This window comes from Triticum aestivum, chromosome 7A, assembly GCF_018294505.1.
Source record: "Triticum aestivum cultivar Chinese Spring chromosome 7A, IWGSC CS RefSeq v2.1, whole genome shotgun sequence".
Taxonomy (NCBI): Eukaryota; Viridiplantae; Streptophyta; class Magnoliopsida; order Poales; family Poaceae; genus Triticum; species Triticum aestivum.
In genome coordinates this window covers 343,034,016-343,106,104 of record NC_057812.1, presented here as the reverse complement: position 1 = coordinate 343,106,104, position 72,089 = coordinate 343,034,016, and the positions used below count along the sequence as shown (strand labels likewise).

The following is a 72,089-nucleotide window of genomic DNA, read 5'->3' as shown; positions in this document are numbered from 1 at the left end:
AAGGTGTTTGCACTTGTTCTCGCCAAAATGATATGAATGGAGTATGTTGGCGGAGTCACCCTCAAGAACTCTAGTTCTTCTTCTTTGGGATCCACATCATCTTGATGGGAATCCTTGGAGTTGTAGTCGTACTTGATGAAGTAGAACTTGATGTGGTCTTGGGAACCCACTTGACCAAGGCCTTGGGAGCTTCTTCAAATGCATCAATCTCCTCATGAAGCTTGTCCTTGCCTTTTTGCTTGTGGTCTTGTGGTGGAAGATCAACTTGAGCTTGTGTCTCCTTGAAAGAAGTAGGATCATACTTCTCTTGTTGAGGAACAAACTTTGTCTTGGGGTATTGATCTTCTTCCCACTCAACTCCATTTGCATTGAACTTTCGTTCAAAACCAATACCTTGATTCTTCCGGTGCCTTCCTTTCTTGCGTACAATTTCCTCAAATTGCTTACTTCCAGCAAGGCTCTAGTAAACACCTTTCTCTATAATTCCCTTCAATAAGCTATTTTCTTTCTCAAGTGTAACTTGGCTAAGAGAATCATTAGTGGAATCAAGAGAACTACTAGAAGCAACAATATTGGATTTAACATGATTATTGTTACTACTAGAAGAAGAATCTTTCTTACTCTTGTTGCTAGATTTTACTTATGGCATGTAAGTAGACAAGAGTAAACGCTTGGCAATGTAAGAAGAACTTTTCTTATGAAGATCATCTTTGATTGCTTTTTAGAACCCATGCTCTTTCTCAAGGTTGAGATTTTCAAAGCGTAGCTTCTCATGAGTCTTTAAAAGTTCTTGATGATCTTCCAAGGTAGTTTCATGAGCTAACTTAAGAGTGTTTAGTTCTTTAGTTAGATGCTCAATCTCCTTCTTATCATCATTCGTTTTATATTGATTAGCATGATTAATAGCAATTTAATCATAGTTTTAATCACTAGAGTTGTCAACAAGTAAATCATCATCACCTAGCAAATCATCTTCATCACTATTGAAATCAACATACTCAGGGTGTGATACCTTTGGGCCTTTAGCCATGAAGCATCTTCCAATTCCTTCGTTTGGTGAGTCAAATATGTCATAGGAGTTGGTTGACACAAGTGCTAGACCGGCAACACCTTCATCTTGAGTATATTCGAAGTCGGAGTGATAACTTCTCTTAGGGTGATTGTCGGAGTCGGAACTGGATACCCATTCACCAACATGATCTTGATGTCTCCGTTTTCTGTAGCTCATTGATGACTTGTCCTTCCTTTCCCAATCCTTGCTTCTGCGAGAGGTTCTTCATTCATAATGATCATCTCTACTCCTTCTCTCTCTTGGAGGTGATTCTTCTCTTCTACTTCTCCTTTTGGGCGAATCTTCTCTTCTTTTGTAGGGAGTTGTGCACTCATTGGAGTAGTATTCGGGTCTTCCAAAATTGTAGCAATTACGCTCACGACTCAAAGATCTTTTGTCCTTGTAGGACCTTGACTTGGAACTTCTTTCTTTGCTTCTACTCTTGTAGAACTTGTTGAAATTCTTCACCATTAAGCTCAATTCTTCATTGAAGGCTTGTTTCTCACTTGATGATGTAGGAGCATAACATGAGGCTTTGTAAGCACCACTAGACTTGTTGTGAATCTCTTCTTTATCCTTGAGTGACATCTTATGAGCAACAATTCTTCCAGTAACTTCCATTGGCTTGAGATCTTTGTAATTGGGCATCATTTGGATCAATGTGCACAGGGTATCATATTTTCCATCCAAGGCTCTTAGGATCTTCTTGATGATGAATCTATCGGTCATCTCTTCACTTCCTAAGCCGGCAATCTCATTTGTGATGAGAGCAAGCCTAGAGTACATTTCAGCGACACCTTCACCATCCTTCATTTTGAACTTGTCAAGTTGACTTTGAAGCACATCCAATTTGGATTCCTTGACGGAGTCGGTACCCTCGTGCATATCAATCAAAGTATCCCAAATTTCCTTTGCATTCTCAAGACGGCTGATTTTGTTGAATTCTTCGAGGCACAATCCGTTGAAGAGGATATCGCAAGCTTGAGCATTGTATTGCAGCATCTTCAACTCTTCTGCGCTAGCTTCACGGTTCGGTTCTCTCCCATCAAAAAATTCACCTTGCAAGCCAATACACACAATAGCCCAAACGGCAGGGTTATGTCCAAGAATATGCATTTTCATCTTATGCTTCCAACTAGCAAAATTAGTACCATCAAAGTAAGGACCTCTATGGTGGTAATTTCCCTCGCTAGACGCCATACTCTCCTAGGTTGTGAAACCAAGGCTGTGATCACCAAAAGCTATGGAAATCAAGGCAAATGGAGACCAAAGCTCTGATACCACTTGTAGGATCAAAAGTATGTCTAGAGGGGGGTGATTAGACTACTTGACCAAATAAAAATCTAACCTTTTCCCAATTTTAAGTCTTGGCAGATTTTAGCAACTTAGCACAAGTCAAGCAATCAACCTACACGTGCAAGTCTAAGAGTATAGCAGCGGAATATAAATCATTGCACATGAAGGTAAAGGGAGGAGTTTAAAGGGAGAAAATGCAATGTAGACATGGAGATTTTTGGTGTGGTTCCGATAGGTGGTGCTATCATACATCCACGTTGATGGAGACTTCAACCCACGAAGGGTAACGGTTGCGCGAGTCCACGGAGGGCTCCACCCACGAAGGGTCCACGAAGAAGCAACCTTGTCTATCCCACCATGGCCATCACCCACGAAGGACTTGCCTCACTTGGGTAGATCTTCACGAAGTAGGCTATCTCCGTGCCCTTACAAACTCCTTGGTTCAACTCCACAATCTTGACGGAGGCTCCCAGGTGACACCTAACCAATCTAGGAGACATCACTCTCCAAAAGGTAATAGATGGTGTGTTGATGATGAACTCCTTGCTCTTGTGCTTCAAATGATAGTCTCCCCAACACTCAACTCTCTCTCTCTCTCATGGATTTGGATTTGGTGGAAAGATGATTTGAGTGGAAAGCAACTTGGGGAAGGCTAGAGATCCCAATTCTTGTGGTTGGAATGGAATATCTTGGTCTCAACACATGAGTAGGTGGTTCTCTCTCAGAAAATGTATGGTGGAAGTGTAGGCATGTTCTGATGGCTCTCTACATGAATGAAGAGTGGGTGGAGGGGTATATATAGCATCCACACAAAATCTAACCGTTACACACAATTCACCAAACTCGGTGGGACCGAATCATAAAACTCGGTCAGACCGATTTAGTTCAAAATGTGAATGTTAGGATTTTTGGTGGGACCGACATGTCAACTCGGTGGGACCGATTTCATTAGGGTTAGGGAATAACGTAATCTTGGTGAGACCGATCACATAAACTCGGTAAGACCGATTTATGTAATAGGCAAACAGAGAGTTGGTCAGGCAAACTCGGTGGGACTGAATCGCTCATTTCGGTGACACCGAAATGTTACGAAAGGGAAACAGAAAGTTTGCATTGCGAACTCGGAGGAACCGATCTCTCATCTCGGTTAGACAGAAACATTACGAAGGGAAATAGAGAGTTTGCAATCCCATCTTGGTGAGACCAAGATCCCTATCGGTGAGACCGAATTGATTAGGGTTTCTGGCAGTGGCTATGTCAAATGAACTCGGTGGTGCCGAATAGATCAAATCGGTGGGGCCGAGTTTGACTTTTGGTTTTGGACAAATGTGGATATGAGAAAATGGTTGAGGGTTTCTGGAGCATATCACTAAGCCTTTTGAGCAAGCAATCCATTAAGCAACACCTCATCCCCTTTTAATAGTATTGGCTTTTCCTATCACTACTGCAGGATGCTGCTAACGCGACACTACGATCAGAGACCCTTTGACGAAACTGTGTGCGATGCAATAATCGCAAACGGTGGTGTAAAAGAACCATCCAAAAAGGTGCAAAACGTTTGCGATGGCGGAGCCATCAAACACGGTTTAGATTTAAGTTGCGTGTGCGATCCAGGGCATATGGTTATGTCCAATGAACTGTTTGCGATGAGGCGGAACAAAAGAAATGGGCAGCCTGATGAAGGCGTGTGCGATGTAGAGCATACGGTTCTCTCGGATGAATTGTTTGTGATTAGGCAACACAAAAAAACGATCAGCCAGATCAAGGTGTGTGTGATTGAGGGCATACGCTTCAGAAGGATTAACTATTTGTGTTTAGGCAACAAAACAGAAATGGGTCAGCCAGATCAAAGTATCTGCGATTGATGGCATACACTTCACATGGATGAACTGTTTGATTAGCCACAACAAACTGAAACAGTTGGATAGATCAACGTGTGTGCGCTAGACGGGCACACAGATAATTTTTGTTTGGACGATTGGGCACACGCATTCTAATTAAAAGAAGCGTGCGCGATGGTAATAACAAGTGTGCACGGTTCTTGGAACAAGACGTGTGCTGACATTGCCTATTACGGTGCACCCTATGGTGCAAATGCCACGTACGCGGTCGAGAAGGCGTGCGTGCCCACGTTACGCCTTCCGGGAATAGTGCTGCACTTATAACTGTCAGTAAATTTTGAGCATGCATCACGTCACAATTTTTTTAGAAGAATAGGGAGGTTGTGTCCCGTCACATTCCAAATTGCAAACATGTTCACACCGATCAAAACCTAAACGGTTTCCCACTTAGGAGCGTATTACTACTCGGTTATAAATACTACTACTCCAAGATGACTGCACATTCCTCCTCAACTCCTCATCCACAAAAACAAACAAGTCATTCATCATTGTTCCCTTGCATCTGCCATGGCCAGCATGAGTTCTGGGTCGAGAGATTGCCACCAGGGAGAGGCGAGCCTGGAAGCGAAAGCACGAGAGATGTCCCGCCTCGCCGCGAAAGCAGCCAACATGTCCCGTCGCACGGCCGTAGCAGCAGAGAGGTCCTGTCACACCGCCGAAGCAGCACGGAGGTCCCGTCGCACCGTCAATGCAGCAGACTGGTCCGGCCGTGTCGCGGAAGCAGAAGAGATGTCCCGCCGTGCCACGAATGCAGCAGAGATGTCCTCCCATGCCGCGGCGGCCAGGGAAAATGTCTCGCGGGCAGGCGAGGACTCTTACAGGTGCATGTGTGCCCTTGTCCTTAGGCGGATGGATCAGATCTCCAGATGGGCGAGGTTGTAGGATGACCTGAAAGCCTCGTTTGAACAGTCTACCAATGTTATCCGGCAACTAAATGAGGGCAATGCGAAGCTCCAGGCAGAGCGCGACCTGCCCAGGGCGAAGATCGTCGGAAGTGTGGAGCAGCAGGAGCAGACCACTACCTTGTTGAAGAGGACCGGCGTCATCGTCGAGAAACTTATGGACGAGAATGACATGCTGCGCATCGAGCGCAGAAGGCTGGTGCAGGAATCCGTGGATGCTCTCAAGTAGCATCTTGAGGACAAGAAAGAGCTCGTCGCCGCTCGCCGCAGAGACTACTAGTTCCCGCGGCCTGTAGCAACGCATCAACAAATTAGAGATCACCGAGCCAGATCATTGTCTTCCTTCTTCTTTTCCCCTTGTGTATTTTGGGCGTTGCCACATGTGGCTTATTTTAATTATATTCCTAAATATGTAAGACAATTATTATCCACTGTCATCGTCCTTATATTCATCATGCTTGCTATAAGTTGCAGTCGATGCTATATAGGTCCGTCGGATCTTACATCAAGATCCGTGCAAAACTTTATTTTTAGATTTTCATTTTTCTCTCTTAAATCTCGTTCCAGTGAGACATATAGCCACGCCGTAGAACACGTGCTCGGGCGCCATTAATGGGGACGTTGGGAGGGATGTGCGCGGCGAGTAGCGGTCAAAGGGCTCTCCTCCCGATGAGCATGTGCAGGGGTCTGATCGCACACCTCCCGTACTCAAATAGCTACCCCGCACGGCACCTCCTAGCCAATAAAAAAGAGGACGTGTGGCGGCATGTAATTGGTAAGTAGAACGCCCACGGTTTCAATAATACTTGTGTTTCCGATTTGTAACGTGACAGCACTTGTTCCAAAATGACTTTGTTGATTGTTAATGTGTGTGCCTTGGCAAATCGGACAGAAAAGTTACCACAGCATGTTGGTGCCATGTCATGACACCATGCCAAGTTTCATGATTTTCAGACATGTTTTGGATTTACAGGAATTAAAAAACCAAGTTTCTCAATCATTCTGGGCGAGCCACGACGCCCAGATGTTTGAATTTCATTCCCATCTCTTGCATGGGACCTATAAATTAACCCAAGGACACACATGTGATTTTTCAAACAACTTTGGTGCACTAGAGCATGTGTTTGTAGTTCAAATTTGAATTATGCACATTAAATGTCCAGAAACTCAATTAATGCATAAAAATGCCAAACGAACCCGGAATAATTCTAAAATTTAGCACGGTACTTCTATTTGGTCTAATCTGCCTGTGTAAAAAAGTTAAGGCGGGAGAAGGTTGTATATGTATCTCGTTTCGCACACGGAGGTGACATGTTCCCTCTTGGAACCACGAGTCTTCTTGAGGGAAGCTCTGGTTTGCAAGAAGTTTACACCAAAGCTTGTCCCAATTCGGCCAAAAAAATTACCGTTGCATGTTGGTGCCATGTCATGACACCATGCCAAGTTTCATGATTTTCAGGCGTGTTTTGGATTTACAGGAATTAAAAAACCAAGTTTCTCAATCTTTCTGACCGAGCCATGACACCTAGATGTTTGAATTTCATTCCCATTTCTTGCATGGGACCTATAAATTCACCCAAAGACACACCTGTGATTTTTCAACCAACTTTGGTGCACTGGAGCATGTGCTTGTAGTTCAAATTTGAATTATGCACATTAAATGCCCAGAAACTCAATTAATGTATTAAAAAGGCCAAACGAACCCGGAATAATTCCAAAATTTAGCACGATACTTCTACTTGGTCTAATCTTTTAGTGTAAAAAATTAAGGTGGGAGAAGGCAGTGTACGTATGTCATTTCGCACACGGAGGTGACACGTACCCTCTCGGAATCAAGAGCCTTCTTGAGGGAAGCTTCAGTTTGCAAGAAGCTTACACCAAAGCTTGTCCCAATTCGGCCAAAAAAATTACTCAAACATGTTGGTGCCATGTCATGACACCATGCCAAGTTTCATGATTTTCAGCCATGTTTTGGATTTACATGAATTAAAAAACCAAGTTTCTCAATCATTCCGGCCAAGCCACGACGCCCAGATGTTTGAATTTCATTCCCATTTCTTGCATGGGGCCTATAAATTCACCCAAAGACACACATGTGATTTTTCAACAAACTTTGGTGCATTGGAGCATGTGCTTGTAGTTCAAATTTGAATTGTGCACATTAAATGCCCAAAAACTCAATTAATGCATAAAAATGCTAAACGAACCTGGAATAATTCCAAATTTAAACACGACACTCATGTACTAGTTGCATGTTCACTGTACGTAAATGTTCTAGCAATTCAAACACCATCCTTTCCCTCCGTAACACCATTTTGTATTTCAAAACATAATGAAAAAATCAGGTATACCACAAACAGTTTACTAGAAAGAATCGTGTGGGATGCGATATAAAATATCTTGGCGCATCGTCTTGTCTGGCTTACGCAGGAAGCTCCGTCGTCTATAGTCCACCGCCCCCGCTTGAACCACACTTGCGCGCTAGTTTCTCGCGGAACCGAGCGAAATTTTTTGCCACCGCAGAAATATCTATCTCCCCGCCCCCTCCCTCCTACCAAAAGCCACATTTCCACTGTTCCTCCTTGCTTTCCAAGTTCAAACCTTCACTGCTGCTTACTAGCAGCTCAGCCTCCTCGCCGGCGACCCTTCTTCTTGCAGCGCTGCCGCCTTGCCGGCGACCCTTCTTCTTGCTGCGTGGCCTCCTCGTTGTCGATCCTTCTTCTTACTGTGCGGCCTTGTCGATATGGTCAGGTAATCCACACCCCACCCACACCATCCTCCTCCTTTCCCGTCCCACATGCCCCAACCAACGGAGCGACACCTTCCACCGAAATCAGTGCCCCCTCCTCCAATTAAGCTTCGTCCACAGCCATTTTGCATGCAGTATAACATGGAGCTCAGTAGCATGTGGCTGCAACGTGCATGAGGTTGCTATGGATACCATGCGTGTCGACCGCCAGATCTTGGAGGAGCACCTCGTCTTCGAGGCCACCATCGACACTGCCACGCGGTTATCTACTTTAAAATACAGTTCTTGATGTTTTCTCGAGGCCACCGCCAGTGCCTTCTAGTGATTTGTCCTCTGTAATGTTAATATGCAATCTGATGTTCAGTTAACAGTTTGGTCCTCTGAAATGTAATGTTTAGTTAACACTTTGGTCCAACAATTGCTATATTTCGTAGTACTGTTCTCAAGCATTCTTTGTTTTGTTAACTGTCTTATCTTCTAGTACATGTTTCTATTCTGCAATGTCATGCTCAGTTAACTATTTTGGTTCATTTGGTCTGCTGTCCATTTAACTGTTTGGTTTAGTTCTGCAATTTGATTTTCATTTGTTGTGGGTACAATTTTGTATTTTTATGCATGTGACACCAATCGAATTTGGCTGTACTCAATACATATTCTACTGATAGTATAGCAACTCTCAGTTAACCTGATCAAGATCTTCCTTATGTGTGTTGCAGGGAAACAATGGGAGACACTGCGGTTTACCATCGAGGTTTGTTCAAGAAGGGTCCTTTGGCTAATAGCACATTATTGTGTAGTTGCAGGAATCATTCTAATATTTAGGTTTCTTACAATTTGGTCTTGCACATGTAGGTCCTGCTTTCAGAGGCTTAGACCCACTGTTCGACCCATTTTGCATATGGGGAAATGAGATGTCCATGAATATCAGTCAAGTCAAGAAACTCAGAAAGATTGTTAGGATGAAGAAACTTGCGACGAATAACAGCAAGATCTTTGTTTGCACAATGAAGAAGACATCAGTCAACTATAGGATGGTACCAACTCTTTTACCTTGTTTTTACCCCTTGCGCCATTTCAAAATTTACAACAGCGATTTATGCATAGCTTTGTTTTCAGTACTTTTCAAAGCAGTTCACCGATGATTACCTCTCAAACCACCTGCATGGTCAAGAGGCGAGGAAGGTATTCATTCAACACCCACGGTACAATATTGAAGTCTTGCTGAAGAGGACGAAGGTTGGGCGGGCAATTATCCATAGCCACTGGCCTAAAGTTGCAAGGACATTCAACATCACTGAAGGCTCAATATTTGCCTTCCGCTTCTGCAGTTTCCCAGATGAGATTCATCTGTCTATTTACCGTGTATGATGCTACTTTCCAAAGGTTTTTGATGCTGCATGTGAAACTTGGTGCTGTTGTGTAATGGCGTAACTGAGTGCCGAAGCTATCTGATGTAATTCGATTATGAAATCCTGGTTGCTTTTATACGGATATGAAATATCTGGCGTGTTTTATAAGAAATATCAGTTTGATTAGTACATGGATTATCAATAATAGGCTAATTACCCTACTTATTGGGGTTTTCTATTGCAAACGGTTACTCAGACAGCACCGTGGGCGATGAACTCAAACAACCCGCATGGTTTCTAGAAAGTAGGTGTGTTCGATCAACTAACAATCACACACGGCTTCCGGCAGCGAACTGTTTGCGTTAGGCCACCTTGCACAAACGTTTCCACACAAAGAACTGTGTGTGATATACATACCTACAGAAATGTTTTTCTAGGATTCACCGTGTGGGATGTACATACCTACGGAAATGATTTTCTGGGATTCACCGTGTGGGATGTACATACCTACGAAAATGATTTTCTGGGATTCACCGTGTGGGATGTACATACCTACGGAAATGATTTTCTGGGATTCACCATGTGGGATGTACATACCTACGTTAATGATTGGGTTTCAATGCCTCACCCGATCGCACACGGCCCTATCCTGGGTCCCAGGAGGGCCTATCCCCGACGATTTCTGGGTCGTGTGGGAAGGACACCCTATCGCACACACTCACTTGGCGACGGTTCCAAATGACATCGCGAAAAGGGGTTAAAACCATTTGTTTAGCACGTTGTTGTACTAGTGTATGGACTCAATGTGATCTTGGATCACTAAAATAAAATGTAGAGTCTTGAGCTTGAGCCAATATGTGTCCTTAACATTTTGAGGGGTCCACATTCCTAGTTCATGCCATGCCAATCATTGAACTTTCTGAAATGATCATCTTGAAAGAGCATTAGTTCAATGAGCTATATGTTGTTAGGAATTACCAAAACCACCCAGGGATAGTTGCACTTTCAGCTGCCCACCTCGACTAGAGGCCGGAGCCAGAGGGTCACAGGAGGAAGACCTGCTGACGTCGTAGTAGTCCCCCTCCTCGTCTGAGCGCCACAAGTGTCACTGGTATATGACGTGGTACTCGCCATCGTCCCCGGGACCGCCCCGCACGAGGTTGTCATCGGAGAAGCATGGGTGGCCCACGTGGTTCGAGGCCTCTAGTGTGATCGTGATGTCGTAACACAGGTCCTTGAAGAAAATCTGGACTATGACGCAGAGCTTGGAGGAGTTGATCGTCTTGGCCTTGACCCGAACCTCCTCCTCCTTGCGAAGAGAGAGCTCATCCACCACAACCACCTTTCCAAGGATCCGGGACATGTGGTGCATGACACGCTCAGACCTCGCAATGTCGGGGAGGCCAGAGAGGAGGATCCACGTGGTATCAAGGATCGCAATAGAGTTGGGGTCTCGAACCGGCTCAGAGATGTCCACCACAAGCTTGTTGAGCGCCAAGGTGATCTTAGCACTGTGAGTGCACAAGTCGTGGCTGATGGCGTCGAGGAAGACCACGGTGAACTCGCTACTGGAGGTCGGGGTGACCTGCCAGTCCCACTGGCAACAGCAGAGGTGGTTGAGCTCAGCCTCGAGCATCTCAGGGGATTCCACACCCTCACCTACCATGGACACGAGCACCATAAGCGAGGGTGTAGGCGGTAGGATGTCTGACACCTCGATATGAAAGAACCCCATCCCTTCGATGCCGTGGCCACACATCATCAACTCCTCGGTAACCGGACGGTCTGGGCACAAGATCGCGGGATGGTCGAGGCTCTTGCAAATGTGGCACCTGGTGGGATTGGTGTAGCTGACTTGAGGGTGCCCAAGGAGGCCACAGTTGAATCACTTCACATCAGCGAAACAGAGTCAGCCGCTGGAGTGGAAGAGGGGCCAAGGGCTGGTTGGGTCGCAGTAGCCCGCCCCTGACCATGGCGCTTCTTCTTCTTCTGGCCTTGGCGGTCGCGGGGAGCAGCACTAGCCACGGCTCCCGACGCAGCAGCAACAGCCATGTGCGGCGGCTGGTAGCGGCGGGCAGGTGTGGGAGTGGTTTGGAGCCCCAGGCGGGGCGGGGAGGAGTGGATGGTGGAGGGACCGCAGTCCCTCCGCCGGTTCGAAGATGGCGACCGACACCACTGGGGGCGCCTGTCGGTGGCGCGCAAGGAAGGGGAAAGAGACCGGCCCCGGAGAGAGTCGCGGGCGGGAGCGCGGCGGCCCGGAGAGCGGTGGTCTGAGCGGGCGGGAGAGCGGGGGGACTCCCAGGAGGCGAGCTGGCGGTGGAGGTCCTCCTCCCGACGGATGGCGTCCGACGAGGGCCGGGGAGGATCATGGCGGTCATCGTACCGGCGCTTGTTCCGGGCGTCACCGTCATCCTAGTCCCGCGGCATGGGTAGGACCGGGTTCGGGAGAAGGGGACGGCCGCGCGAGGACGGGGGCAGCTGGTGGGAGGGAGGTCCAAGGAGGGGACGCAAAGGGATGTGAGGAGCGTCGGGGAGGAGGCGGCTGGAAGAGATGGGGGCGAGGGAACCCTAGGGGAGGCCAAGTGAAACCTCCCCGGGGGTTGAGAGCCAGACCAAAGGACGCTTGGGCCGAGACAGGGGTGGACCAGCCCGCGAGAGGGGGGCAGGAGCTGCAGGGCGAGAGGGCATTCGATTGGCCCAGATCAACTCCTCGGCCCAAGGGAGGGGGTCGGCTGGGTGCGGCCCAGCGACACAAGGCCCAGGGGCAGGGCAGCTCCGGCTAGGAGGGTTTCCCCTCCTCGAGCGGGAGCAGCCGCCACCGGGGCTGGCACACCAGAGAGCGCCAGCTAGGGCCATCGGAGGAAGGTGTGGGCAGGACCGAGTAGCCCGGCGAAGGCCGTGATGAACGGCCGAAATGGCGAATAAAAGATGAGGCAGCTGGCGGCCAAGGGCGGTCCGACGAAGCAGGGGCGTGGAAGTGTTGACGGTGGAGGACGGTGGAAGGGCGTGTCGGGCCTAGCTCAGAGCGGCAAGCGACCCCCCAAGAGCGTCGACGGCGCCCTCCCCCATTCCTCAAACCCGTGCCTTTGTGGCGGGGCGAGCGAGCAGGGCTTGTCGCCCACGCACACCGGGGCGACCGCGAGACGCGGCCGGAGCCGTCGTCCACCAAGTGGCATTATGCCTACATGGCACAACCTAACCATGTAACATATGTGTGTGTTGTATATGGGAGCAAAATTCTGATCATCATTAGAAGCAAATTCTATTCTTTGTTGGAAGCAATGGCGATAGAAATAAATATTTGCTTCGTTGGAAGCAATTTCTATTTTGTTTGGAAGCTAGCCCTACTATATTTTCTAAAGTGGAAACAATGACGCCAGAAATTGATATTTTCCACTTGGAAGCAATTTAATGCTCCTCCAAAACAAGTTCGACCCACATATTTTCTAGATTGGAAACACAATACTGGAAGCAGTGTACGTTAGGAAGCAAAAATAAGTTACACGGGATTAAAGTTTACCACAATCAGTAACAAAAATTTCTTCATATGGAAGCAAAATCATATAATTTTGGAAACAATTTTATGCTTAATATAAGGAAGCATACTACAAGGCGTGGAATCTCATTTTTCTAGAGTTATTAGTTTCCTACAATCCGAAGTTTGTTTCTTAAAAATCTGGAAAATGTGAATTAGCGAACATTTAATAACAAATCCCATGCAATTAGCCTTAACCAGTACGTACAGGGAAGCCCTCAATTAGCGGGAATAGCTAGTCTCACGTGGGGCTTGAGCAACAAACCGGACGTCTGTATGTTTCCTATCCAACTGTATAGGACTAGTTTTGATGGATGCATATCTTTTTCACGAATACGCAAAGCTTGTGTATCTTTCATTGATAGATAAGATAGAACACAAGGTAGGGCATTAAACAATGAGGCGTACATGAGAGAACGGCACTAAGCACAATGCCTGAGCAGCAGGAGCCGGGGCTGCTCGACCAAAAACAAAAGGAATTAGCCTATGCCTACAATGTTGTGCAAACCGTTGGCTCCGGTGGAAGCCCAAAGCAATGCGTCCTGGCGAATCGTCTCGAAAAGGCTGGTGGTGGAGGGACGAAGACCGTCGAACACGCAGCCATTCCGATGCTTCCACAGCTCCCAAGACATGAGCATCACAAGGGAGTTGAAGCATTTACGCGCGCTCGCGGGAAGGGAATTGCAGGAGTGCTCCCACCAAGAGAGAAAATCTGCTCCAGGGTCCGGTGGGGGTGGGTAGCCAGCACCAGGAGAGGGTATCGAACCAAACTTGTCGCGAGAAGGGGCAGCGAGCGAGGATGTGCTGGATGCATTCAGTGCCCTGATCACAGAAAAGGCATGAGTCGGCGTGCGGGAGGTTGTGGCGTGCCAGCCTAGCAGCCGTCCAGCAGCGATCGAGGGCGGCGAGCCAGAGAAAAATCTTCACACGGGTGGGCGCCCAAGACCTCCAGATGGGGCGCCAGTGGGGGTCGCGGATGGAGCCGACAAACAGCTGCTCATAGCAGGACTTGGCCGAGTAGTGGCCAGACTCCGTCCAGCGCCAGCGGATCGCATCGGAGCGTCAGAGAGCTGGACGAGCTGCACTTGCCTCCACAGCTCCACATACTGCAGCAGCGCCAAAGGGCCAAGAGCGCCCTGGATGTCCTGGACCCAGGTCCTCTGGTGGAGGCCATCACGCACCAAGCGGTTCTTGCGATGTCCGCGCGGGACAAGGTCGAAGATGAGGGGGGGGGGGCGATCTCCGCCGCCGTGCACCCATTGATCCAATGGTCCGGCCAGAATCTGCAGGACAAACCGTCCCCCACGGCCCAAATGGTGGAGGCCCGGAACACGGCGGCCACCTCGGGATCGGAGGGGAGGTGAAGGTGCTGCCACGGCCTCGCCTCGTCCGTGCGCTGGAGCCAGAGCCAGCGGACACGAAGCGCGATGCCGGCACGGTGAAGGTCACGGACGCCCAAGCCGCCATAAGAGAGCGGCCGGCACACCCTCTGCCAGGCAACGAGACAGTGGCCACCACGGGCGTCCTTGCGGCCAATCCATAGAAAGTTGCAGATGATCTTGTTGGCCTGGCCAAGGATGCTCTTGTTCAAGGCCATGGCCATGAGAAGGTGCATGGGCATGGCACAGAGGACGTGTCTAACCAAGGCAAGCCGCTCACCACACGAGAGCATGGAACCACGCCAAGTGGAAAGCTTGCGCGCCAGCTTGTCGATCAGGGGCAGAAGCGCATAAGTGGGGATCTTCCTCACCGACAGTGGAATGCCGAGGTAGGTGGTCGGGAATTGCAACAATGAGCAGTGTAAAGTCTGCGAGGCGGCGGCCTGTTGCTCGGGGGATCAGTGAATCGGGAGTGTGGCGCACTTGGAGAAGTTGGTATGCATCCTGGAGGCTTCGCCAAAGACCCGCAGAATCTCGCGGATGGCGCTGAGGTCGGTGTTGTCCGGACGGCAAAAGACCACCACGTCATCCACGTAAAGCGAGATGATGGAGGCCGCATGCCGTGTGGTGAGCCACTGGAGAACGCCGCTAGCCGCGGCCTAGGTGATCAGCGAGTTGAGCACGTCGATGATGAGGACGAAGTGCATCGAAGAGACAGTGTCGCCTTGGCGGAGTCCGCACGCGTGGCCGATAGGATTACCGGGCCTCCCGTTGATGAACACACGGGTCGACGCCGTGGAGAGGAGGATCGAGATCCATTCACGCCACCGCCACCTGAAGCCGAGGTGGGAGAGAGTGTCAAGCAAGAAGGCCCACGAGACCGAGTCGAAGGCACGCGCAATGTCGAGCTTGGGGAGAAGGCACGGCATCTTCAAGTTGTGCAGGAGCCGGGCAATCTACTGAACAAGCAGAAAGTTTTTGTGGATGCATCGTCTGGCGATGAAGGCGCTTTGGTTGGTGGAGACCATCGTGCAGAGCTTCGGCGCGAGCCGGAGGGAGAGCACCTTGGCGAACAGCTTGGCGAAGAGGTGGATCAAGCTGATCAGACGGAAGTCGTTGAGCATGGAAGCGTCGGGTCTCTTCGGAAGGAGAGTGGTGAAGGCCTCATTGAGCTTCTGAAAACTGCGGTCGTTGAGCAGGTAGAGCTTGTAAAAGGCGGCGCAGAAGTCGGCCTTGATGGTCGGCCAACAGCATCAAAGAAATTCGGTCGTGAACCCGTCCAGCCCCGGCGCCTTGCCAGAGGGCAGGAACTTAATCGCTGCCCAAATTTCTTCCTCGGAGAAGGGGTTGTCCAGAGCGGAGAGGTTGAATGCGCCCTGGTGAACATCCTGGAGGTTAATCGAGGTGGTGCGCGCGTCTGCGGTGCCAAGGATGCGGGAGAAGTGCTCGAAAGCGGCTGAAGCCATGGCATCGGGGTCGGAGATGGTGCTGCCCTCCACTTGCAGGGAGAAGATGTGGTTTCGTTGCTTCCTTTGGGAGGCATGGATGCGGAGGAAAGCGGAGCTGGCCTCGCCATTCTTGAGCCAGGAGAACCGCATGCGCTGGCGAGCGATGGAGCGGTCGAGGCTAGTGAGGCCAAGATATGCCGCCTTCAGCTTGCCGCAAAGCCGGGCCTCGGGCGTAGACTGTTGGGGAACGTAGTAATTTCAAAAAAATTCCTACGCACACGCAAGATCATGGTGATGCATAGCAACGAGAGGGGAGAGTGTTGTCTACGTACCCACGTAGACCGATAGCGGAAGCGTTATGACAACGCGGTTGATGTAGTCGTACGTCTTCACGGCCCGACCGATCAAGCACCGAAACTACGGCACCTCCGAGTTTTAGCACACGTTCAGCTCGATGACGATCCCCGGGCTCCGATCTAGCAAAGTGTCGGGGAAGAGTTCCGTCAGCACAACGGTGTGGTGACAATATTGATGTTCTATCGTCGCAGGGCTTCGCCTAAGCACCGCTATAATATTATCGAGGAGTATGGTGGAAGGGGGCACAACACACGGCTAGGAAAACGATCACGAGGATCAACTTGTGTGTCTAGAGGTGCCCCCTTGCCCCCGTATATAAAGGAGCAAGGGGGGTGCGGCCGGCCCTAGGAGGAGGCGCGCTGGAGGAGTCCTACTCCTACCGGGAGTAGGACTCCCCCCCCTTTCCCTAGTTGGATTAGGACTTGGGGGGAAGGAGGAGAGGGAAGAAAGGAAAGGGGGGGCGCCGCCCCCCTCCTTGTCCAATTCGGACTTGGGGGGAGGGGCGCGCGGCAGCCCCTAGGCCTCCTCTCCTCTTCCTCCACTAGGCCCATTAAGGCCCATTAGGTTACCGGGGGGTTCCGGTAACCTCCCGGTACTCCGGTAAAATGCCGATTTCACCCGGAACACTTCCGATGTCCAAACATAGGCTTCCAATATATCAATCTTTATGTCTCGACCATTCCGAGACTCCTCGTCATGTCCGTGATCACATCCGGGACTCCGAACAAACTTCGGTACATCAAAATATATAAACTCATAATGAAACTGTCATCGTAACGTTAAGCGTGCGGACCCTACGGGTTCGAGAACAATGTAGACATGACCGAGACATGTCTCCGGTCAATAACCAATAGCGGAACCTGGATGCTCATATTGGCTCCCACATATTCTACGAAGATCTTTATCGGTCAGACCGCATAACAACATACTTTGTTCCCTTTGTCATCGGTATGTTACTTGCCCGAGATTCGATCGTCGGTATCTCAATACCTAGTTCAATCTCGTTACCGGCAAGTCTCTTTACTCGTTTCGTAATACATCATCTCGCAACTAACTCATTAGTTGCAATGCTTGCAAGGCTTATGTGATGTGCATTACCGAGAGGGCCCAGAGATACCTCTCCGACAATCGGAGTGACAAATCCTAATCTCGAAATACGCCAACCCAACATGTACCTTTGGAGACACCTGTAGAGCTCCTTTATAATCACCCAGTTACGTTGTGACGTTTGGTAGCACACAAAGTGTTCCTCCGGCAAACGGGAGTTGCATAATCTCATAGTCATAGGAACATGTATAAGTCATGAAGAAAGCAATAGCAACATACTAAACGATCGGGTGCTAAGCTAATGGAATGGGTCATGTCAATCACATCATTCTCCTAATGATGTGATCCCGTTAATCAAATGACAACACATGTCTATGGTTAGGAAACATAACCATCTTTGATTAACGAGCTAGTCAAGTAGAGGCACACTAGTGACGTTTAGTTTGTCTATGTATTCACACAAGTATTATGTTTCCGGATAATACAATTCTAGCATGAATAATAAACATTTATCATGATATAAGGAAATAAAATAATAACTTTATTATTGCCTCTAGGGCATATTTCCTTCAGTCTCCCACTTGCACTAGAGTCAATAATCTAGATTACACAGTAATGATTCTAACACCCATGGAGCTTTGGTGCTGATCATGTTTTGCTCGTGGAAGAGGCTTAGTCAACGGGTCTGCTACATTCAGATCCGTATGTATCTTGCAAATCTCTATGTCTCCCACCTGGACTAGATCCCGGATGGAATTGAAGCGTCTCTTGATGTGCTTGGTTCTCTTGTGAAATCTGGATTCCTTTGCCAAGGCAATTGCACCAGTATTGTCACAAAAGATTTTCATTGGACCCGATGCACTAGGTATGACACCTAGATCGGATATGAACTCTTTCATCCAGACTCCTTCGTTTGCTGCTTCCGAAGCAGCTATGTACTCCGCTTCACATGTATATCCCGCCACAACGCTTTGTTTAGAACTGCACCAACTGACAGCTCCACCATTTAATGTAAACACGTATCCGGTTTGCGATTTAGAATCGTCCGGATCAGTGTCAAAGCTTGCATCAACATAACCATTTACGATGAGCTCTTTGTCACCTCCATATACGAGAAACATATCCTTAGTCCTTTTCAGGTATTTCAGGATGTTCTTGACCGCTGTCCAGTGATCCACTCCTGGATTACTTTGGTACCTCCCTGCTAGACTTATAGCAAGACACACATCAGGTCTGGTACACAACATTGCATACATGATAGAGCCTATGGCTGAAGCATAGGGAACATCTTTCATTTTCTCTCTATCTTCTGCAGTGGTCGGGCATTGAGTCTTACTCAATTTCACACCTTGTAACACAGGCAAGAATCCTTTCTTTGCTTGATCCATTTTGAACTTCTTCAAAATTTTGTCAAGGTATGTGCTTTGTGAAAGTCCAATTAAGCGTCTTGATCTATCTATAGATCTTAATGCCCAATATGTAAGCAGCTTCACCGAGGTCTTTCATTGAAAAACTCTTATTCAAGTATCCCTTTATGCTATCCAGAAATTCTATATCATTTCCGATTAGTAATATGTCATCTACATATAATATCAGAAATGCTACAGAGCTCCCACTCACTTTCTTGTAAATACAGGCTTCTCCAAAAGTCTGTACAAAACCAAATGCTTTGATCACACTATCAAAGCGTTTATTCCAACTCCGAGAGGCTTGCACCAGTCCATAAATGGATCGCTGGAGCTTGCACACTTTGTTAGCTCCCTTTGGATCGACAAAACCTTCTGGCTGCATCATATACAACTCTTCTTCCAGAAATCCATTCAGGAATGCAGTTTTGACATCCATCTGCCAAATTTCATAATCATAAAATGCGGCAATTGCTAACATGATTCGGACAGACTTAAGCATCGCTACGGGTGAGAAGGTCTCATCGTAGTCAATCCCTTGAACTTGTCGAAAACCTTTTGCGACAAGTCGAGCTTTGTAGACAGTAACATTACCGTCAGCGTCAGTCTTCTTCTTGAAGATCCATTTATTCTCAATTGCTTGCCGATCATTGGGCAAGTCAACCAAAGTCCACACTTTGTTCTCATACATGGATCCCATCTCAGATTTCATGGCTTCAAGCCATTTTGCGGAATCTGGGCTCACCATCGCTTCTTCATAGTTCGTAGGTTCATCATGATCTAGTAGCATGACTTCCAGAACAGGATTACCGTACCACTCTGGTGCGGATCTTACTCTGGTTGATCTACGAGGTTCAGTAGTATCTTGTTCTGAAGTTTCATGATCATTATCATTAGCTTCCTCACTAATTGGTGTAGGTGTCACAGAAACCGGTTTCTGTGATGTACTACTTTCCAATAAGGGAGCAGGTACAGTTACCTCATCAAGTTCTACTTTCCTCCCACTCACTTCTTTCGAGAGAAACTCCTTCTCTAGAAAGTTTCCGAATTTAGCAACAAAAGTCTTGCCTTCGGATCTGTGATAGAAGGTGTATCCAATAGTTTCCTTTGGATATCCTATGAAGACACATTTCTCCGATTTGGGTTCGAGCTTATCAGGTTGAAGCTTTTTCACATAAGCATCGCAGCCCCAAACTTTCAGAAACGACAACTTTGGTTTCTTGCCAAACCACAGTTCATAAGGCGTCGTCTCAACGGATTTTGATGGTGCCCTATTTAACGTGAATGCGGCCGTCTCTAAAGCATAACCCCAAAACGATAGCGGTAAATCAGTAAGAGACATCATAGATCGCACCATATCTAGTAAAGTACGATTACGACGTTCGGACACACCATTACGCTGTGGTGTTCCGGGTGGCGTGAGTTGCGAAACTATTCCGCATTGTTTCAAATGTACACCAAACTCGTAACTCAAATATTCTCCTCCACGATCAGATCGTAGGAATTTTATTTTCTTGTTACGATGATTTTCAACTTCACTCTGAAATTCTTTGAACTTTTCAAATGTTTCAGACTTATGTTTCATTAAGTAGATATACCCATATCTGCTTAAGTCATCTGTGAAGGTGAGAAAATAACGATATCCGCCACGAGCCTCAACATTCATCGGACCACATACATCTGTATGTATGATTTCCAACAAATCTGTTGCTCTCTCCATAGTACCGGAGAACGGTGTTTTGGTCATCTTGCCCATAAGGCACGGTTCGCAAGTACCAAGTGATTCATAATCAAGTGGTTCCAAAAGTCCATCAGTATGGAGTTTCTTCATGCGCTTTACACCGATATGACCTAAACGGCAGTGCCACAAATAAGTTGCACTATCATTATCAACTCTGCATCTTTTGGCTTCAACATTATGAATATGTGTGTCACTACTATCGAGATTTAATAAGAATAGACCACTCTTCAAGGGTGCATGACCATAAAAGATATTACTCATATAAATAGAACAACCATTATTCTCTGATTTAAATGAATAACCGTCTCGCATCAAACAAGATCCAGATATAATGTTCATGCTCAACGCTGGCACCAAATAACAATTATTTAGGTCTAATACTAATCCCGAAGGTAGATGTAGAGGTAGCGTGCCGACCGCGATCACATCGACTTTGGAACCATTTCCCACGCGCATCGTCACCTCGTCCTTAGCCAATCTTCGCTTAATCCGTAGTCCCTGTTTCGAGTTGCAAATATTAGCAACAGAACCAGTATCAAATACCCAGGTGCTACTGCGAGCATTAGTAAGGTACACATCAATAACATGTATATCACATATACCTTTGTTCACCTTGCCATCCTTCTTATCCGCCAAATACTTGGGGCAGTTCCGCTTCCAGTGACCAGTCTGCTTGCAGTAGAAGCACTCAGTTTCAGGCTTAGGTCCAGATTTGGGTTTCTTCTCCTGAGCAGCAACTTGCTTGCTGTTCTTTTTGAAGTTCCCCTTCTTCTTCCCTTTGCCCTTTTTCTTGAAACTAGTGGTCTTGTTGACCATCAACACTTGATGCTCCTTTTGATTTCTACCTCCGCAGCTTTCAGCATTGCGAAGAGCTCGGGAATTGTCTTATTCATCCCTTGCATATTATAGTTCATCACGAAGCTCTTGTAGCTAGGTGGAAGTGATTGGAGAATTCTGTCAATGACGCAATCATCTGGAAGATTAACTCCCAATTGAATCAAGTGATTATTATACCCAGACATTTTGAGTATATGCTCACTGACAGAACTGTTCTCCTCCATCTTGCAGCTATAGAACTTATTGGAGACTTCATATCTCTCAATCCGGGCATTTGCTTGAAATATTAACTTCAACTCCTGGAACATCTCATATGCTCCATGACGTTCAAAACGTCGTTGAAGTCCCGATTCTAAGCCGTAAAGCATGGCACACTGAACTATCGAGTAGTCATCAGCTTTGCTCTGCCAGACGTTCATAACATCTGGTGTTGCTCCAGCAGCAGGCCTGGCACCCAGCGGTGCTTCCAGGACGTAATTCTTCTGTGCAGCAATGAGGATAATCCTCAAGTTACGGACCCAGTCCGTGTAATTGCTACCATCATCTTTCAACTTTGCTTTCTCAAGGAACGCATTAAAATTCAACGGAACAACAACACGGGCCATCTATCTACAATCAAACATAAACAAGCAAGATACTATCAGGTACTAAGTTCATGATAAATTTAAGTTCAATTAATCATATTACTAAAGAACTCCCACTTAGATAGACATCCCTCTAATCCTCTAAGTGATCACGTGATCCAAATCAACTAAACCATGTCCGATCATCACGTGAGATGGAGTAGTTTCATTGGTGAACATCACTATGTTGATCATATCTACTATATGATTCACGCTCGACCTTTCGGTCTCCGTGTTCCGAGGCCATATCTGTATATGCTTGGCTCGTCAAGTATAACCTGAGTATTCCGCGTGTGCAACTGTTTTGCACCCGTTGTATTTGAACGTAGAGCCTATCACACCCGATCATCACGTGGTGTCTCAGCACGAAGAACTTTCGCAACGGTGCATACTCAGGGAGAACACTTCTTGATAATTAGTGAGAGATCATCTTAAAATGCTACCGTCAATCAAAGCAAGATAAGATGCATAAAAGATAAACATCACATGCAATCAATATAAGTGATATGATATGGCCATCATCATCTTGTGCTTGTGATCTCCATCTTCGAAGCACCGTCATGATCACCATCGTCACCGGCGCGACACCTTGATCACCATCGTAGCATCATTGTCGTCTCGCCAATCTTATGCTTCCACGACTATCGCTACCGCTTAGTGATAAAGTAAAGCATTACAGCGCAATTGCATTGCATACAATAAAGCGACAACCATATGGCTCCTGCCAGTTGCCGATAACTCGGTTACAAAACATGATCATCTCATACAATAAAATTTAGCATCATGTCTTGACCATATCACATCACAACATGCCCTGCAAAAACAAGTTAGACGTCCTCTACTTTGTTGTTGCAAGTTTTACGTGGCTGCTACGGGCTTAAGCAAGAACCAATCTTACCTACGCATCAAAACCACAACGATAGTTTGTCAAGTTGGTGCTGTTTTAACCTTCGCAAGGACCGGGCGTAGCCACACTTGGTTCAACTAAAGTTGGAGAAACTGACACCCGCCAGCCACCTGTGTGCAAAGCACGTCGGTAGAACCAGTCTCGCGTAAGCGTACGCGTAATGTCGGTCCGGGCCGCTTCATCCAACAATACCGCCGAACCAAAGTATGACATGCTGGTAAGCAGTATGACTTATATCGCCCACAACTCACTTGTGTTCTACTCGTGCATATAACATCAACACATAAAACCTAGGCTCGGATGCCACTGTTGGGGAACATAGTAATTTCAAAAAAATCCTACGCACACGCAAGATCATGGTGATGCATAGCAACGAGAGGGGAGAGTGTTGTCTATGTACCCTCGTAGACCGATAGCGGAAGCGTTATGACAACGCGGTTGATGTAGTCGTACGTCTTCACAGCCCGACCGATCAAGCACAGAAACTATGGCACCTCCGAGTTTTAGCACACGTTCAGCTCGATGACGATCCCCGGACTCCGATCCAGCAAAGTGTCGGGGAAGAGTTCCGTCAGCACGACGGCGTGGTGACGATATTGATGTTCTATCATCGCAGGGCTTCACCTAAGCACCGCTACAATATTATCAAGGAGTATGGTGGAAGGGGGCGCCGCACACGGCTAAGAAAACGATCACGAGGATCAACTTGTGTGTCTAGAGGTGCCCCCTTGCCCCCGTATATAAAGGAGCAAGCGGGGTGCGGCCGGCCCTAGGAGGAGGCGTGCTGGAGGAGTCCTACTCCTACCGGGAGTAGGACTCCCCCCCCCTTTCCCTAGTTGGATTAGGACTTGGGGGGAAGGAGGAGAGGGAAGAAAGGAAAGGGGGGCGGCGCCCTCCCTCCTTGTCCAATTCGGACTAGGGGGAGGGGCGCGCGGCAGCCCCTAGGCCTCCTCTCCTCTTCCTCCACTAGGCCCATTAAGGCCCATTAGGTTACCGGGGGGTTCCGGTAACCTCCCGGTACTCCGGTAAAATGCCGATTTCACCCGGAACACTTCCGATGTCCAAACATAGGCTTCCAATATATCAATATTTATGCCTCGACCATTCCGAGACTCCTCGTCATGTCCGTGATTACATACGGGACTCCGAACAAACTTCGGTACATCAAAATATATAAACTCGTAATGAAACTGTCATCGTAACATTAAGCGTGCGGACCCTATGGGTTCGAGAACAATGTAGACATGACCGAGACATGTCTCCGGTCAATAACCAATAGCGGAACCTGGATGCTCATATTGGCTCCCACATATTCTACGAAGATCTTTTATCGGTCAGACCGCATAACAACATACTTTGTTCCCTTTGTCATCGGTATGTTACTTGCCCGAGATTCGATCGTCGGTATCTCAATACCTAGTTCAATCTCGTTACCGGCAAGTCTCTTTACTCGTTTCGTAATACATCATCTCGCAACTAACTCACTAGTTGCAATGCTTGCAAGGCTTATGTGATGTGCATTACCGAGAGGGCCCAGAGATACCTCTCCGACAATCGGAGTGACAAATCCTAAACTCAAAATACGCCAACCCAACATGTACCTTTGGAGACACCTGTAGAGCTCCTTTATAATCACCCAGTTACGTTGTGACGTTTGGTAGCACACAAAGTATTCCTCCGGCAAACGGGAGTTGCATAATGTCATAGTCGTAGGAACATGTATAAGTCATGAAGAAAGCAATAGCAACATACTAAACGATCGGGTGCTAAGTTAATGGAATGGGTCATGTCAATCACATCATTCTCCTAATGATGTGATCCCGTTAATCAAATGACAACACATGTCTATGGTTAGGAAACATAACCATCTTTGATTAACGAGCTAGTCAAGTAGAGGCACACTAGTGACGTTTAGTTTGTCTATGTATTCACACAAGTATTATGTTTCCGGATAATACAATTCTAGCATGAATAATAAACATTTATCATGATATAAGGAAATAAAATAATAACTTTATTATTGCCTCTAGGGCATATTTCCTTCATAGACAGGGGGCGCAGATCCTGGGTCGCGTCAAGGCGGGCGATCAGCTCACGGGCCACCTGAAGCTGCAGCGCAATGTGGCCCACCTTGCGCGCACTCCAGTGTAACACCCTCGATGCGACTATAGCTCCCACGTGTCGAGGCACGACTTAGAGACATAATCGCATTGAAGGCATATGTCGCAAGTGAGGTAATCTTCACACAACCCATGTAATACATAAGGGAAAGAGATACATAGTTGGCTTACAATCGCCACTTCACACAATTACATGAATAAACATTACATCAATCAAATACGCTCATGGTCCGACTACGGAACCAAAATAAAAGAAGAACCCCAAACGCGACAAAGGTCCCCGATCCACCCCAACTGGGCTCCACCACTAATCGACTAGAACAAAACAACATGAAGGACAAGATCTTCATCGAGCTCCTCCTGAGCTTGGTTGCGTCATCTGCACGGACTCATCGACACCTGGAAGCTGGTTTTGGAAGTATCTGTGAGCCACGGGGACTCAGCAATCTCGCACCCTCGCGATCAAGACTATTTAAGCTTATGGGTAAGGTAAAGGTATGAGGTGGAGCTGCAGCAAGCGACTAGCATATATGGTGGCTAACATACGCAAAATGAGAGCGAGAAGAGAAGGCAAAGCGCGGTCGAGAAACTATGATCAAGAAGTGATCCTAAACAACCTACGTCAAGCATAACTCCAACAACCGTGTTCACTTCCCGGACTCCACCGGAAAGAGACCATCACGGTTACACACGCAGTTGATTCATTTTAATTAAGGTTAAGTTCAGGTTTTCTACAATCGGACGTTAACAAATTCCCATCTGCCCATAACCACGGGCACGGCTTTCGAAAGTTCAAATCCCTGCAGGGGTGTCCCAACTTAGCCCATGACAAGCTCTCACGGTCAACGAAGGAATAGACCTCCACCCGAGACGTTCCGATCAGACTCGGTATCCCGGTACAACAAGACATTTCGACAGGGTAAAACTAAACCAGCAACACCGCCCGATGTGCCGACATCCCTGATAGGAGCTGCACATATCTCGTTCTCAGGGCAACACCGGATGAGACATCCGTACGAGTAAAACCAGCCCTCAGTTTCCCCGAGGTGGCGCTGCAAGGGCTCTCAGTTTGGACCAACACTTAGACAAGCACTGGCCCGGGGGGCTTAAAATAAGATGACCCTCGGGATGCACGACTCCCAAGGGAAAAAGGCTAGGTGGCGATGTTGGGCATTGCTGGAAAAGCTTTACTTAAGGCGAACTGTCAAGGGGTTCCCATAATAGCCCAACCCGTAAGGAACGCAAAATCCGGGAACATAACACCGATATGACGAAAACTAGGGCGGCAAGAGTGGAACAAAACACCAGGCATAAGGTCGAGCCTTCCACCCTTTACCAAGTATATAGATGCATTAATTAAATAAGATATATTGTGATATCCCAACAAAATATCCATGTTCCAACAAGGAACAAGCTCCAATCTTCACCTGCAACTAACAACGCTATAGGAGGGGCTGAGCAAAGCGGTAACATAGCCAATCAACGGTTTGCTAGGACATGGTGGGTTAGAGGTTTGACATGGCAATTGGGAGGCTGACAAGCAAATGGTAGGCATCATAGCATTGGCATGGCAAAGAGCGAGCAAACTAGCATAGCAAAGATAGTAGTGATTTCGAGGATATGATCATCTTGCCTGAAATCCCGCAAGAAGAAGAACGAGTCCATGAAGGAGACAAACGGACGTAGTCGAACGGATCCTCACAAACACGACGTTACCGGAAACATCCCGAAGACGCAACACCGGAAAGAAGCAAACAACATAGTAAACAACCAACACAAGAACATGGCATGATGCACAATCAAGTATGATGCATGTCCGGTTTAATGAGGCATGGCATGGTGAGGTGCACAAGCAAACCTACAACTTAAATGGAGCTCAATATGCATCGGGATGCATATTGACAAAACACCACATCAATTATTTAGTTCTCTCTCGTTTATGTACCCAACAATATTAAATGTTGTTAAACATGGCAAGAGAGTGAAGCAAAGTAAAACTACCTATCTAGTCAAGGTTAAATGAGGCCGGAAGCAACAAACAACAATTCCGGAAACTCCTCATGAGCATATATTAGGTTAGGTCCTGTTCTGCCCTAAACATTATTTTAGAGTTGTTAAGCATGCAAAAAATGAAGCCACCATGTTAAACTAGGCATTTTTCTACCCCATTTACATATAAAGTTTATTTAAATCCGAGCTACGGTTATTTAGTTATGAATTAAATCATTTTAACATGGCATAGGAGCAAATTAATGCAAACAACATTTTTAACATTTCAAACATAGATGAAAGTTGGATATTATTAATCTACACAAAATTCTGAGCAAGTTCATATATAAAACATTTTAATCCGAAGCACGGTTAGTGAGTTATTAAATGTATGAACTAGGGGGACTAATCTGCAAAACTGGCAATCTCTGGATAAATAGGAAAACCCAGGCGCTGAAAAAGACATGACATGGGCCGAAACTGTCCCGGGCCAACTAGAGAGAGGAAAAAAAAGGAGGGGGAGGTGGCCTCACCCATGGGCTTCGGCCCGGACGGTGGAAGAGGCAGGCCGCGAAGGGGCTCGCTAGGCCGGACTCGGGGCCCGCGAAGGAGTCAACGGGGGCACTCATCGCCTCCCGATCGGATCGGGGAGGAAGGGCGAGGAGGAGATCCATGGCGATGACGCCGGCGAGGCTGGGCGACGAGCCGGCGAGGGAACGGCGCTGGGGAAGCGGGGACGGCGGATCCCGGTCCGGCGGGGCCAGATCCGGTGGATCCCGGCCGGGTTCGGTTGAAGACGTGGCCGGCGGCGGCGAACTCCATGGCGTCGGGTCCCTACTGTGGCGAGCTGGGGGTCGCCGGCGAGCTGCTCCGGTGGGCCGGACGAGGTGGCGCAGAGGAACGGCGACGAGGCCCTGGATCGGGCTCGCGCAAGTTTCGGACGACGGCGGCTCGGGCCAGCGCGGGCCTGCGATGGGCCTGCAGGGCCGGCGCGGTGGAGGGAGAGGAGAGAGAGGGTGGCGGCGCTGACGTGTCGCGCGCTGAGTGGGTGAGGGCGCTGGCGGCGGTGAGGTGGCGCTCTCCGGTTGGTCGGAGTGAGGTGGCTGAGGGCGGCGGACATGTCCGGTGCGGACGAAATTGTCCGGCGGCGCGTGGTGGACGAAGGTTAGGGTTTGGACTGCGCGAAAATTCGGAGGGGATCACATATTTATAGGTAGAGGGAGCTAGGAGAGTCCAAATGAGGTGCGGTTTTCGGCCACGCGATCGTGATCGAACGACCGAGATGATGGAGCGGAGTTAGGTGGGTTTTTGGGCCAAAATGGAAGGGTGTTGGGCTGCAACACACACGAGGCCTTTTCGATCCCTCGGTTAACCGTTGGAGTATCAAACGAAGTCCAAATGGTACGAAACTTGACAGGCAGTCTACCGGTAGTAAACCAAGGCCGCTTGGCAAGTCTCGGTCCAATCCGGAAATGTTTAATCCCCACACAAGAAAGAAAGGTAGAAATGACCACCGGAGGAGAACGAAGCGCCGGAATGCAAAACGGACAACGGGGAAAAAGCTCGGATGCATGAGACGAACACGTATGCAAATGAAATGCGCATGATGACATGATATGCAATGCATGACACGCAAGCAATAACAATGCAACAACCGCGAATAACTGAACGACACCTGGCACATCGGTCTCGGGGCGTTACAACACTCCACCACTATGAGAGGATCTCGTCCCGAGATCTAGAATGGCACCGGAGGGAAAAACGGAAGAGAAAGAGGAGAGGTAACAAAACTAAGTTGCTTCTTTGACAAATGAGTGAAACCAAAGAACCTTGCGAGATTGAACAAATTCGAGCAAAGAATACAACGAAGGTGAACTAGGTCGAAAACACTCCGTTAGAAAAGAGGGACAAAGAGCATTGCGAAAAAAAATCTTGAGGTTGGAGGGCAAGACATATATTGAAAACACTCCGGTTAAAGAAGGGGATCAAGGAGGACCAAATTCGGGCAGCGCTCCGGTTGAAACGGAAGGCAAAAACTAGATAAAATGAAAAGAACTTGAGCAAAAGGGCACGACACTCCGGTTTAATGGATAGGCATGAAAGAACACGATCCTGACAAAGCAAGAAGATGGGTTGGAGAGAGCAACATCACAATGCCTCCGGAACGCAGGGAAACAAGATCTTGAGGGAGCACGCTTACAACAAGTGCTAGAACAGAGTTGTTGGAAAACCAACAACGAAAAGGATAAGTTTGATATGGTCTTATGGAATACATCTCGAATTATGAGGTGACAACCTGCCACTCACGGAAAAGAATTGGATTGATATGAACAAATTTACGAGAAAGGTATGTCGCACCGGAAAGGGCAAATGAAGAGCTTGGATCATTTATGAGCACCATAATAGCAATAATCCTTAGGGAAAGCTTTAGGTGAAATATAACCCAAGATAGCTCCAGTGACGAGATTGATGGATTTAAAAATGTCTCATTCATAACAACATGTGAGTTATGAAACATGAACTCAAATTATTAAGAATGACATAATACCACCTTCAATAATACGGAAGAAAGAATTGCACTCCGGATAGGAAGATGATGAAAGCTTGAGTTCCCCTGAACAGAATATTGATGAACACTTCAAGAAGAAATTAAATCCTTGATGAACCATCATGTAGAACCTCCATGAAGAAACTCCGGTAACGAAAGAATAAAAGAAAGAGAAATTGAAAATACAAGGTGAATCCTTGCAATGATTTAGATGGATCTCGCGATGAAATAGTTGAAAAAGGTTGGAACTCCGGGAAAAAGAGAAGATGAACAATTGGAAACAAGAATTTTGATGAACCTCCGGAATAGGGAATTTAATCACTTGGATGAAACAAAGAATAAGAATTACGTTATGTGTATCCTTCAACATTTTAATTGTTGACAAGCAACGGATTTGGCATACTACTTATCCTTGTATCAAGGATTAAGAGAGATATAACGTAAACTTGAGAAGGTCTTCAACGATCCACCGGTAGAATTGACAACAAATAAATTGATATGATGAAGAAGGAAGAGAACTCTTGAGCAAAACACCGTAAGAATTGAAAAGAACGATTAAAACATGAAGAAACACCGGGAAGGATTAGCAATTAAATGAAGATGCTTGAGACAAACTAGATACATGAGAACGAAGAGATCAAGAACTGATTAGAGAATATTTGATTGATGCACCGACAAGATAGGAGAATGATAACTGATAGCTAAGAATGAATAAACCTGAATTGATGGACTCCGGATAACAAAACTAAGAAGACTCTTGAATTACTCCGGATAGGTGAAAAGAATTCCCACAATCAAAAACAATTATGAGAGGATGGCAGAGAATGGAGCAAGATTAAAGAGAAACTCTACTTCGGTCTTCAAATCTGAGAATGACAACGAGAAACACCACCATGAATTATTGAGGCACTCCGGAATAATTAAAAGCGAAGAGATTGAGCCCCCGATGAAAAGAATTTGAAAGATCTTGGAGAAAGGCATTAGGCTGATGATAACTCATTCTTACGTCAGACTTCAAAAAGAAATTTGAGGATAGCTCCGGGAAAATAAGAGGAGTCAGGTAAGATCCTGGGAAAAGACCTGTGGGTTAGGGCCCACTCAAAAGATACACCGTAGAACGATTGCTTGGAAGAGAGATTTGTACCGGTTAAATAAAATGACTTGAATGATATAACAACCTCGAAATAGGTTGAACTGATCTTGAATGAAAAGATGAGCCTTCTGAGATATCTTGAGCACTCTGGAACAATTGAATAGCGAGAAATGAATGAATATGATGAGCACCGGCATGAGAACATATTTGAAATGAGGAAAAGGATGTGATCACCATCGAAAGATTGCATTGAGAACACCGGGGAAGATAAAAGAACAAAGAATGATAAACTTGAGGCTCCGTTAGAATCTTCATGAGCAACACCAGGTAAGAATATTGACGGAAAAGGAGTGGGGAGGCTTCACATGAATAAGATGGATACTCGATTAAGAAATCTGAGTCCTTGAAGAAAAACAAGGGAGGGAGGGCGGGAAAAACAAAGGCAACTTGGAGATGGATGAAACAAACACCGTTGAGAAAAATGATAATTGATCTTGCTGATGTTGAAATGATCGGATCCACTTGAAGAGAAAACACGCCGATTGGAAAAAGAATTGACATGACCATCTCGATGATCAAGAAGGATTGGTATCCACATAGAAATATGAGAGCACCACTTAGGAAAGGTATGGAATCAACATTTGACTTCGAAGCAACTCGAATACCACAACTCAAAACAAAACAAAGTATTGGCTTGCAGAATAAGCCAGAGCAAACATATGACTGAGATTTCGTCCGAAGTTTTCGTGGTGGGGCCTACACGGGCTCGATCGTACAGCACCATCATGTACAAGGCAGTGCACATGACATACGAAGTGTCCCCGAGTCGGCATAGCCAAGGACTCTTTAAGACACAACGAGACCACTGTAAAACCGACCGTGGATAGGCGGACCACTAGACGTCGAACCCCAATTTCATATCACATATCCGTCAGAAAGATATCCTAAGAGCTACTTAAATTCCCACCTATGAAACTCCCGAAAAAAAATCCGGTTATGCAATCAGGTGTTGGGGATACAGGGGAAGCATAATATCTCACCCAAATCTAGCAAATCCTACATCCAGTTGTATCCATCCTTCAACACATAACCAAGAAACCTTCGGAAATCATCTACCTCAACCTTCGAAAAGCATCCGTTATACAAGTTATGGCGATACTCCCGAACTCCCGCCCCAGTACTGGGTGGTGTCGAGGTTATCTCACCAACGAACTACATAAAAGAGATTTTCGATGTCGGCATACTAAACTCAGGTATTCCAGAATTGCAATGATAAAATTATGACGGCAACACCTTAGAGCTCAACTCCCCGGGACACTTCCACTAAACCCCTGACAGGAGGCACCAAGATAATGTTCTCATCATAAAACCATCGGAACGATTCCCAGATACCCGCGTGATCCTAAAAAAAAATTAGTGAAATTTGAGAAGAGAAGAGTCAAAACTCTACGTCAGGATGCCTTACCAGAGCGATGAGGAGACTGGGAAGTAAAAAGAATTCCTAAACTCTCCGATATATAATTCCTCAATGACTCAAAACATTTTTCTAGACACAACTCGGCTGCTAAAAACGATCAATCAGTGGGGGCTCCTAAGGTCGGGGAAGGCTCTGATACCAACTTGTAACACCCTCGATGCGACTATAGCTCCCACGTGTCGAGGCACGACTTAGAGACATAATCGCATTGAAGGCATATGTCGCAAGTGAGGTAATCTTCACACAACCCATGTAATACATAAGGGAAAGAGATACATAGTTGGCTTACAATCGCCACTTCACACAATTACATGAATAAACATTACATCAATCAAATACGCTCATGGTCCGACTACGGAACCAAAATAAAAGAAGAACCCCAAATGCGACAAAGGTCCCCGATCGACCCCAACTGGGCTCCACCACTGATCGACTAGAACGAAACAACATAAAGGACAAGATCTTCATCGAGCTCCTCCTGAGCTTGGTTGCGTCCTCTGCACGGACTCATCGACACCTGCAAGCTGGTTTTGGAAGTATCTGTGAGCCACGGGGACTCAGCAATCTCGCACCCTCGCGATCAAGACTATTTAAGCTTATGGGTAAGGTAAAAGGTGTGAGGTGGAGCTGCAGCAAGCGACTAGCATATATGGTGGCTAACATACGCAAATGAGAGCGAGAAGAGAAGGCAAAGCACGGTCGAGAAACTATGATCAAGAAGTGATCCTAAAACAACCTACGTCAAGCATAAATCCAACAACCGTGTTCACTTCCCGGACTCCGCCGGAAAGAGACCATCACGGTTACACACGCAGTTGATTCATTTTAATTAAGGTTAAGTTTAGGTTTTCTACAACCGGACGTTAACAAATTCCCATCTGCCCATAACCGCGGGCACGGCTTTTGAAAGTTCAAATCCCTGCAGGGTGTCCCAACTTAGCCCATGACAAGCTCTCACGGTCAACGAAGGAATAGACCTTCACCCGAGACGTTCCGATCAAACTCGGTATCCCGGTACAACAAGACATTTCGACAGGGTAAAACTAAACCAGCAACACCGCCCGATGTGCCGACATCCTGATGGGAGCTGCACATATCTCGTTCTCAGGGAAACACCGGATGAGACATCCTACGAGTAAAACCAGCCCTCAAGTTTCCCCGAGGTGGCCCCGCAGTCTACTTAGTTCGGATCAACACTTAGACAAGCACTGGCCCGGGGGGTTAAAATAAGATGACCCTCGGGATGTGCGACTCCCAAGGGAAAAAGGCTAGGTGGCGAATGGTAAAACCAATGTTGGGCATTGCTGGAAAAGCTTTACTTAAAGCGAACTGTCAAGGGGTTCCCATAATAGCCCAACCCGTAAGGAACGCAAAATCCGGGAACATAACACCGATATGACGAAAACTAGGGCGGCAAGAGTGGAACAAAACACCAGGCATAAGGTCGAGCCTTCCACCCTTTACCAAGTATATAGATGCATTAATTAAATAAGATATATTGTGATATCCCAACAAAATATCCATGTTCCAACAAGGAACAAGCTCCAATCTTCACCTGCAACTAACAACGCTATAGGAGGGGCTGAGCAAAGCGGTAACATAGCCAATCAACGGTTTGCTAGGACATGGTGGGTTAGAGGTTTGACATGGCAATTGGGAGGCTGACAAGCAAATGGTAGGCATCGTAGCATTGGCATGGCAAAGAGCGAGCAAACTAGCATAGCAAAGATAGTAGTGATTTTGAGGATATGATCATCTTGCCTGAAATCCCGCAAGGAAGAAGAACGAGTCCATGAAGGAGACAAACGGACGTAGTCGAACGGATCCTCACAAACACGACGTTACCGGAAACAACCCGAAGACGCAACACCGGAAAGAAGCAAACAACATAGTAAACAACCAACACAAGAACATGGCATGATGCACAATCAAGTATGATGCATGTCCGGTTTAATGAGGCATGGCATGGCGAGGTGCACAAGCAAACCTACAACTTAAATGGAGCTCAATATGCATCGGGATGCATATTGACAAAACACCACATCAATTATTTAGTTCTCTCTCGTTTATGTACCCAACAATATTAAATGTTGTTAAACATGGCAAGAGAGTGAAGCAAAGTAAAATTACCTATCTAGTCAAGGTTAAATGAGGCCGGAAGCAACGAACAACAATTCCGGAAACTCCTCATGAACATATATTAGGTTAGGTCCTGTTCTGCCCTAAACATTATTTTAGAGTTGTTAAGCATGCAAAAAATGAAGCCACCATGTTAAACTAGGCATTTTTCTACCCCATTTACATATAAAGTTTATTTAAATCCGAGCTACGGTTATTTAGTTATGAATTAAATCATTTTAACATGGCATAGGAGCAAATTAATGCAAACAACATTTTTAACATTTCAAACATAGATGAAAGTTGGATATTATTAATCTACACAAAATTCTGAGCAAGTTTCATATATAAAACATTTTAATTCGAAGCACGGTTAGTGAGTTATTAAATGTATGAACTAGGGGGACTAATCTGCAAAACTGGCAATCTCTGGATAAATAGGAAAACCCAGGCGCTGAAAAAAACATGACATGGGCCGAAACTGTCCCGGGCCAACTAGAGAGAGGAAAAAAAAGGAGGGGGCTGTGGCCTCACCCATGGGCTTCGGCCCGGACGGTGGAAGAGGCAGGCCGCGAAGGGGCTCGCTAGGCCGGACTCGGGGCCCGCGAAGGAGTCAACGGGGGCGCTCGTCGTCTCCCGATCGGATCGGGGAGGCAGGGCGAGGCGGAGATCCATGGAGACGATGCCGGCGAGGCTGGGCGACGAGCCGGCGAGGGAACGGCGCCGGGGAAGCGGGGACGGCGGATCCCGGTCCGACGGGGCCAGATCCGGTGGATCCCGGCCGGGTTCGGGTGAAGACGTGGCCGGCAGCGGCGAACTCCATGGCGTCGGGTCCCTACTGCGGCGAGTTGGGGGTCGCCGGCGAGCTGCTCCGGCGGGCCGGACGAGGTGGCGCAGAGGAACGGCGACGAGGCCCTGGATCGGGCTCGCGCAAGTTTTGGACGACGGCGGCTCGGGCCAGCGCGGGCCTGCGATGGGCCTGCAGGGCCCGCACGGTGGAGGGAGAGGAGAGAGAGGGTGGCGGCACTGACGTGTCGCGTGCTGAGTGGGTGAGGGCGCTGGCGGCGGTGAGGTGGCGCTCTCCGGTTGGTCGGAGTGAGGTGGCTGAGGTCGGCGGACATGTCCGGCGCGGACGAAATTGTCCGGCGGCGCGAGGTGGACGAAGGTTAGGGTTTGGACTGCGCGAAAATTCGGAGGGGATCACATATTTATAGGTAGAGGGAGCTAGGAGAGTCCAAATGAGGTGCGGTTTTCGGCCACGCGATCGTGATCGAACGACCGAGATGATGGAGCGGAGTTAGGTGGGTTTTGGGGCCAAAATGGAAGGGTGTTGGGCTGCAACACACACGAGGCCTTTTCGATCCCTCGGTTAACCGTTGGAGTATCAAACGAAGTCCAAATGGTACGAAACTTGACAGGCGGTCTACCGGTAGTAAACCAAGGCCGCTTGGCAAGTCTCGGTCCAATCCGGAAATGTTTAATCCCCACACAAGAAAAAAAGGTAGAAATGACCACCGGAGGAGAACGAAGCGCCGGAATGCAAAACGGACAACCGGGAAAAAGCTCGGATGCATGAGACGAACACGTATGCAAATGAAATGCGCATGATGACATGATATGCAATGCATGACACGCAAGCAATGACAACGCAACAACCGCGAATAACTGAACGACACCTGGCACATCGGTCTCGGGGTGTTACATCCAGCTTTGGAGCTGACGGGCAGTGGCTCGCATACGCGCGACGATCTAGCGAAAGGGGTCAGGATCGGGCGGAGAGGAGTGCCAGGCTTGAGAAACGACATCCTGGAAGACCTCTAGTTGCGGCCAGAAACAGTCGAACTGAAAGCGGCGCGCGCCCGGGGCGTGCATGGAGCAGTCCAAGAGAAGAGGACAGTGGTCGGAGGCGGCAGAAGAGAGGCAGGGAAGCGGGCAGTAGGGGTGGCCACTTTCCCAGGAGGCGGTATAGAGGACGCGATCATTCCGCACAAGAGTGGGGTTATCGCGCTCGTTGGACCAGGTATAGCGGCGACCATTCATGTAGAGATCCCGGAGCTCCTCATCCGCGGTGAAACACCGGAATCTATCCATAACGCGGCGGTTGATCAGATGGTTGTTCTTGTCACGTCGGAGAGGATCATGTTGAAATCGCCACCAAGAAGCCACAGGCCAGAGCGGGCGGCGCGCTCATCGTGCAGATCACCCAAAAAGGCGATCTTGGCCTCGTCCTCCTGGGGACCATAAACCCCTGTGATCCACCAAGGCCGCTCGCCCGAAGGGGAGGAGACGAGCGTGGTGATGTGGTGGTGGCCTCGAACCGGGTTAGAGATGGCGACCCCTGAGGCGCGCCAAGCGAGCAGGATTCCGCCACGCGTGCCGTGAGCTGGCAGGAAGAAGAAGTCGCGGAAGTCGGGGCCAAGGGTTTCGCAAACCAAGGCGGGAGTGAAGAGCTCGAGTTTCGTTTCTTGTAGACATACCACGCTCGGGAGAGAACTCAAGATGACCGAGCGGACCACAGAGCGCTTGGCACCACTATTGAGGCCACGAACATTCCAGAAGATAAGTTTCCCTTGATCCATAAAAGGTTGGGGGGCGCAGGTGACCAAACAAGGCACAGAGGGCTAGACCTCCACCATGCACGGCGAGGCACAGCGCGCGCTATCAGGAGCCTCAAAGCTCGTCGGGACTATCCAACCAAAGAAGTCAGCGAAAGCATGCATCATCCTCCGCGAGGGGCCTCTCAAAGAGCGTGGCGTATTTGGATACCAACTCATCGGTCATGGTGGCGCCCTCCGCAAGTAGACCAATCCGCCGGAGCAGCACCTGCTTGGCCTTGAGCTCAGAGTTAAGGCCGCGGTCGGCCAGGGCGATCCGAAAGCTTCGGCGAGGGGTGAAGTTTGGCGGATCTCCTTGCGGCGACGACATGGAGTAGGCAGGATTGACGCAGGCCGCAGCTGGACGGCCTGGATGAAACCGGCAAGGGATGAACGTCCCTCCGACGTCTGGACGTCCGCGGAAGAAGCGTGCATGGGGGCACAAGGCTCGATGCAGCCAGCGCCAATGACCGGGCCAGGAGCGGGGGAGGACACATGCAGATCGGGCAGGGCCCCGCCATCCACCAATCCGGGCGAGGAGCAGGGGTCGCACGGGAACGTGGGATCCGGGCCCGCGGCAGACTACGAGTGCCAGCCAAGGCGCAGGATCGGGTAGGTGGGGACCAGATCCGAGGAGCTAGGGGCAGCTTTATCCTGGGGCGCAGCGTTGCCCAGGGTCACAAGCGCCAAAGAGGGGTTGGCCCCGAGGTGGATATGGCCTCTGTTGGAATCCGCAGCAGACAGGGGGAGGCAGGATCCTGAGTGGGCCTTGTCGGGGCGGCAGGCGCCTCATTTGAAATGCATGGACGACGGGAGGACACGTCGCCGCCATTCAGACTTGGTGCACACGCAACGGCAGGATCGTTGAGGGTCAACGGGGAATCAATCCCATCAGAGGGGTCAGATGCGACAGGTGAGGCAGAAGCGGCTTTTGCCAAAGCCGAGGAAGCCCCCAAATGCTGACGCACGGGGGCCCGGCTGACGGTCGGGTGGGCCAAGGGGTGAGACCACAGGATGCCGAGCCAGCCGCGAGATGGCAGCGGCACAGCGGCGTGGCACCGGCGGCGGCCGCCCCGCTCGGAAGAGCGTCGCGCTCCGGCCTGGGGGGTAGCCGGAGGGAACTGATGGTGCTGGGGCCACCGGGGCGGCAACGGGGGAGAGCCAAAACCCATGTCGTCATCACCGAAGGGCGGGGGAGGCGGCGGCAAAGGCCGGCGGTAGTCATCGCAGGCGGCGACGTGAATGCGCACCGGGAAGCGGTCGAGGCCGAGTGCGAGCCGGAAAGCACGGTCGGGGTCAGCGTCGGCGTCCACCGCGTTGGGCACGGGGAGGAGGAGCTCGGAGGAGCGGGGAATGGCGTCGGGATTTGTAGTCCATGTCGAGACCTTGAAGACTAACATGTCGGACATGTCATGGTCTCCGGGGTGAGGTTCTCCACCTCGCAGAACGGAGAGAGCAGGAACTCCGCCGAAGAGCGATGCCAGGCATGGTCAGGAATGCCGTAGAGCTCGAGGAAGACGAGGAAGAGGGCGGTGACCGGCTCAGAGCCTGCCGTCCGGCTCCAGGGGTGGAAGACGAGGCAGAAGCGCGGCGTGCGGACGCGGCCAAGGGCGACGCGGGCACGGAGCGCCATGGATGCGAAACGGGGGAGGAAGCACTCCTGGGCCTGGCGATGCACCGAGATGTCCTGGTCGAAGAGGTCGAACTCACGCTTGAGCGCGGCGGCCACCTCGTCACTAGAGACGCCGGAACGGCTGCCTGCCACCACAGCCACCCGGGCCCGCTCCAGGGCACGCTCAGCCGCGATCACCTCGGCAGATCGAGGCAGGTAGCAGACGGCACCCGCCGGGCGGTGTGCAGGGTGGCCGGAGAGGGGGACACTGGCGGCCGAGGAGGCGGCGGAAGGCGCAGACGCGGGCCAAGAGGGCGCGCTGGAGCTAGCAGAGGGGGAGCCCGGCCCAGGCCTGGAGAGCACAGGCGCGGAGGGGCCGCTGTTGTCGGCGGCAGGGGGCCCGGAGGACACGGGGTTCCCGGACGCGGACAGAACAGGGGAGGCGAGGCTAGGGTCGGGGGAGGAAACCCAGCGACGCTGCGGGAAGGAAGGCTCGTTGGAGGAGGAGGGGAGGCAGGGTGCAGTCCTTCGCCTTGTGGCCGAAGAAGCGGCACCAGCCACACCGGATGTCACTCCGGCATTCGGAGCGCGGGTGACCGGGCGAGAGACACCGTGGGCAGTCGCCCTCCCGGAGCCAGGACGGAGGACGGCGGGGCTCCACGCCATGCCCCCGGTGAGGACGGCGCACGCGAGGGGGAGCGGGGGCGCTTCCGGCCAGAGACGACCACCCAGCCACCAGGCGGTGCCTCCGCAGCGACCTCCACCTGGTGGATCTCGGAGCACGGGGGAGGACGAACCAGCGAGCGCGACGGCTGGGCGACGAGGGAGGCGGGCATCGGAGGGGGCGGGCGGCACAGGACCTGCCGGTACGACGCAGGGGATTCACCATCGGAGGAGGGGCTCGCGAGCCCGCGGTCCGCGCGGGAGCGGCCGGCCGTCGCAGCAGCAGACGAGGGGGAGTCCATGGCGCAGGGGTTGGACGGCGGGGCCGGAACGGCCGGCGCCGAGAGGGTGGGCGCCGGGGCCGGTGTGGCCGCCGGTGAGGCTAGGGAGCGGATGAGCGGATCAGAAGGGCTAGCCTCGATGAATGCATATCGTCAGTAGTCTGGTGGCTAGTGGTTCTCATTATAACAATAATAGTTTTGCATTTTTCATGTAAAGTAAAGTTCTAATGATTTTGTCCTCACTGCTTTTATGATGCCATCTGTCTCCAGCAGTAAGAGCAACTCCAACGAACCGACCCACTTCATCCGCGCGTGTCCGTTTGCGTCAAAACGGACATAAAAGTCGGCCCAACACGCCGACCCAAACGGATGCGCGTCCGCTTTGTCCGCCGGGTGAACCACTCCTGGCCCAAATTTAGCCTCATTTACGTCGGTGCGGACACGAGGCGGACACGCGTGACACCCGCCTACTCCCCCCTGGCTCGCCGGTGGTGGCACATAGGGCATTCTCTTCCTCCCCTATCGACATCAAGCCCCCGCCCGCCCCATCCTATCGCTGCCGCCACCCGATTCGAATGCCCTTGCTAGCAGTCCGACCAACATACCTTCACCGCAGCTACCCCCCCCCCCCACCCGACGTCGCCGCGAGCACGAACTCACCCCCCACGCCCTCGACCAGCTCCTTAGTCTGACACCGCCAGGCCAGCTACCAGGTCCAGGGGAGGCGCGCGTCTCTTCTCTTCATCGGCCCGCTTCTTCGACGATGCCCACAAGTTGTTCAACGGTTTGCCCCCAAGCTACAAATGGACTCCACCAACGAGTTATTTTTCCATAATTTCCTCTGCGACTCCATGATTCCTCATCCGACGGTAAGAAGATGGTGGTTGTTGTGTTGGTCGTCCATGACCACCTTAGTAGGCAGCGGCCGTTGTTCCGGGGCACACTCCGGCATTGAATCACAACCGAGAGAACGGCAATTTCCTTCATTGGAAGGACTACTTTGAGACACCCAACCCACTCTTCAAACATCACCAATTCCGGCGTCGTTTCCGTATGGCTATGCATGTTTTCAACCGTATCCGGGAGGGGGTGCTAAGTATTTCGAGTGCAAGGAGGATGCCCTTGGAAAGATTGGCTTCTCCTCTTATCAGAAATGCACTGCAGTTATCCGAATGCTTGCAACGAAGTTCCCGGTGATCTCATTGATGAGTACGTCCGTATGAGCGAGTCTACGTGCGTAGACTCCAAGTACAAGTTCTACAAGGCCGTGATTGCATTGTTTGGCCCTGAGTACTTGAGAGAGCCAAATGTTGAAGATACAACTCGCTTGTTGATGATGAATGCCAGCAGGGGCTTCCCGGGGATGCTTGGTAGCATAGACTGTATGCACTCGGAGTGAAAGAACTGCCCTTTTGCTTGGCAAGGGCAGTATAGGGGCCATGTCAAGGCTTGCACTGCCATACTTGAGGTCGTGGCCTCATAAGATCTCTGGATTTGGCACCCTTTCTTTGGCATGGTCGGATCTCACAATGATATCAACGTGCTTCAGCGCTCATCGGTGTTTGCAAGGCTTGCCGAAGGCAGCTGACAACAACAATCCTCAGTGGACTATTATTGTGAAGACAATCTCTAAATCCTGTAGGGGAGAAGGAGAGATTTGCACAAGAGCAAGAGGGTGCTAGGAAGGATGTGGAGCGTGCCTTTGGTGTTCTGCAATCTTAATGGGCATCGTTCAGTATCCTCCTAGAACTTGAAGCATCAAGAAGTTGTGGGAGGTGATGACTGCTTGTGTGATCATGCACAATATGATCGGAGAGGATGAGCACCCGAAACGTATCTACGGCCAAGTGTTTCAGTTTCAGGGTGACAATGTTGTGTCTGAGCATGAAGGAGCGGCAACATTTGCACAGTTCACCCAATTTTATTTATCAATTGCGTGATTGGAAAACTCACATTCAGCTACAAAATGATTTGGTTGAGCATGTGTGGGCTCACATTGACAACTAATAGATGTATCTTTTTCTAAATGTATTTAAGACAATTTAATTTTTATTTGGCTTGTAAACTATGATATACTCCCTCCGTCCGAAAAAACTTGTCCCAAGCCTCAAATGAGTATATATCTAGCACTAACTTATGCTAGACACATCCATTTGAGGAACAAGCTTTCTCGGACGGAGGGAGTGTTTATTTAGTTTGTGAACTATGATATATTTGTTTGCTTGTGAAATTATGTGAAATGTGTGTACTTTGTTTTGTTTGAAAAACGATGGCGAGCCGGCCGCGCGAGCGAAGATGAGTTTGGGCGTTGGACACACTGCTGACCCAAATGAAAACAGGACAGGCGACCCAAATGGACAAAAGGCGAAGAAAGCACGCATCCGTTTGGGTCGCCCGGTTGAGGTTGCTCTAACAAGGTTATACTAAGAAGTTGCTCTAACAAGGTATACTAAGAAGCGATCCGTATATAGAGAATGCAACACTCAAAAGAACATAAAAGTAGTTCCAAAACAACTTACTGTTAAATATAGAGAATGATAAAAGCAAACAAATATAATTTCTCTTCTATTTAGATGAATTATCCAAGCACCACTTAGAAACTGGTCTAACCCCTAGGTAAAATTGTGAAACTGAGCTACAACATAAGATGATGGAAGGTGAAAGAAGAATATGACAAGTCATGTCAAAGAAATATTCTGGAAATTCTAGCAGCACACTTTTTCGCTCTAGTATACAAATTGAAACAAATCTTGATCTTCCAACAGAAATGGCAGAATGCGAGAGATAATCTGAGCATTGAGTTTGATATCAATATTTAAAAGACAATTTTGCATAACCATTTGTACGTAGATGCAAGATATGAACGTGAACCGAAACATGAACATGCATTACACTATCAATCCATGCTAAGACATTAGACACCCAAATAGAACTTTACATTTAGTTAAACCCACATCATAGACCAGGTGTTGTTAAAGCAGATTGCAACACATCTTCAAGGTATTTCTCTGCAGCTGCATACTGCCTCTTTTTGTCCTCTATAGCTAACGCAGCGAGAGCTTTATCCTGATTACAGTTGCCACAGATGACAAAGAATAAGCAAAGAATTGCATCGAAAGTAAAAAAGTAAGAACAAAAAGACGAGGCAAAAGACATACTGGAGGCAAATCCTGGTAGCTACGCAATGTGTCGGCAATGGGTTTAGTTTTCCTCTCAAGATCCTTCTTATGCTCCGCCATTTCCATCAACACACAATGATTAATTTCTGGCGTGTATCCAACTCTGTTGAGCATTGCCTGATAGAGAAAAGAAGACCGTGAATGAATACACGCCACTAGAACCAGAAAGAAAAAACACAAGGGAACTAACAAATTCAATTGCTAAGATGACTACAATTATTATGATATATATCATGGATATATAATAAGGTATACTACTTTGCATGAGTTTCCACTTTTGGCAACATAATAAGGTATACTGTTCCAGAAGAATGGGAGTAGGGAAAGAATTAGGGTTTTGGTAGTAGGGTTGAGTTGGGCCAAAAAGCATATATGTGTTGTTCTGGAGTTTGGCTATATTGACAAAAAATAAACTGAAACTTCCGCACGTGCAGATACGGAAACGGAATACTGTTGAAGAAGAATGGGATGCAGAGAAGGGTCATGGGAGTAGGGAAAGGATTAGGGTTTTGGTAGTAAGGTTGAGTTGGGCCAAAAGTGTAAATGTGTTGGTCTGGAGTTGGCTATATAGACAAAAAAATAAACGGAAACTTCCGCACGCTCTGTTTGCACATTTTTCCTGAAATAGATGAAAGTTTCCGGTGCATTTTCATCCCTACTAAAATAGTATCAAAGATATGTTCATGGTACAATAAGAAACACAAGACCATGATTGCTGGCCTTTCAATTCATGACGATATTACTTAGTTCATCACTAGGTAATCATTACAGTACTGGAAACTGATGATGCAGGAGCATATCGATTATCAAGAAAAATGTGATTAAACCGAGTTCTACCAATTAGTTGGATGAAAATATTATAAAAGCTGGATGACTTAGTTCATCAGCATTCAACATTTTTACTGTTTTGCTATGAATGCACATTATATAGATATCTCCCTCTCTAGAGAACAGACAGACATGTAGTATAAGCAAAATTTGGTCCCATCACACAATTCTCACGTGAAAATATTAAGCTATAGCATATATATTCAAGACGCATGTCAATTCATGTCAGGGATTGAGTAGTTATCATTAGCAGCACCATAGTCCACCTCTATGAAGGCTTAAATCTTATGATTGGTTTCTGTCAGGGGTGCAGGTTAGGGGGGGGGGGGGGGGGGGGGGGGGTGCACCTTGGGACTACAACTATCCGGCCATGGCATCCACACTTATCAATTAGTTATAGGAAAGATATCAAGTCATGTAGCTATGGATAGTCTTCAACAATGTTCAAGAAAGCGGTAAGCGTAAGCGGAGCGGAAGGCCACAGCTTAGAGCAATGGCCGCTTAAGCGCAGCTTAACCGGGATTGGCCAGAATTTGGCTGTTTTCAATAATATGCAGAAGAAAACAGGTAACATAGCACATAAGTAACTGAAAAACTGAAATAGAATATAATGTTGAGGTTCAGTGGTTCACGCAGCAAGCAAAAATGCATAATATTGTCTTAGAATGAGCATATAAGATAAATGGCAGCAGCTCAGGCAGCTGCTGCAGCAGCCAGGAGGAGGAGGAGCTGAACTGGTAGTAGTGGATGACCAGGAGGAGGAGGAGGAGATGCCGGTGTCCAGATCCAGTAGCTGCTGAGGAGGAGGAAGAACGCCAGAGGAGCCACAATGCTCTCTTCTTTCCCCTCCTGTAAACCCAGTAACCCTAGCCGAACGGGCCTCTTTTGGGCCAGGCCTTATACCCCCGCCCCCCCTTTTCCCCTCCCGCCTGTGGGCTATTTCAGCTCCTGTCTGACCTTTGGGCCTGCCTTCTTCGCTTTTCTGCCGCTTAAGCACGCGCAGGGAACGCTCAGCCAGCGCTTAGCACTTAACCAATCGCTAAGTCACGCTTTTTTCCGCTCAACGCTAAAAGTTGCGCCTAGGCCAAAAGCGAAGCGTTTAGCTTTTGCTCAGTGCTTAAGCGACGCTTAAAAACGCTTTCTTGAACATTGGTCTTCAAAGCGGTTGAGTGTGACACACTTTGTTGTTTACAATCTGTACCGAACCGGCTATATAAAGCCAGTTTTAAAAAAAATGAAAATTAAGCCACATCTTGTATCTTCCTACTTAAGCACTCAGAAACCAATCAGCTATCCCCCAAGGTTCATCTCTCTCATCTATGATCTAAACCAATTCCCAACCAAGCCGGCGCAGCCTGGCCATCCTCCCAGTAGTGTTTATCCTGTAGTGTACCTTGGTACATAAAGGTTTCATTCTTTTCAGGAAACAAATTTACACAAGTCAGCTCCTCCAGCTGTTCCCTATCCCGTGTTCCTCTTCCCTCCAGCCGCCGTAGAGAGGAGATGAGACCACAGCTCTGCCGCCTGTACCTTCTTGCTCATCAGTGGCATCCCTTCCCATCAGCCCAAATCTTCTTACTTGCTGGCGGCTGCAATCCCTGTCATCCTCGTTGTCCGGAGCATTTTCCTCGTCGGCGGCCGCATTGCCTTCTACCTTTCTGCCTGGACCTTCTTCCTTGCAGCGACCGCCGTGGTTGCCTGCTCGAGCGTGGTAGCCGTTGGAAGGAGGGCTAGGTAGCGGCTCGGTTGCTGGAGGCTGGATCCCGAGTCCCACTGTGTCCACACCGTACTAGGCCGTATCCCGAGGCTGGAGGCTGGACGTACCCCCGTGTCCCCCCGTACTAGGACGCCAATACGGCAGCTTCTGCCGTATCCATGCTTTGTAGCTGACCTCTGCTTCTTCAAGTTTTAAAATAAAGTGACAGAATTGATTCAGAAGCTACAAATTTATTTTGATAATCATACACTAACCATGCCTAATTCACTTTACAACGAAATGATAACTTGCGGGAAACTTCTAGGATCCAAGGATTGATAGTTTCTAGAAAACACCATTGGCTTTAGCGGTGCAAACTGCCAATACAAGTTTGTTTCAGAGTGAGCCACATAAAGCAGGTCAATAGCAAAGAACTAAGAAGTAAGGGTCTGTTTGGTTTCCAGCCACGGTTTGCACGCCTTAATATTCCTATCGCCCATGGGTCATAAGAGTCAACTATTGCCAGATCTTGACACAATTGTGGGCAGCTTTTTCTTGGCCAAATTTGTATCTAAAGCCACAAAGTTAACAGATTACACAACTTCACAGAACACAACTTACCTTGTAATTTGAGACTTGGAGGATATATTGCCGCTCTTTCGAGTCCATCATGACCAATTTTGTCTGCCAGTCTGCCATTTGCTCCACTTGTTGCTTCTCCACATCATTTTTAAATTTCTCCAGCATCCTGTAAACAGATTATTCTATATTACATTCTTTACAAAAGATCTAGTTGGTGATGATTAGTAAGTACTCCTTAAGTAACTAATAACTGAACGACTATCAAATCACCTCTTGAGCTCAGTAAGCTTGGTGATGGCCTTCCTTGTGTAATCAAGAAGTGCCTTTGACTCTTTATGCACTTTGTCCCTCTTCTCCTCCACCTCTGCTCTCCTCAGCCATAAATCTGCACTGGCCACCACGAAGCTGCAAAGCCACCATTTCAAACTTATAAGAAAAATTGAAGCACTGAGAAAATCACATGCATACTCCCTATACTACCCGCAAACATTAATATTCTCAGTTCAGTGGGGTTGTCAAAAAAGTTTGGGCTCAGCTCAAGCCAGGTAAAACTCAAGGCCGACAAGATCTCAAACCAAGACAAGCCCAAGCATGCACTCAGACGTCAATCCTTTGAAAGAGCCGAGCACAGTGGCTAGACAAGTGCTCATATGCATAAACTCATCTTAATTAGTTAGTTTCCCCAGCTTATATTTTTCACAAGGCTCACAATCCTTTTTCCCCAAACACTACAATCCTAACTGCAGTGTACCCGCACTGAAAGCACTCACACCCCTTGCTAATATTGTGTCTTTATGGACAGGAAAGCATCTTGCTTCTCCCAGGTCCAGTCTCTCAGAAACTCCCCGGTGAAATAGATGCTACATTGCACTTGCTAGTCATATCCCTAGCTCCAACAGAAGTATTCAACCAGTCGAAGCTTTCTGATTGAATCGTCTTTTTTTCGTATTAAGTTGTTTCCATCTTTTGATATTGATGCTGTGCATTTCCCAGTACCATGCAAATTTCGCCGACTGGATCAACAACCAATGCTCAGGATTCCCCACTATGATGTGCTACAGTATTTCAAGCTTGAGCTTCAAGCAGAGCTCACTCAGGTTTGATTCGAGTATGCTCATAGACTGAGATAAGCCTGGCCAATTTTGATGATACCGTTGCAGAATACGGACGCAATGCACAGACTAGACCAAAGCAAGCTCGAATGCAAACTAGCAGGGCGCTTACAGGACCGGTCTTTCTATTTGGCTAAAATACCTACACCGGTAACACCGGCAAACACCCTGCTCACTGAAATGGCACATTCGTCGGAATTCATCCAATTTCGGGGTAAAAGTTAGAGGCCATGAATGATTCTTCCCATCAGAGGCCTAGATCTAAAACTCATTAGATCCATGAGAGAAAATAAACGAAACTCGGAACCCTAACCACGAGTGACCTGCTCATCTCGGTGTCGCGGATGGCCAGGAGGTTCGCGACAGCGGCGACGGCGCGCGCGGCCGACGCAGCAGGCGCAGGGAGCGCGTCCCGCGCAAGGCCGGCCCGCTCCAGCGCCTCCCGCAAGCGCGCTGCCTCCGCCTGATACTCCGCGGCCTGCGCGCGCAGCCCCGAAGCAGCGATCCCGGCTGCGTGGGACCGCGCCTGCGACGCCGCCGCGAGCGCGCGGAGATAGGATACCCCCCGCGGCGTGGGGTCGGGCCCCAGCGATAGCTCGGAGACCACCGCCCCACCGCCGCGCCCTCCCACTCCGCCGCCCTCCGCTGCCAGGGAAGCCAGCCACGCGTTGACATCGGCGACGGATGCGGGCGCGGACGCGGACGCCGAGGCTGCGGGGTCGAGGTGCTCCCCGGTGTGATCCATTGCTGCTGGAAATAGGGATGGTTTGAGGGGGGCTGTCCGCCGGCCGAGGCTCGCCTGCTCCCGCCCAGGTGCTTCTATCCGTGCTCCCCTTCGCTTATTCCTCATCCAACGGTCAAACCAACTCCCACCCCTACGTCTTTTTTCAGGCCAAAGATAAGGGCAGTGCTGGGCGCCGGCGCACCCCCAGCCATCAGATGTGGGTCTCCTTTTTTCTTTGTCCTTCCCGCATCTCCCACCTCGCGCCGCCGCACGCCAGACGCGAAAGAACCCCCCCCCCGACGACTGAGCCCCCATTGACCCCACCCCTCCCCTGCCATGGACGAGCTCGATGCCGGCCTCGAAGCTCGCCGCCACTCCATTCTCGCTTTCGGGGAGCAGCCGCGGTTCCCAAAAAAATTTCATCGCCACCGTCAAGCAACGCCGCCGTGAATGGAAGTAGCAAAAATTGACTCCAGTTCCAGCAAAATCAAACATGGTTGTAGCAAAAAAATCGACCGGAAAAAATAGGGATGTAGCATCTCGTGAGGATGAATGTAGCAATCATCAACACATGTGGTAACAAAAAATGACCAAAAGGTTGCATCAAAAGACAGAGTCGCGGGTCTCGCATGTTCATGGAGATGGGATGTAGCAAAAATTCGACAAACACCGGCAGTAACAAAAAAACAACATGGTTGTAGCAAAATCATTAGTCGGTTCTAGCAAAAATACGGTGGGAGCGGATTTTGGGCGGGGTGGGTGGTAGCAAAAACATGAGCCGGTTCCAGCAAAATTTATGTTAAGTTCCAACAAAATCATAACATGGTTGTAGCAAAAAAATCGACTGGAAAAACAGCGATGTCATGGAGATGGATGTAGCACAAATGCACAAAACACCAATAGTAACAAAAACCAAAACGGTTGTAGCAAAATGGTTCGCCAGTTCCAGCAAAAGCTAATGTGGTAGCAGATTTTGGATGGGTGGGTTGTAGCAAATACATGGGCTGGTTCCAGCAAAAAAAGCATGGTTGTAGCAAATCCTGCTGCGGCGGCCATGGACAGGAGCGCAACCAGCTGCGGTCGCGCTGGTTGCCGCATGGTCGCGCTGATGGATGAGCGGCCGCTCACCGGAGCAGCGCGACGCGGGTGGATAGTGGCCGCTCCCCGGAACAGCGCGAGGTGGGTGTATAGTGGCCGCTCGCTGGAGCAGCATGGGCAGGTGGTAGTGAGGCTCGCCGGAGCAAGGATGCGGCGGCCCAAGCGAGGGGCAGAGGCGATGTAGGCGAGACGTAAGCGAGAGGACGAGCTGATGAGATTTCTGTGGAGGGGCGGTTGCTGGGATAAGGACGTGGATGCCTGGATAGTGCGTGTGGGATCCATGAACACGTGGTGTGCGTGCGGCACTGCAGCCGTTGTGCTGTGTGCGCGACAACAGCAGCGCGATCGGCCGAAAGTTCGGCCGGCGCACCGGATACAAGCATTTACCCAAAGAAAACACAAAAGAAAGTCTCGTATTTTCATCAGTGTTTCCTCGTCTATATGTATTTTCTTCCCTGGCCTTCTCCTTCGGCCGGCCGCTCGAATGGATGCGCCACCGCCACGCTGGTCAATCACCTCCCGCTGCTAGCCCATTCTCCTTTACCCGTGGTATATCTTCGCTACCGGCTTCTCTCCGCCGAACGACGACCTCGCGCTACCGGGCCTTGTCGCTGCAAAATCACGGCCTCGCGCTCTGGAGCCCTACCGCCGCCGACGAAGATTCGTCCGTGGGCAGAGTTCCTCGTCGGGCACACTGAGATAGACTTCGGGATTGGCCCTTCTGGCCAGGATCGCGGTCCGCGGCGGGTTCTCCTTCGTGACGAAGCCCGTTTGAGACGTCGTCAAGCCATGGTGTTGTTTGAGACTTGGTGGTGGAGCTGCCGCCATCCATGTCTATTGCGACGCAGCCTCTATTGACGTTGTAGCACACACGGCAGTCAGAGTCACCTCGACATCGACGCGACGAACGTCGGTGCTGCTAGCTGTTCCGGCCATGCCACAGTAAACGACGCGTATGTTGTACTTGCATAGGTCAGCTCGACTCATCTCCATCGTCGATGCAAGGACCGCCTGTGCCGCCGTTGTGCACAGCCTGGTCATGCTCTCATGGATGCGTATGCCGTCCTTGCATGAGTCAGCTCGTGTCACCTCCTGATACGTCTCCAACGTATCTATAATTTTTTATTGGTCCATGCTATTATATTATCTGTTTTGGATGTTTAATGGGCTTTAATATGCACTTTTATATTATTTTTGGGACTAATCTATTAACCGGAGGCCCAGTGACAGTTTCTGTTTTTTGCCTATTTTAGTGTTTCGTAAAAAAGGAATATCAAACGGAATCCGAACGGAACGAAACCTTCACGGGGATCTTTCTTGGAACAAACGCAAACCAGGAGACTTGGAGTTGAAGTCTGGAACTCTGCGAAGCTTCCATGAGGCAGGAGGGCGCGCCCCCCACCCTCATGGGCCCCACGGAGCTCCACCGACGTACTTCTTTCGCCTATATATACTCTTATACCCTAAAAACATCAGGGGGAGCCACGAAACCACTTTCCACCGCCGCAACCTTCTGTACCCGTGACATCCCATCTGGGGCCTTTTCCGGCGACGGAGGGGGATTCTGAAGGAAATATGCCCTAGAGGCAATAATAAAGTTGTTATTATTATTTCCTTATATCATGATAAATGTTTATTATTCATGCTAGAATTGTATTAACCGAAAACTTAGTACATGTGTGAATACATAGACAAACGGAATGTCACTAGCATGCCTCTACTTAACTAGCTCGTTGAATCAATGATGGTTATGTTTCCTAACCATCATTTGATTAACATGAGTTGTCATTTGATTAACGGGATCACATCATTAGAGAATGATGTGATTGACTTGACCCATCCGTTAGCTTAGCACAATGATCGTTTAGTTTGTTGCTATTGCTTTCTCCATAACTTATACATGTTCCTATGACTATGAGATCATGCAACTCCCGAATACCGGAGGAACACTTTGTGTGCTACCAAACATCACAACATAACTGGGTGATTATAAAGGTGCTCTACAGGTGTCTCCGATGGTATTTGTTGAGTTGGCATAGATCGAGATTAGGATTTGTCACTCCGATTGTCGGAGAGGTATCTCTGGGCCCTCTCGGTAATGCACATCAATATAAGCCTTGCAAGCAATGTGACTAATGAGTTAGTTACGGGATGATGCATTACGGAACGAGTAAAGAGACTTGCCGGTAACGAGATTGAACTAGGTATTGAGATACCGACGATCAAATCTTGGGCAAGTAACATACCGATGACAAAGGGAACAATGTATATCGTTATGCGGTTTGACCGATAAAGATCTTCATAAAATATGTGGGAGCCAATATGAACATCCAGGTTCCGCTATTCGTTATTGACCAGAGACGTGTCTCGGTCATGTCTGCATAGTTCTCGAACCCATAGGGTCCGCACGCTTAACGTTCGGTGACGATCGATATTATGAGTTTATGTGTTTTGATGTACCGAAGGTAGTTCGGAGTCCTAGATGTGATCACGTACATGATGAGGAGTCTCGAAATGGTCGAGACATAAAGAATGATATATTGGATGACTATATTCGGACACCAGATGAGTTCCGGAGGTCACCGAATAATTATCGGAGTGCCGGGGGGTTATCGGAACCCCGAGGGGAACTAATGGGCCAACATGGGCCTTGTGTGTGAGAGAGAGGAGGGGCCATAGGGCTGGCCGCACCCCCCCCCCTCGGGAGTCCGAATTGGACAAGGAGGGGGGCCTCTTTCCCTCCTTCTCTCCCTCTCTTTCCTTCCCCCTCCTTCTTCCTAGTTGGACTAGGAAAGGGGGAGTCCTACTCCTACTAGGAGGAGGACTCCTCCCTCTCCTTGGCGCACCCCAAGGCCGGCCGGCCTCCCCCTTGCTCCTTTATATACGGGGGCAGGGGCACCCTAGAACACACAAGTTGATTGTTTCTAGCCATGTGCAGTGCCCCCCTCCACCATAATCCACCTCGGTCATATCGTAGCAGTGCTTAGGCGAAGCCCTGTTCCGGTAGCATCATCATCACCGTCATCACGCCGTCGTGCTGACGAAGCTCTCCCTCGACACTCTGTTCGATCATGAGTTCGTGGACCGGTACTAGGATCGGTCGATCGTGAAGACGTACGACTACATCAACCGCGTTGTCATAACGCTTCTGCTTACGGTCTACGAGGGTACGTAGACAACACTCTCCCCTCTCGTTGCTATGCATCACCATGATCTTGCATGTGCGTAGGAATTTTTTTTGAAATTACTGCGTTCCCCAATAATGGCATCCGAGCCAGGTTTATGTGTAGATGTTATATGCACGAGTAGAACACAAAGGAGTTGTGGGCGTGGGTATATACATATTGCTTGTCGTCACTAGTTGATTCTTGATTCGGCGATTTCGTTGGATGAAGCGGCCCAGACCGACATTACGCGTATGCTTACGCGAGACTGGTTCTACCGACGCGCTTCACACACAGGTGGCTGGTGGGTGTTAGTTTCTCTAACTTTAGTTGAATCAGATTCAATGAACAGGGTTCTTTCTGAAGATCAAAAAGCAATCACTACACCGCGTTGTGGTTTTTGATGTGTAGGTAAGAACGGTTCTTGCTCAGCCCGTAGCAGCCACATAAAACTTGCAGCAACAAAGTAGAGGATGTCTAACTTGTTTTTGCAGGGCATGTTGTGATGTGATATGGTCAAGACATGATGCTAAATTTTATTGTATGAGATGATCATTTTGTAACAGAGTTATCGGCAACTGTCAAGAGCCATATGGTTGTCGCTTTATTGTATGAAATGCAATCGCCATGTAATTGCTTTACTTTATCACTAAGCGGTAGCGATAGTCATAGAAGCAATAGTTGGGGAGACGACAACGATGCTTCGATGGAGATCAAGGTGTCAAGCCGGTGACGATGGTGATCATGACAGTGCTTTGGAGATGGAGATCAAAGGCACAAGATGATGATGGACATATCATATCACTTATATTGATTGCATGTGATGCTTATCCTTTATGCATCTTATTTTCTTAGTTCAGCGGTAGCATTATAAGATGATCTCTCACTAAATTTCAAGGTATAAGTGTTCTCCCTGAGTATGCACCGTTGCTACAGTTCGTTGTGCCAAGACACCACGTGATGATCGGGTGTGATAAGCTCTACGTTCACATACAACGGGTGCAAGCCAGTTTTGCACACGCAGAATACTCAGGTTAAACTTGACGAGCCTAGCATATACAGATATGGCCTCAGGACACTGAGATCGAAAGGTCGAGCGTGAATCATATAGTAGATATGATCAACATAGTGATGTTCACCAGTGAAAACTACTCCATCTCACGTGATGATCGGACATGGTTTAGTTGATATGGATCACGTGATCACTTAGAAGATTAGAGAGATGTCTATCTAAGTGGGAGTTCTTAAGTAATTTGATTAATTGAACTTTAATTTATCATGAACTTAGTACCTAATAGTATTTTGCATGTCTATGTTGTTGTAGATATATGGCATGTGTTGTTGTTCCGTTGAATTTTAATGCGTTCCTAGAGAAAGCTAAGTTGAAAGATGATGGTAGAAACTACACTGACTGGGTCCATAACTTGAGGATTATCCTCATTGCTGTACAGAAAAATTACGTCCTGGAAGCACCGCTCGGTGACAAACCCGCTGCAGGAGCAACGCCAGATGTTGTGAACACCTGGCAGAGCAAAGCTGATGACTACTAGATAGTTCAGTGTGCCGTGCTTTACGGCTTAGAACCGGGACTTCAACAACGTTTTGAACATCATGGAGCATATGAGATGTTCCAGGAGTTGAAGTTAATATTTCAAGCAAATGCCCGGATTGAGAGATATGAAGTCTCCAATAAGTTCTATAGCTGTAAAATGGAGGAGAATAGTTCTGTCAGTGAACATATACTAAGAATGTTTGGGTACCACAACCACTTGACTCAGCTGGGAGTTAATCTTCCTGATGATAGTGTCATTGATAGAGTTCTTCAATCACTGCCACCAAGCTACAAGAGCTTCGTGATGAACTATAATACGCAAGGGATGGATAAGACAATTCCTGAGCTCTTCGCAATGCTAAAAGCTGCGGAGGTAGAAATCAAGAAAGAGCATCAAGTGTTGATGGTCAACAAGACTACCAGTTTCAAGAAAAAGGGTAAAGGGAAGAATGGGAACTTCAAGAAGAACAGCAAGCCAGTTGCTGCTCAAGTGAAGAAACCCAAGTCTGGACCTAAGCCTAAGACTGAGTGCTTCTACTACAAATGGACTGGTCACTGGAAGCGGAACTGCCCCAAGTATTTGGCGGAGAAGAAGGATGGCAAAGTGAAAGGTATATTTGATATACATGTTATTGATGTGTACCTTACTAATGCTCGCAGTAGTGTCTGGGTATTTGATACTAGTTTGATATGTCTCCAACGTATCTATAATTTTTTATTGTTCCATGATATTATATTATCAACCTTGGATGTTTTATATGCCTTCATATGCTATTTTATATGATTTTTGGGACTAACCTATTAACCTAGAGCCCAGTGCCAGTTCCTGTTTTTTCCTTGTTTTAGAGTATCGCAGAAAAGGAAAATCAAACAGAGTCCAATTGACGTGAAACTTCGCGGAACTTATTTTTGGAAGGAAAGCAACCCGGGAGACTTGGAGTCCATGCAAGGTAAGCAACAAGGAAGCCACGAGGCAGGGGGCGCGCCCACCCCCTGGGCGCGCCCTCCACCCTCGTGGGCCCCTCATGGCTCCCCTGACGTACTTCTTCCGCCTATATATCTCCATATACCGTAAAACGATCGGGGAGCACAATAGATCAGGAGTTCCGCCGCCAGAAGCCTCCGTAGCCACCGAAAACCAATCTAGACCCGTTATGGCACCCTGTCGGAGGGGGCAATCCCTCTCCGGTGGCCATCTTCATCATCCCGGTGCTCTCCATGACGAGGAGGGAGTAGTTCTCCCTTGGGGCTAAGGGCATGTACCAGTAGCTATGTGTTTGATCTCTCTCTCTCTCTTGTGTTTTGAGGTGGTACGATCTTGATGTATCGTGAGCTTTGCTATTATAGTTGGATCTTATGATGTTTCTCCCCCCTCTACTCTCTTGTAATGGATTGAGTTTTCCCTTTGAAGTTATCTTATCGGATTGAGTCTTTAAAGATTTAAGAACACTTGATGTATGTCTTGCCGTGCGTATCTGCGGTGACAATGGGATGCCACGTGATTCACTTGATGTATGTTTTGGTGATCAACTTGCGGGTTCTGCCCATGAACCTATGCATAGGGGTTGGCACATGTTTTCGTCGTGATTCTCCGGTAGAAACTTTGGGGTACTCTTTGAGGTTCTATGTGTTGGTTGAATAGATGAATCTGAGATTGTGTGATGCATATCGTATAATCATACCCACGGATACTTGAGGTGACATTGGAGTAACTAGGTGACATTAGGGTTTTGGTTGATTTGTGTCTTAAGGTGTTATTCTAGTACAAACTCTAGGGCTGTTTGTGACACTTGGAATAGCCCAACGGATTGATTGGAAAGAATAACTTTGAGGTGGTTTCGTACCCTACCATAATCTCTTCGTTCGTTCTCCGCTATTAGTGACTTTGGAGTGACTCTTTGTTGCATGTTGAGGGATAGTTATATGATCCAATTATGTTATTATTGTTGGGAGGACTTGCATTAGTGAAAGTATGAACCCTAGGCCTTGTTTCAACGCATTGCAATACCTTTTACGCTCACTTTTACCATTAGTTACCTTGCTGTTTTTATAATTTCAGATTACAGATACCTTTATCTACCATCCATATTGCAGTTGTATCACCATCTCTTCGCCAAAACTAGTGCACCTATACAATTTACCATTGTATTGGGTGTGTTGGGGACACAAGAGACTCTTTGTTATTTGGTTGTAGGGTTGCTTGAGAGAGACCATCTTCATCCTATGGCTCCTACGGATTGATAAACCTTAGGTCATCCACTTGAGGGAAATTTGCTACTGTCCTACAAACCTCTACACTTGGAGGCCCAACAACGTCTACAAGAAGAAGGTTGTGTAGTAGACATCAAGCTCTTTTCTGGCGCCGTTGCCGGGGAGATGAGTGCTTGAAGGTATATCTTTAGATCTTGCAATCGAGTCTTTTAGTTTCTTGTTTTATCACTAGTTTAGTCTATAAAATAAAACTATACAAAAAATGGAATTGAGTCTACCTCATACGCTTCATATTTTTAGTATCTTTCGTGAGTATGATGGAAAGGAAAATTGTGCCAAAGTGTTAGAAGAAGAATGCATTAAAATGTTGGGTACTAAATCTTTGAATGATGAGCATGATTGCAATGTTGTTAGTATGAACTCCTTGAATATCCATGGTACTAATGATGATTGCACTAGTTATGATGAAAATGTCTCCTATAAACATGTCAATTTTTGTGGAGTGCATTGGGTTTGCAAGTACACACCAAATAGGGAAGCTAGATATTGCAAGAGGCATAAGTACTTAGAAACTAAATTGTTGCAAGAAAGGCTAGATGATTGTGCTGAAAATTTAAATTTTCTTGGCCATACTTGTGAGCTTTGCAATGAACGTGGCCATTTAACCATCCGATGCAAATTGTTTCATTATCTAATCATTTCCAAAAATTGTGATGACTTGATTTCTCTTACACATCATAATGAACTTAGTTTGCTTATGGGTTACGAAGAAATGAAACATATAACTAACTATCTTCCAGAATTTGCCCGTTATAAACTTCTTGGTTTTGATCTAGAGGAAATTTATATGTATTGTGCGGTGAATTGCATTGAAAATCCTTATATTGCCAATTACATAAAGAAAAGAAAGCAAATAGAAGATAAAGAGAATACTAATGAAAGGGAAGAGACTTCCCAATACCCTCCTATTATTTCTTATGATGAATCAGGTAACGAGGAAGAGCCTCCTATTCAACCAATCTCATCAATAAGGAGCTCCAAAAAGAGGATTGAATCCACACATGATGTGGTGAAGAAGAAGAAAAGAAAAAGGAAGAGAGGTAAAAAGATATCTCTCCCAAATAATGCTGCTCCTATTACTATTGTGCCTCATGAAAATATAATTGTGGAAGATAATGATACTTCTTATGATCTTGAAAATCTTTTTGGCACTTGCTTGGAAGAATATGATAATTTCTATACTATTGGTGCTATCCATCCTATTAATGATGAGAGTGATTATGCTTATGATATGAAAAGGCCCAAGCTTGGGGATGCTATGTTTGATGAAGATGATGTTTTTGAGAATATATTTGCTGCAATTAATGTTTGTCCCAAGCTTGGGGATGCTACGTTTAATGAAGATGATATTTTTAGTCTCCCAAGTTCTGATATGCAAATTTATAATAATGATAGTGTGCCTCCTACTTATGATGATTATTGTGATGATACTTATGCTATAAAAAGTAGTGATTATATTTATAAAACTTGTCATGATTATGGTTACCCCTTCTCTGAACATTACTTTTTTAATGTGGAAACAATTTATAGTATTCGAGTCTCTTATGATACTCCCATTATCCTGAATGAGAATTTTTTTTGCTTATGTGGAGAGTAATAAAAATCCTATGCTTGTAGATAATGAAAAGAATGCTTTATGTGATGGTTATATTGTTGAATTCATTCATGATGCTACTTAAAATTATTATGAGGGAGGAATATATACTTGTAGGAATTGCAATAATATCAAGTTTCCTCTCTATGTGCTTAAAGTTTTGAAGTTATGCTTGTTTTGCCTTCCTATGCTAGTTGATTATTGTTCCCACAAGTTGTTTGCTCACAAAATCCCTATGCATAGGAAGTGGGTTAGAATTAAATGTGCTAGTCATATTCTTCATGATGCTCTCTTTATGTTACAATTCTAATCTTTTATGTGAGCATCATTGAAATCATCATGCCTAGCTAGGGGCGTTAAAGGATAGCGCTTGTTGGGAGACAACCCAATTTTATTTTAGTTCCTTGATTTTTGCTCCTGTTTAATAATAAATAATTCATATAGCCTCTGTTTAGATGTGGTTTTATGTTTTAATTAGTGTTTGTGCCAAGTAGAACCGTTGGGAAGACTTGGGGAAAGTCTTGTTGATCATGCTGTAAAAAAAACATAAACTTTAGCGCTCACGAGAATTGCTGCAATTTTTATTTGGAGAGTGCTATTTAGTTAATTCTTTTTGCAAATGATTAATAGATAAATTCCTCACGTCCAGAAACTTATTTGATAATTTTATGAGTTCCAGAAGTATACGTTTGATCCAGATTACTACAGACTGTTCTGTTTTCGATAGATTCTGTTTTCTATGTGATGTTTGCTTATTTTGATGAATCTATGAGTAGTATCGGAGGGTATGAACCATAGAGAAGTTGGAATACAGTAGATATTACACCAAGATAAATAAATAATGAGTTCATTACAGTACCTTATCATGGTGATTTTCTTTCTTATACTAATGGAGCTTACGAGTTTTCTATTAAGTTTTGTGTTGTGAAGTTTTCAAATTTTGGGTAAAGATTCGATGGACTATGGAATAAGGAATGGCAAGAGCCTAAGCTTGGGGATGCCCAAGGCACCCCAAGGTAATATTCAAGGACAACCAAGAGCCTAAGTTTGGGGATGCCCCAGAAGGCATCCCCTCTTTCGTCTTCGTTCATCGGTAACTTTACTTGGAGCTATATTTTTATTCGCCACATGATATGTGTTGTGCTTGGAGCGTCATCTTATTTTTTTTGTTTTGCTTGCTGTTTGAATAAAATACCAAGATCTGAAATTCTTAAATGTTATAGAGTCTTCATATAGTTGCATAATTATTCGACTACTCATTGATCTTCACTTATATCTTTCGGAGTAGTTTGTTGTTGCTCTAGTGCTTCACTTATATCTTCTTAGAGCACGGTGGTGGTTTTATTTTATTGGAATAGATGAACTCTCATGCGTCACTTATATTATTTTGAGAGTCCTAAACAGCATGGTAATTTGCTTGGGTTATGAATTTAGTCCTGATATGATAGGCATCCAAGTGGAATATAATAGAAACTTTCATATAAAGTGCATTGAATACTAAGAGAAGTTTGATACTTGATAATTGTTTTGAGATATGGAGATGGTGATATTAGAGTCATGCTAGTTGAGTAGTTGTGAATTTGTGAAATACTTGTGTTGAAGTTTGTGATTCCCGTAGCATGCACGTATGGTGAACCGTTATGTGACGAAGTCGGAGCATGATTTATTTATTGATTGTCTTCCTTATGAGTGGCCGTCGGGGACGAGCGATGGTCTTTTCCTACCAATCTATCACCATAGGAGCATGCGTGTAATACTTTGTTTCGATAACTAATAAATTTTTGCAATAAGTATGTGAGTTCTTTATGACTAATGTTGAGTCCATGGATTATACACACTCTCACCCATCCACCATTGCTAGCCTCTCTAATACCGCGCACCTTTCGCCGGTATCATACACCCACCATATACCTTCCTCAAAACAGCCACCATACCTACCTATCATGGCATTTCCATAGCCATTCCGAGATATATTGCCATGCAACTTATCACCGTTCCGTTTATTATGACACACTTCATCATTGTCATATTGCTTTGCATGATCATGTAGTTGACATTGTATTTGTGGCAAAGCCACCATTCATAATTCTTTCATACATGTCACTCTTGAGTCATTGCACATCCCGGTACACTGTCGGAGGCATTCATATAGAGTCATATCTTGTTCTAAGTATCGAGTTGTAATTCTTGAGTTGGAAGTAAATAAAAGTGTGATGGTCATCATTATTAGAGAATTGTCCCAGTGAAGAAAGGATTATGGAGACCATGATTCCCCCACAAGTCGGGATGAGACTCCGGACAAAAAATATAATAATAAAAGAGGCCAAAGAAGCCCAAATAAAAAAAGAGAAAAAAGAGGCCATAAAAAAGAGAAAGGCCCAAATAAAAAAATAAAAAATGAGAGAAAAAGAGAGAAGGGACAATGCTACTATCCTTTTACCACACTTGTGCTTCGAAGTAGCACCATGATCTTCATGATAGAGAGTCTCCTATGTTGCCACTTTCATATACTAGTGGGAATTTTACATTATAGAACTTGGCTTGTATATTCCAATGATGGGCTTCCTCAAAATGCCCTAGGTCTTCGTGAGCAAGCAAGTTGGATGCACACCCACTAGTTTATTTTGATTGAGCTTTCATACACTTATAGCTCTAGTGCATCCGTTGCATGGCAATCCCTACTCACTCACATTGATATCTATCGATGGGCATCTCCATAGCCCATTGATACGCCTAGTTGATGTGAGACTATCTTCCTCCCTTTTTGTCTTCTCCACAACTACCATTCTATTTCACTTATAGTGCTATGTCCATGGCTCACGCTCACGTATTGCATGAAGATTGAAAAAGTTTGAGAACATCAAAAGTATGAAACAATTGCTTGGCTTGTTATCGGGGTTGTGCATGATTTAAATACTTTGTGTGGTGAAGATAGAGCATAGCCAGACTATATGATTTTGTAGGGATATCTTTCTTTGGCCATGTTATTTTGAGAAGACATGCTTACTTGGTTAGTATGCTTGAAGTATTATTATTTTTATGTTAATATTAAACTTTTGTCTTGAATCTTATGGATCTAAATATTCTTGCTACAATAAAGAGAAATACATGATGAATATGTTAGGTAGCATTCCACATCAAAAATTCTGTTTTTATCATTTACCTACTCGAGGACGAGCAGGAATTAAGCTTGGGGATGTTGATACGTCTCCAACGTATCTATAATGTTCCATGCTATTATATTATCAACCTTGGATGTTTTATATGCCTTTATATGCTATTTTATATGATTTTTGGGACTAACCTATTACCCTAGAGCCCGGTGCCAGTTTTTGTTTTTTCCTTGTTTTCGAGTATCGCAGAAAAGGAAAATCAAACGGAGTCCAATTGACCTGAAACTTCACGGAACTTATTTTTGTAAGGAAAGCAACCCGGGAGACTTGGAGTCCACGTAAGGGAAGCAACAAGGAAGCCACGAGGCAGGGGGGCACGCCCACCCTCCTGGGCACGCCCTCCACCCTCGTGGGCCCCTTTTGGCTCCCCTGACGTACTTGTTCCGCCTATATATCTCCATATACCCTAAAACGATCAGGGAGCACAATAGATCAGGAGTTCCGCCGCCAGAAACCTCCGTAGCCACCGAAAACCAATCTAGACCCGTTCCGGCACCCTGCCGGAGGGGGCAATCCCTCTCCGGTGGCCATCTTCATCATCCCGGTGCTCTCCATGACGAGGAGGGAGTAGTTCTCCCTCGGGGCTGAGGGTATGCACCAGTAGCTATGTGTTTGATCTCTCTCTCTCTCGTGTTCTTGAGGTGGGACGATCTTGATGTATCACGAGCTTTGCTATTATAGTTGTATCTTATGATGTTTCTCCCCCCTCTACTCTCTTGTAATGGATTGAGTTTTCCCTTTGAAGTTATCTTATCGAATTGAGTCTTTAAAGATTTGAGAACACTTGATGTATGTCTTGTCGTGCGTATCTGCGGTGACAATGGGATACCACGTGATTCACTTGATGTATGTTTTGGTGATCAACTTGCGGGTTCCACCCATGAACCTATGCATAGGGGTTGGCACATGTTTTCGTCGTGATTCTCCAGTAGAAACTTTGGGGTACTCTTTGAGGTTCTATGTGTTGGTTGAATAGATGAATCCGAGATTGTGTGATGCATATCGTATAATCATACCCACGGATACTTGAGGTGACATTGGAGTAACTAGGTGACATTAGGGTTTTGGTTGATTTGTGTCTTAAGGTGTTATTCTAGTGCGAACTCTAGGGCTGTTTGTGACACTTATAGGAATAGCCCAATGGATTGATTGGAAAGAATAACTTTGAGGTGGTTTCGTACCCTACTATAATCTCTTCGTTCGTTCTCCGCTATTAGTGACTTTGGAGTGACTCTTTGTTGCATGTTGAGGGATAGTTATATGATCCAATTATGTTATTATTGTTGAGAGGACTTGCACTAGTGAAAGTATGAACCCTAGGCCTTGTTTCAACGCATTGCAATACCATTTACGCTCACTTTTACCATTAGTTACCTTGCTGTTTTTATAATTTCAGATTACAAATACCTTTATCTACCATCCATATTGCACTTGTATCACCATCTCTTCGCCGAACTAGTGCACCTATACAATTTACCATTGTATTGGGTGTGTTGGGGACACAAGAGACTCTTTGTTATCTGGTTGCAGGGTTGCTTGAGAGAGACCATCTTCATCCTAGGCCTCCTATGGATTGATAAACCTTAGGTCATCCACTTGAGGGAAATTTGCTACTGTCCTACAAACCTCTGCACTTGGAGGCCCAACAACGTCTACAAAAGAAGGTTGTGTGTAGACATCGTGGTTTAGTTGCTAACATTTGCAACTTGAAACAGGGGCTACAGATTAAGCGAAGATTGTCTAAGGACGAGGTGACAATGCGTGTGGGAAATGGTTCCAAAGTCGATGTGATCGTCGTCGGCACGCTACCTCTACATCTACCTTCGGGATTAGTCTTAGACCTAAATAATTGTTATTTGGTGCCAGCGTTGAGCATGAACATTATATCTGGATCTTGTTTGATGTGAGACGGTTATTCATTTAAATCAGAGAATAATGGTTGTTCTATTTATATGAGTAATATCTTTTATGGCCATGCACCCTTGATGAGTGGTCTATTTTTACTAAATCTTGATAGTAGTGATACACATGTTCATAATATTGAAGCCAAAAGATGCAGAGTTGATAATGATAGTGCAACTTATTTGTGGCACTGCCATTTAGGTCATATTGGTGTAAAGCGCATGAGGAAACTCCATTCTGATGGACTTCTGGAATCACTTGATTATGAATCACTTGGTACATGCGAACCATGCCTCATGGGCAAGATGACTAAAACTCCGTTCTCCGGAACAATGGAGCGAGCAACAGAGTTATTGGAAATCATACATACTGATGTATGTGGTCCAATGAACATTGAAGATCGCGGCGGATATCGTTAGTTTCTCACCTTCACAGATGATCTGAGCAGTATGGGCATATCTACTTAATGAAACATAAGTCTGAAACATTTGAAAAGTTCAAAGAATTTCAGAGTGAAGTGGAAAATTGTCGTAACAAGAAAATCAAGTTTCTACGATCTGATCGTGGAGGTGAATATTTGAGTTATGAGTTTGGACTTCGTTTGAAACAATGTGGAATAGTTTCGCAACTCACGCCACCTGGAACACCACAACGTAATGGTGTGTCCGAACGTCGTATTCGCACTTTATTAGATATGGTGCGATCTATGATGTCTCTAACTGATTTACCGCTATCATTTTGGGGTTATGCTTTAGAGACGACTGCATTCACATCAAATAGGGCACCATCTAAATCCGTTGAGATGATACCTTATGAATTGTGGTTTGGCAAGAAACCCAAGTTATCGTTTCATAAAGTTTGGGGCTGCGATGCTTATGTGAAAAAGCTTCAACCTGATAAGCTCGAACCCAAATCAGAGAAATGTGTCTTCATAGGATACCCAAAGGAGACTGTTGGGTACACCTTCTATCATAGATCCGAAGGCAAGATATTCGTTGCTAAGAATGGATCCTTTCTAGAGAAGGAGTTTCTCTCGAAAGAAGTGAGTGGGAGGAAAGTAGAACTTGACGAGGTAATTGTACCTTCTCCCTTATTGGAAAGTATTTCATCACTGAAATCAGTTCCAGTGATTCCTACATCAGTAAGTGAGGAAGCTAATGATGATGATCATGAAACTTCTGATCAAGTTACTACCGAACCTCGTAGGTCAACCAGAGTAAGATCCGCACCAGAGCGGTACGGTAATCCTGTTCTGGAAGTCATGTTACTTGACCATGATGAACCTACGAACTATGAGGAAGCGATGATGAGACCAGATTCCGCAAAATGGCTTGAGGCCATGAAATCTGAGATGGGATCCATGTATGAGAACAAAGTGTGGACTTTGGTTGAGTTGCCCGATGATCGGCAGGCCATAGAGAATAAATGGATCTTCAAGAAGAAGACTGACGCTGACGGTAATATTACTGTCTACAAAGCTCGACTTGTTGCAAAAGGTTTTCGACAAGTTCAAGGAGTTGACTACGATGAGACCTTCTCACCCGTAGCGATGCTTAAGTCCGCCCGCAATTTATGATTATGAAATTTGGCAAATGGATGTCAAAACTGCATTCCTTAATGGATATCTTAAAGAAGAGTTGTATATGATGCAACCAGAAGGTTTTGTCGATCCAAAAGGTGCTAACAAAGTGTGCAAGCTCCAGCGATCCATTTATGGACTGGTGCAAGCCTCTCGGACTTGGAATATACTCTTTGATAGTGTGATCAAAGCATATGGTTTTATACAGACTTTTGGAGAAGCCTATATTTACAAGAAAGTGAGTGGGAGCTCTGTAGCATTTCTGATATTATATGTAGGTGACATATTGTTGATCGGAAATGATACTGAATTTCTGAATAGCATAAAAGGATACTTGAATAAGAATTTTTCAATGAAAGACCTCGGTGAAGCTGCTTATATATTGGGCATCAAGATCTATAGAGATAGATCAAGACACTTAATTGGACTTTCACAAAGCACATACCTTGATAAAGTTTTGAAGAAGTTCAAAACAGAGCAAGCAAATAAAGGGTTCTTGCCTGTGTTACAAGGTGTGAAGTTGAGTCAGACTCAATGCCCGACCACTGCAGAAGATAGAGAGAAAATTAAAGGTGTTCCCTATGCTTCAGCCATAGGCTCTATCATGTATGCAATGCTATGTACCAGACCTGATGTGTGCCTTGCTATCAGTTTAGCAAGGAGGTTGAGGGAGTCCTGGATTAGGGGGTCTCCGGACAGCCGGACTATATCCTTTGGCCGGATTGTTGGACTATGAAGATACAAGATTGAAGACTTTGTCCCGTGTCCAGATGGGACTTTCCTTGGCGTGGAAGGCAAGCTTGGCAATATGGATATGTAGATCTCCTCCCTTGTAACCGACTCTGTGTAACCCTAGCCCCCTCCGGTGTCTATATAAACCGGAGGGTTTAGTCCGTAGGACAACAACAATCATACCATAGGCTAGCTTCTAGGGTTTAGCCTCTACGATTTCGTGGTAGATCAACTCTTGTGATACTCATATCATCAAGATCAATCAAGCGGGACGTAGGGTATTACCTCCATTAAGAGGGCCCGAACCTGGGCAAACATCGTGTCCCCCGCCTCCTGTTACCATCCGCCTTAGGCGCACAGTTCGGGACCCCCTACCCGAGATCCGCCGGTTTTGACACCGACATTGGTGCTTTCATTGAGAGTTCCACTGTGTCGTCACCATAAGGCTTGATGGCTCCTTTGATCATTGGTAATGATGCGGGCCAGGGTGAGGTTTTCCTCCCCGGACAGATCTTCGTATTCGGCGGCTTCGCACTGTAGGCTAACTTGCTTGGCCATCTGGAGTAGATCGAGAGCTATGCCCCTGGCCATCAGGCCAGGTTCGGAAACTTAAACTACATTGCCGACATCCGCGGAGACTTGATCTTCGACGGATTCGAGCCCATGTCAGGTGCACCGCACAATCACGACAAGCATGACGTAACTCTGCCGTCGGACAGTGTTCGGGAAAACACACCTGCAACTACTTCAGCCTTCAATCCGGAGCAAATCGCGCCATCCGAGGACGGGTGGATAGACCCCGCCATGGAGGCCGCACTCTCAGTGGCGATTGAGCCAGATACTGACTTCACCCCTTACGAGAGCCGTGTTGCTGAACCATTGGATTCGTGTCCGGCCATGGACTCCGAGTCGCCTGCGTCCGTGCTTATCGAATCCGATTGGGCGCCGATCATGGAGTTCACCTCCGCGAACATCTTTCAGCACTCACCTTTCGGCGACATGCTAAATTCATTAAGGTCTCTCTCCTTGTCAGGAGAACCTCGGCCAAACTATGTCCAGCTAGAATGGGATGCAGACGACGAAGAAATTCGCTCCCCACCCACCACCCACTTAGTAGCCACTGTCGATGATTTAACCGACATGCTCGACTTCGACTCCGAAGACATTGATGGTATGGACGACGATGCAGGAGACGAACAGGAACCACCGCCCATAGGGCGCTGGACCGCCACTTCATCATATGATATATACATGGTGGACACCCCCAAAGAAGGCAATGATGACGAGACATGGAGGATGACCCCTCCAAGAAGCAACCCAAGCACCGACGTCAGCGGCGCCGCTCTAAGTCCCGCCATAGCAAAAGTAGTGATACCAGCACAAGAGACAATAATACTCCGGATAGTGCCGAAGACGACAAGAATCCCCTCCAGCATGATTTAGAGCGAGAGGGTGAACAAACTAGCCCCCCAGAGCGGGCAGCAAATGGAGAATCAGAGGAGGACAATTATATGCCTCTCTCCGATGATGAGGTGAGCCTCGGCGATGAAGAATTTATCGTGCCTGAGGATCCCGTCGAGCAGGAGTGCTTCAAGCGCTGGCTTATGGCCACAACAAATAGCTTGAAGAAAAAGCAACAACAGCTTCAAGCTGATCAAGATTTGCTAGCAGACAAATGGACCGAAGTCCTTGCGGCCGAGGAATACAAACTCGAGCGCCCCTCCAAGAGTTACCCAAAGTGCAGGTTGCTACCTCATCTCGAGGAGGAAGCATTGAAACCTACATCACCAGTGTACGATGCGACTGACCGGCCACCTCGTGGCCGAGTCAGAGAGGCGTTTCAGCCTGAAGTTCAGCCTGCACTCCGCCGCCACTCAAACAAAAATACCAAGGCTCGGGGCAAAACACGGGACCTGCAAGACGTATTGGAAAGCAGGGCAAAACATGCAAGGTCGATATACGGGTCACGGGGGCGCGCGCCAACGCGGGCCGATGACCGTCACGCCGGATACACTAAAAGTAAATCTGGCCAGGCCAAATACAGAAGACAAGACTCATATGAACTGCGTCGTGATATAGCCTGGCACAGAGGTGCCGCACACCCCCTATGCTTCACTGATGAAGTTATGGATCATGAATTCCCGGAGGGTTTTAAACCCGTAAATATCGAATCGTATGATGGTACAACAGATACCACTGTATGGATTGAGGATTTCCTCCTCCACATCCACATGGCTCGCGGTGATGATCTGGAAGCCATCAAGTACCTCCCACTAAAACTCAAAGGACCAGCTCGGCATTGGCTGAATAGCTTGCCAGCAGACTCCATCGGCAGTTGGGAGGATCTGGAAGACGCATTCCTGGACAACTTCCAGGTCACTTATGTGCGACCACCGGATACTGATGACTTGAGCCATATAACTCAGCAGCCAGGGGAATCGGCCAGGAAATTCTAGACACGGTTCCTAACTAAGAAAAACCAAATTGTCGACTGTCCGGACGCAGAGGCCTTAGCGGCATTCAAGCATAACATCCATGATGAGTGGCTCGCCCGGCACCTTGGCCAGGAGAAGCCAAAGTCTATGGCAGCCCTCACGACACTCATGACCCGCTTTTATGCGGGCGAAGATAGCTGGTTGGCTCATAGTACCAATACAACAAGCAAACCTGGCATATCAGAAGCTAGGATAGCAACGGCAAACCACGACGCAACAAACACAAGCGCCACAAATATGGTGAAAACGCCAAAAACACGGCAGTTAATGCCGGGTTTAGGGGCTCAAAGTCTGGTCAGCGGAAAGGGCCACCCAAAAATAAAAATCCGGGTCCATCCAGTCTGGACCGCATACTTGATCGCCAATGCCAAATTCATGGCACCCCAGAAACGCCAGCCACCCATACCAACAGAGAATGCTGGGTCTTCAAACAAGCCGGCAAGGCAGGCGCCAAAGTCGAAGAGGGGTCTCAAAGCGATGAAGAGCCGAGATCACCGAACACAGGAGGGCAAAAGAAATCCCCCCCATATTCAATCGGTGAATGTGGTAAATAACACCCAAATTGCCAACTCGGACCAGATATACACCCTCAGGGATGGTGACTCAACGGAGCTAGCCGTCCCACAATATAAACTAGGTCCGGTCACCTCCAACCGCACGGATCGTCCGGTTAACGCCAATCTAGGCAATCCAACCGCACTAATCCTCGACCCAATAGTAGACGGGTTCCACCTCACTCGAGTCCTTATGGACGGAGGTAGCAGTTTAAATCTGCTTTACCAAGACACAGTGCGCAAGATGGGCATCAATCGTTCAGCGACCAAACCCACTGTCGGTGTCAAAACCGGCGGATCTCGGGTAGGGGGTCCCGAACTGTACGTCTAAGGCGGATGGTAACAGGAGGCAGGGGACACAATGTTTTACCCAGGTTCGGGCCCTCTTGATGGAGGTAAAACCCTATGTCCTGCTTGATTAATATTGATGATATGGGTAGTACAAGAGTAGATCTACCATGAGATCGTAGAGGCTAAACCCTAGAAGCTAGCCTATGGTATGATTGTATGTTGTCCTACGGACTAAAACCCTCCGGTTTATATAGACACCAGAGAGGTTAGGGTTACACAAGGTCGGTTACCAAGGAGGATATACACATATCCGTATTGCCTAGCTTGCCTTCCACGCCAAGTAGAGTCCCATCCGGACACGAGACGAAGTCTTCAATCCTGTACCTTCATAGTCTAACAGTCCGGCCAATGGAGATAGTCCGGCTGTCCAGAGACCCCCTAATCCAGGACTCCCACAGTAGCCCCTGAACCAGACTTTCAATGACAATGAGTCCGACGCGCAGTATTGTCTTCGGCATTGCAAGGCGGGTTCCTCCTCCGAATATACCACGGAAGAATTTGAATATAAGGATAGTGTCCGACCCTGCAAAATAAGTCCCACATACCACCGTAGAGAGAATAATATTTCCACAAATCCAATTTGCTGACTTGTTTTGGCAACACGACATTACGTCACGGCCCGGTGATTATTCGAACCGTTTCCTTTAACTAGCCCCCCACATATTGGGAGGCAGTTTTTTGACACGTCTTGTCAAAGCAGAGATCGTGTCCCCCTAATTACGGGATTCTCATCAATACGGCCGTGGGTAACCCAACCGTGTCTAGGACTCCTAGATTATAGGCAAGTCCCAAACGGCTACGGAGAGGACGCTTGATATTCACCCTCTTTATAAAGGGACAAGGCTTTTACTTTTTTCCCTCCCGTGCTCAATCGAATCCTTTCCCCGCCTCGAGTTCTAACACCCAAAGCCTAGGTCAGGTGCTTTGGATCTTCAATCATGTCCAGATCTAGCCTTCAAGGCCGGTGGATGCCCTCCTCCGTTACGGAAGAGGATATCAAGAAGTTGAGGGAGGCCAGATACCTGACCGCCGAGGTTTCGCATCGGCTGCCTGCCCGAGGGCAGGTCGTCCCTACTCCTGAACCCAATGAGAATGTTGTGTTCATCTCCCACTTCCTCCGAGGTCTAGGCCTCACCCTGGATCCCTTTGTTAGGGGTTTGATGTTCTATTACGGGCTAGATTTCCATGATCTAGCCTCGGACCCCTTTCTCCACATCTCAACATTCATTGTCGTGTGTGAGGCCTTCCTCCGCATCACCCCTCACTTCGGCCTGTGGCTCAAGACCTTTGACGTGAAGCCGAAGATGGTCGAGGGGCAGTATGAAGTGTGCGGAGGCGCATTAATAAGCAAGATAGCAGGAGCTCAGTGGCCCAAAGGTTCCTTTCCAGAGGTGTCCGGATTATGGCAACAGGAGTGGTTTTACGTCACAGCTCCCAAAAGTGCCAAGTGGGTGGCTGCCCCTGCTTTACGCTCGGGCCCTCCACCACAACTGATGTCATGGATTAGCAGAGGACTGAGTTGGGGTCCAGCCAAGGATGTGCCTATACTGCAAAGTCGCGTTCGCGATCTCTTCAAAGGAGATTTCAGTCTGGTTATGGTGGCGCAAGTCATGCTGGTTCGTCGAGTCCAACCTTGCAAACACCGGCCCCTCCGCATGTGGGAGTTCAACCCAGAAGGGCCGCGTACTATTCAGAATTTCCTCGACCTGACGCACGAGGAGATGTACAAATCATTCTTCGGATCCCAAATAGAGTGTCCGGATACTACCGAGGACGTGGGCCTGAGAAGAAACCGTACTGCCGACCAAGTAAGTAATCCTTTAGCCGAACACACCATCTTTTATTTACCACGACGTCATTCTGAGAAATCGCTCTTTGACCAGGACTGGCTAACAAAGGCGAAGATGATTCGGTGTTCGGCCCCCCTTCCTGAGGGTTTGGAGAATCCGGTACTGGAAAAGATGCTCGATCTAGCACCCTGCCCGGAGCTCTCAAATGAAGATAAAGGGGGGAATAATGAGGTTGAAAGCGGCCCCCCATCGCTACCAATTCCAACCGAGGGAATGAGCACCTCCATGAAGGAGGATAACCAAGGAGAAGAATCCGACCTTCTCTCGCTTCGGGGAAGGAAGAGGACTGCCTCTGAAGATCCGGAAACCGAGGCTTCCAAACGGGAGAAGAAGTCTCCACTAGAGGGTCCTGCCTTGGAGGGTGCCTTTGTTGCACAAAGTCCGCGCGAGGATCAGCCCTCCAACGAGCTGTAAGTAATCAGAAAGTACTTTAATAGTGGCGATATACTACCTTACCTCTGAGGAAAATAACCGAAGTGTTTATCTTGCAGTTCGGATCTTAGCCCTTCTTAGCAGAGCTCGTCTTCAGGGGATCTTCTTCCGAAGATGATGGAGAGCGAAACGCCTCCCCCGGACTCCCCCGCTCAAGAAGCGGGCGACCTTGAAGTGTTGTCGTGGAGGGCCTCTCCGGATCCGATGAGGCCAGAAGATAATCCTATGGTCACCCGAAGTCTCCAGCGTCCGGCTCTTGAAGAGAGCAAACAAAAGAGTCCAGCACCGTCTGGTATGCGGTCGGACGTACTGAGGGAGCTGTTGGAGTGAGCGGCCATCTCAGAAGAACACCGTACGTTGATGGGTACAGTGATGGAAAGAATTTCGTCCGCCGAAAGCGGATTGCATGGAGCCTTTATGAGTCTACTGACGGGCTTTGAGGTACGTGAAACGATATACTTTTTGATAGTACTGCACATTTTTAGGTGTGCCCTGTGTAGATAGTAGCCCCTGAGACTATGGTCGTCGTCGAGAACGGCGGCGAACAGAGGATCGTAGTCCCAGGTAATAATCATACCGCTTTATGTGCAGGTGATGGGAGCTCTAGTGGCTAGCCGAACTAATGAGTTTGCCGAACTAAAGCGGCAACTGGATGCGACAGATGCCGACATCGAGCTTGTTAACAAGCGGCTTGACGAGGTACAGGGTAAGTAATGTTTTTCCGGTCAACATCACATAGTAAGATCAGCATGATGCCAGTATCTTTAATATGTTGTGACTGCAGACGGGGCTGCCACCGTGGAGACCCTTCGAGCGGAACTTGCCCAAGCCAAGGAACAAGCAAGGGTTAGTAATGCGGCTGCTTTGAAGGTGGCCGAAGGGTTAAGAGCTGTGAAGGCTGCGCATTGCGAAAGCAAAGAGAAGATGGCCAAGATGGCCGTAGAATTAAAAGACACTGCCGACCGTTGCCAGTTCCTTGAAAAGGAGAACCGAGTGAAGGCAACGGATGTTGAAAAGGCCGCGATGGTGACCAAAGACACCCGCTCTGCTATGAGGGCGAAGAAGGAGGAGCTGCGTGAAGCCGGGGATATTGCGGATGGGAAGCCCTTTTTGCTGCAGAGGAAGTTCGGAGATCCACGGTATGCCCCTCTAGATCGGCTGTGGAGTTCGGCAGACGCATATATGGACTTGGCGGCAAGCGCTGTCGATGCAGTCGAATACTTCCGAGATCAGACAGATCGTGAAGTGGACAAGCTGTTCTGGTCGCAATTCAACTTTCCAGAGCGTCCGCTTCCCTTGACTGATCAACTAGCCGAATGGGCCGTACTTAATAGGTTGTCCGGACTTGCCATGAGGTCCATCGTAGATCATTTGTGGCCGGAGAAGCTGAAGCCGAACAACTATTTCAGCTTAGTGCAGCTGTTCCTTGGTGCGATGCCGCGCATCAATGCGATGAAGAGGTCGGCGTGCATAGAAGGCTCACGGATGGCCTTTGCCCGTGTCAAGGCATACTGGGCGGAGATGGATGCTACCACTATTGCGGCGCAAGGTTCGGCCATGGGCCGAGTAGCTGCCGAGCACTATTTTGAAGAGGTTCTTGAGGGTGCTCGTTTGATAGAGTCCCAGTGCTCGAAGAATATTATGTTTGAGTGACATGTATTCCCATTGTAAGCACAATGTTTTTATGAAATGTAGTAAGGCTGTATTTATACTTTTGCCGGAAAGTAGTATGATGCCTCATGTGCGGCCGTTTATGTATATATGTATATAACCTGAAAGATTGCAGTCGTCGGCTTCAACCCCCTCGCATATAATGCTAAGGTGTTCGTAGAAAACGCGTGTTCACACTTAACGCAACGTCTTGGTCCTATTAAGGAGGTGATAGCACAGCGAACGAGGCAACCGGACTATGATGCTTTAACACTTTCACTTAGCCATAGGAGTTTGATGGTGGGGCTACTCTATAGCCCCTGGTGGCTCCACACTCTCCCAAACTCGGGGTGCGTATATGCCTGGCCGGGAAACAGCCCTTCGTTAAAGCGGAGGAATTCTAACATTCCGATAGGTCATCGAGTGGTTGACCAGTCTCGCGCTATATCATGACAGTCAGTTTTCGGCTTTCTCTACTGAGGTGCTCGTCCGGGCGAACCAAGGCACAATCGCAGTAGTTCTCCTGGTGCTGCCTTAGCCGATAGAAC

The 72,089-nt window shown here is 47.6% G+C and overlaps 1 protein-coding gene across 1 annotated transcript; it reads right to left on the bottom strand.

Annotated features, from left to right (window-relative positions):
• Positions 1-41,808: 41,808 nt before the first annotated feature.
• LOC123154510 (AUGMIN subunit 1) lies at positions 41,809-47,257 on the bottom strand. The gene is made up of 5 exons (XM_044573221.1): positions 46,744-47,257; positions 45,579-45,713; positions 45,348-45,474; positions 42,182-42,319; positions 41,809-42,089 (listed from the first exon to the last, which is right to left on the bottom strand). The coding sequence occupies exons 1-5, from the start codon at positions 47,163-47,165 to the stop codon at positions 41,979-41,981; spliced, it is 933 nt and encodes a 310-aa protein (XP_044429156.1). The 5' UTR covers positions 47,166-47,257; the 3' UTR covers positions 41,809-41,978.
• Between the last annotated feature and the right edge of the window lie 24,832 nt (positions 47,258-72,089).

Coding starts and splice junctions, on each gene's coding strand:
- LOC123154510 (XM_044573221.1), bottom strand. CDS start 47,165: ATGGATCACACCGGGGAGCACCTCGACCCCGCAGCCTCGGCGTCCGCG. Junction 42,320..45,347: donor TCCAAGTCTCAAATTACAAG/GTAAGTTGTGTT, acceptor TTTCTCTATCAG/GCAATGCTCAACAGAGTTGG. Junction 42,090..42,181: donor GCTACCAGGATTTGCCTCCA/GTATGTCTTTTG, acceptor AACTGTAATCAG/GATAAAGCTCTCGCTGCGTT.